This window comes from Aphelocoma coerulescens, chromosome 4 (genome assembly GCF_041296385.1).
Source record: "Aphelocoma coerulescens isolate FSJ_1873_10779 chromosome 4, UR_Acoe_1.0, whole genome shotgun sequence".
NCBI lineage: Eukaryota > Metazoa > Chordata > Aves > Passeriformes > Corvidae > Aphelocoma > Aphelocoma coerulescens.
This window is the reverse complement of record NC_091017.1, coordinates 29434055-29495002: the sequence shown is the minus strand read 5'-3', so window position 1 is coordinate 29495002 and position 60948 is coordinate 29434055. Positions and strand designations below refer to the sequence as shown.

Genomic DNA, 60948 nt, shown 5'->3' with positions numbered 1-60948 from the left:
AGATTTCTCTAATTACTATTAGGCATTCTGTTGAACATTACCGGAACATTCCTTTGTGGGAATTAACTTGTAAGTGAATACACATTTAACCATGGATTTCAAAGGCCATATACAGACATAACCTTTATAAAGATTTAGAAATGTCAAACAAGCTGGAGTCTCACCTGTCATGACCAAATGAAACACAATGTAACACATGAGTTCATGCTGCCACAAACCAGGTCAGCCTGTCCCTTGGACACTTACCAGATTGATCTGTTTGCTCCCTGTCTACTGGGCCTGGTATGCGTTAAGCTTCTGGAGTCTGAAAAGAGTCCAGGTCCTTCATTTGTGTTTGTATTGTGAGGTACAAACTTTAGTGCTCCCCTCTGAAACTGAACATACAGTTCAACAATCTGACTCCCATGCCTGTTGTTGGCTCTCCAGGCTTCTTTTTTTTTTTTTTTTTTTGTGTGTGTGTGTTGTTCTTGTTGTTGTTTAAGCACACTTTCAAGAAGAAAATGACATTTGGGGCTGTTTCAGTTCTTTGGGCCTACATAGATGTGAAGGCAAAGACTTAGTGAGCCACAAAAGAACTAAAATATGAACTCTACTTACAAGGTAGGAGATTTATTTGTTAAAAACCAGTATCTAAATACAATGCACTTTTTAATTTCAAGTCATTAGAAGTCTATCTGTTCAATGTGACAGGACTCCTTCCTGCAATTCCTCTCCTGCTTTGGGTGAAAATGCCCTTGTAGGTTAGTTCTTATTATTCTTTAAGTTCTCAGCCCCTCTTCCATAAGACTTCTTTATCTTAGTCATCACCTTATGCAACAAGGTAATTTGTATCTTAAATACCACATCCTTTTCTTCTGCTGCAGACCAGAAAGGGTGCCTTATAAAACAAGTATCTCCTTGTATAAAAGACAAGTAAAAATGTTACAATCTTAGGCCAACTTCCCTTGGAATTCTGCTTCAAAATGCAGTTATAAAAATGATATATGGGCTTGCAATCAATGTTTTAAGTTTGAGATAACACAGTTCATAATCTGATTAATCCTTGTAACAGATCCATGAGTACAAATGTGTTCCACACAGACACAGTATATTCATAACAATTTTTAACAGTCATCCAACTTATCTGATTGGATTCTATATTAAACGGACCATTTGATATTGGGAGGAAGCTTGATATGACTAGAACTGTTTAAGGCAGAAAGATATTACAAGAAAGAAAGATTCATGATAAGGACACATGATTACAGTACTCATGAAGTAATGATTCATTTTTGCTGAGACATTTTACAGACTGAAATTTCAGTAAAACTTTCCTGCCAGGTATATATATCTTCTCTCCTAATTTTTTGCCTCCTTTTCTCTATTCTTCACATGATAATGAAAGGACCTCTTTTTATTCTTTTCCTGCCTCAGTATATCCTGTTCTGAATGCCTCCAAGGCATCATTCTTGGTAATATATTTTTTCAGGATTTCTTCCCTCAATTCAAAATTTAAGCTTTTCTGAACAGACAGGTACTAGCCTGGAACCATTAGCTGCTGTTGATGAATTAGATGTTAGATTCTGGATGCAATCCCATCTGGTCTACTCATTGAAGAGTTTGTCCAAGATACCGCAGTCTTTTTCAGACAGTACAATAATCCCAGATCTTTTTCCATGAGTGTCCCTTGGCATCTCATTTAGCTCTACAGTTAGGAAATACTAGTGACTCAGAACATTACTCCACTGATTTTTTCAAGTTGAAAAGGTTTGAAAGGTCTCCGTTGACCTTTATAAAACTATTTCTCCAATTTTTTCACATTGTCTATAGTCACAAGAGAGAATTTTTAAGGAGTCAGAGAGGAGTCGAGGTGACCACACAAATGGGTCTAACCAAAACTGTGCCGACAGAAAAGAACAGTTGAACTGTCAGCACTTTTTTGTTGTCTTTCTTCTATTTCAATTTTGCAGGTCAGCATAGCAAAGAGTATTGTTCTTGGACATCAAAAAGAATAAAAGGAAATAAATGATTACTCTAGCATTTAGAGATTGATCCTGTTAGCTACTGGGCTGAAAGCCTCTTAAAAAGGGCTAAAACCTTCAGCTCCTTTTGATTTGATTAAGTGCACTGATCATCTGTTCAGCTTGAGTCAGTGCAAGATCCAAGTACAGGCACTTCACAAGCTGTTCCCTGTGTTGCTCTGACCCCTGCCACAGTAAAGTCAGGCTGAGACGAGCACCTGCCCAAGGCACCAAGGTGAGAAACTGCTCCTTGGGAACCAAGTCAGCTGTTAGTTAACAAACCAGCCAAATAACTGCTGCTGCTGCCACCTTTAACCAGAAGAGGGGACACAGGAAGTGACCAGCTCTAGGGCTGAGATATCACCAAAACAATGTGCAGCAGCTCTGCTCTAAACTGTGGTTGGTTATGTATCCCACTGGGGATTGAAGCAGTTATTCTTGCAAAACATGAATTCCAAGTTCCTTAGAGATGACTCAAGAAAAGTATTTCAGTTGAAGTTGCTTCAGAGTTGCATATCTGACAAATAATTCAGTAATTTTACCTTTTAGGAAAATGTCTGTAGTTTAATTAAATATTTTAGATTAGAGAAGGGTTTTTTCTGCTCTTGAGTTGCTGTATTTAAGCACCTTTTCAACTGAATTAGAAATGTGTTTTGAGTCTCTGGTAACTTTGGCCCTTGGGTGTTCTCCACCAAAATACATTTTATAATTCTGTACTAGTAAATGTCACCATGGTAGAATAACTTTATTTAATGTATATGACATAATGCTATTTTGGGTGTATAAAAATTCTTTGGTTGTAAAGCATTTTCCTCAAGTAGCTACAGTACAAAGAATGAATATTCATATGTTACAGAAGGAGAAATTGAAACACGGAATGACAAGCCGAAAAACATTAATCATGTAGTAATTTTGCAGACCTATGTAAAGCATTCATTTTTCAAGGATGTTTGGCATCTACATGGCTTTAGTAGTTCTGTGTAGTTCTCCAAAACTTATGTCAACAGATACTGAACAACAAACAGTGGAAGTATAATGTATAAATTAATTTTTCCCTCCCAGTACACATTTCATGATCCTAGTCCTGTTTTCTAACAAGCAGACCATTCTTTTCTGGAAACCTTCACTATTTCACATTTTCAGTGGTGATTCTTACAAAGCTACCTTTCAAACTTTAGTGGTTCTGCAGTAACTCACCACCCTATGTTTTAGTATCCACCAGGACAACACTTTTAACTCTTTTATACAGAATGTTTTTCCCATCTTTTCAAGTTGTAGTGGGCAACATTCTACTTAAAAATTATCTTGGAACTTGCTAACTCTATTTAGAAAAAAACCCCAAAACTTTCTGGGTATTTTTTTCAAAACTGCTAAAGCCAACGAAAGCAACCTTTCTGAAAATTTCTTCAGAAGAAATAATTCCTGGGGTAAACATCCATTAGATTCTCAAAATATGCCACGGTTGCATTGGCAATCAGACAGTGAGGCTCCTACAGCTCTTTCTAACAGGTGGGTGTTCATATGACACAGTCCTCTATTTAGCAGTCCAAAGATATTTTCAAGACAAAATAGATATTTTTTGTCCCAAACATGTTATTCTTAGGAGGTGGATTTGCATGTTGAGAGCAATAAATTATTGAAAAGCACTCTAATGGTTCACTTTACATTTGTAACAAATCAAAAGACTGAAGAAGAAATTGTATTACAAATATTTCTGAGAAGGGGCCTTCTTCATTAAAGAAAATTTATTTGAATTCTAATGATAAAAACTATCATTAAGTTAAATGATGTATGAAGTAAGTAGCAAACAAAGTGGTAGAATACTTGTAGCTGGTGAGAAAGCAATTCAATAATAGAATGACATTAGAAATTACTTTGCAAATATTTATGTACAATATATTTACTTAAATTGTAAACCATCTACTCTTGGAAGGAACTTCCTTTTCAACAGTTGTGATTTGGCAAACACAGCAATAGGGACATTATCTCCTGACATTGCTGACAAGTGTGAAAGTCCTCTGTATGTTCTCATTCCTAAGAAAACAAACTGGCAGTTCACATTCGCTTTCATTCTCAGCTTGTATCTTCTAGGATCATAGCTAAAACATTCTGGTCCTCTTTGGCTTTAGGATAAGAGCTGTTGCATGTAACTTCTTCATCTTTAGTCATCTGACAGGACTTTTAACTGCTCATCCTTCTCCCAGCTGTCTTCCCTAAGCATCTTCTGATCTTCCTGCCTAATAACCTTTTTCTGTTCCATTCCTATTTCAGAGCTTTAAACTTCAGGTTTAGCTTATTTACAGAATTTGCCACAAGACTTTTCCCCCCCACCTAATGTCATGTGCAGACATGGAAAAAAAAAGGAAAAAAAAGAAGTGGTTTTCTTCAAATGTTGAACAAAGGCTTTAATAGGAATAGAGAGAAAAGAACACCTTCAAAGTTATACTATCTTTAGTTCTGCTTCACTAGAGGTCCCTCTGTCTAGAGTTTATCAGTTTTACTCCTAATGTTTAAGTAAACAATACACCTGTCCTTACTTGCATCTGCCAAAGACAGGGTGACTATATGCTACATAAATTCATAATAGAGAAAGTCATATGGAAAAAAGACATCTGTCATACAGATAAATATTTTTGAAGTTTTGAACATGGGCATTAGGATTTTTTGAGTGTTAATTACCTAAATACACAGAAAAGCACAAAGCAAAGTATTCAGGTTTCTAGGTGTATGTTTAGTTCCCAATCAAATTCAATAGCACTCGTGAAAATGTCAGCAGTGACATAGGGCTACCCAAAATCCCAGTGTACCTACGGAGCACATGGATAGTCAGTTATCTTCAGAAATGTAGTGCTTAGCTCTCTTGTAAAGTTAACTCTTTATGTCATTAATGACAAAGAATAAAATAAAACAAATACACCCCAAGTAGGAAAATCACCCAACAAAAAGCCTGAATTATTTCTTATTCATTGAATGACCTCTAGTGGTCATTCATCGCAGCTTTTACTGCAATTGAAATGCCACTTGGGAACATGATAGAGGAAATGCGCATTTTTTGCAAAATATAGAGCATGAGAATCAATTTTTCTCAAAATTGTGCACTATGAATCTTTACCTCTGCCAGTTTTAAAATCATATTTTATTTCACTTTATAAAGTGAGCCTTGGGAACTCTGCAGGAGTTTTAAGCCAGAGTTCTGCATTGCCCCTTGCTGTTTTCTCTTTGCTAGCCAGTACCTCCCTCAATCTTTGAAATCTCCCTCAACCTCTCTGAAATTTGTCAGACACACCCTTTTGTTATCCAACACAGCCTTGAGTGTATTCTGTTACCTTGATAACCTCTACTCAGCTTCTCATAACATCATTGTATTACCTGAAAAGGGCCACCAACCATCATCTCTCACTGCTGGCCAAAGGGACCACTTCATTCTGAACACAGATGGCACACGGAGTGAGCGTATCTGTCTAAAGAGCAGACTCAGCAGATGTAATACTTGCAATGTAATTGGGAAGAGAGCTCTAATCCTCAGCATTGTGGGACATGAAAAGAAGTCTGAGTTAAACATTCAGCAATATGTCAGAAAACAAATGGTATTCTCATCACTCAGGGGTTTTATCAGCATTTCTGCTGATGTTTTTGTGGCTTCTTTAAACAGTTGGGCCAGATTGTTCTGCTGGACATGCATATCAGTCCAGATATTAAAGGCTTTTGCTAAATACAGAAAATAGATTCTGAGAAATACCTCCTCTATTCCTATCTTTCTCAGCTATGCGTGTTATACAGGACTTCTTATATTTATTTGTATGTAAATGAGCATATAATATCTGCAACACAAGCTGCATTACAGGTGAAGTATCCCCATGATAATTTTGTTAATCTCAGATAGCTTTTGGTAGTCATCTTTTCTGCTACACAAACCTGGTAACAGAGGCAGAATGGCTCCTCCAACAGGAGGACAGTGAATAACGAACTTATGGTTAAAAGCCTTTAGAGATTGCTTCATATCCCTACTTCCAGTACTGAGAGATACTTGAGAGGAACTTGAACAAAACGTTTAATCTCTTTAAAAGGCATTCTGACATTCTTGCTTACTAGAATAGTGTCAAAAGAAGTATGATTTATGTGAGAAATAAAGTTTGGAAACTATGCTGACAGAACAGTTATGAGCCTTTTCTATGTAGGCACCATAGTGTACATTGAAGATATTTTTTTAATCAAGAAAAAGAAAAAAAAGAGCAAAAATGTGGACAGTCTGTATGACTACCTGAGTTACACTGCTCTGGGTATTTTGCAAGGGAAAAAAAAAGAGAATAGATGCATCTGTACATAAGCATGAAATGTCATCACAATTTGATCAGAATGCTTACCAAACAAGCAATTCCAGTATTAAAGGAATTTCTCCCCTAATATCTCATTCATTTTATTGTAAGTTACATCAGTAGGTGGATTCTACAGAATCCTTCATTAATACTTATTTTCTTCCTAGACATAAGAGGACATGCATCTTAAAGGTAATAGTTATAGCTAAAACATTTCTGGGCTTGTGTATCAGTCGTATACAAGTGGATGGTTAGTCTTTAACCATTAAACCAAAATATTAGAGAATACTTTATCTCTAGTTTGTAGTCAAGTCTAATTCAGACATTCTTTTTATCTTAAAATTGATGTCTAGAAGCTACTCAAAATAATCTTATAGAATCACAGAATCCGTGAGGTTGGAGAAGACCTGTAAGATCATCAAGTCCAACTGTTAACCCAACACTGCCATGCCATATAGCACCACTAAACCAAGTTGCCAAGTACCACATCTCTGTGTTATTTGAACACTTCCAGGGATGGTGATTCCACCACATGTCTGAGCAGCTTGTTACAATGCCTGAGCAGCTTTTTGGTGAAGAATTTTTTCCTAATATCCGGTATTTTTTAACATCCTAAAGCTTGATTTATCTCTGTTGAAACAGCCTGATTTATCTCTGTTGTTTGGTGAAACACTGTAGTAAAAAGTAAATATCAGACATAATAATTTTTTAGTATAATAATTAAATATTTTTTTCTTTGAAATGCTGATTTTTGCACTGAAATTTTCCACATTTCTTTGGAATACAACCTAAGAAGAAATCTTCTTGTCTTGTTCGTAGTATGACCAGGTGCTCAGATTTTACTGGAGATTGAAACTGTATGGTACCATGTGTCTCTCTGCTCAGTAATTTTAAATAATACACATTGGTACTCTTACTGTATGTTTGGGATTGATTGGTATTAGTATAACTGGCGATGCAAAAGCTAATTCAGCAGAAAATTATTTTCTATGTAACTATCCCTATGTAGAATTGAAAGAACTTCCCTGAGTTGGTCTGGTCAGCGTGTCTGTATGTACAATTTGCTCTGGGCTGAGAGTCCTTCTTCAGAGGTATTATGTGGCTGTAGAGTGCTTTGCCTAAAACTTCATCTGTGCTCAAGGACTGTTTTTTTCCCAATCTTCATATCAGAATCTGACACAGTTTCTTAAATTAGTCCCTGTGCTGCCTATGAAGATTCTAGGACTTCCTTTTTAACAAATAACTCCATTTTAATGTAATTTCCCTTTTTGAAGATAAGCCTAAAATTTGTGGGTATTTTGGAGTTGTTGCTCCTGCAAGGCATTAAATCCAAATTTATTATTGTCATTTTAGAGAGTAACTCTTTGACAGCTCCTAGACATAACTGAATAGTCAACAGGGGGAAGCTCTCAATTCACTGTTCCATGGCAGTGTGCTGGTTCTCTTTCCATGCTTGGGAGAGCATTGCATGGGAGATTTTGCCCTGGTTCTGTTTGTCATGATCAGAATACAGCCGGGGCCATCTGTTGAACAGTTACTTGGAGGGCAACATGTGGTATAACTATCAGTCAAGCCTAAATAAATAACTGCAATTTTTGAATTTCTTAGTTATGTTGTATTAATTCCATCAGACCTTCACATTGGCTGAGAGCATTTCTAACTATTTTTCTTGATTTCAGAGACATCATCTACTTCACATAAGGATTTTAAGCTTTTAATCAGAATATCAATACATGCTTTTAAGCCAACACCTTTGTTTCTTTGGGAGGATGTCTTTCTGATATAGCAGGAGTAAACACTGATCCACACCTTTTTATTTCCTGTTTAAACTGTCAGTGAACAAACACGCTCCAGACTTTGAACAGCCTAACGTTTTTACAGTAAATGCAATTCCTGTGATTACAGCACCATTCCCACCTATAACACTTAAGTGCTAAAGTACTTCCTTTCTTGAACTATTATAAATGGACTAATATTTATACAGTAAACGCCACTCCTGTTAGCATGGCATCATCTCCACCTTAAGATTAGCACCCTACTGCTAAAGCAGTTCCGTTCTGGAAATAAGAACCCAAGAACTTCTGGTTCTAGATGCGATGTAAGAGACATTTCCTAGAGCGCAGCACGGGATGAACTTTGTTTGTTGGGGAAATCTGTGTCACAGAATAATGCGACAGCCACTTCGCACCTTCTCCCGGCCCCAGCTTTTCCCGAGGGGGGTAGCAGCCTGTCCTCTGTGCATTAAGTGGAGAAGGTGGGGAGGACCACACTCAAGAGAGAACTTCTCCGCTATGCCGGCCGAGCGGAACGCCGTAGTGCAGAGAGGGTGGGAAGCACACCATCAATGAGGCTGGGAAAGACCTCTGGGGTCATCGAATCCAATCTGTGACCGAACATCACCTTGTCAACCAGACCATGGTACCCAGTGCCACATCCACTGTTTCCTTGAACACCTCCAGGGACGGTGACTCATCCCCTCCCTGGGCAGCCCATTGTAGTATCTCATCACGCTTTCTGTGAAGAAATTCCTCTTCATGTCCAACCTACACCTCCTGTGGTGCAGTTTCAGGCTATTTCCTCTCGTTATCGCTTAGGACTATGTCCTCTTGAATGAAGCGAGCTGCCTTCGTGGGCGCAGGGCCGGGCCGCGGGGGGTGGCAGGGACACGGGCAGGGACACCGGGGCACAGACACCGACAGGCACCGGAGCAGAGGCGGCGGCGGCGGAAGTGGCGGCCGCCGCCCGCCCGCGCACGTCACCGCGCGGCGCAGGCGCGTGGCGGGGATGCCGTGGCTCTGTCTCCCCTCAGCCGCCTCCCTCCTTCTCTCCCTCCCTCCCTCCGTCCGTCCCTCCCTGCGGCTGCCGGGCCGCGGCCCCTCCCTGCACCACCTTTGGCCGAGTCGCGGGAGTGCGCCGACGGTACAGCTCTTCGGCGGCAGCGGCTTCATCCGCACCGAGCATCAGTCGGGAGGGCGCGTCCTCCTTCCCTTCCTCCTCTTCTCGCTGCCCCCGCGGCCATGGAGCTGCCCGAGAGCCAGTGCAAGAAAGTCAAGCTGAGCAACAGGGAGCCGAGCTGGGTGAGCGGGCGGGCTGTGGGCCGGTGGGCAGGTGGGCGTGCGGGGGCAGAGGAGAGGGGAGGCAGAAGCGGCCGAGCGCCGTGGTGATGTGGCAGTGGGCGGCAGCGGGAGCCGGGACGGGGGGCTCCGTGCCCCGCTCCCCGCCCGGGCCGGGAGGGATGTGGGGCGGGGGGCGCGGCGGTGCGAGCCCGGTCGCGGAGCGGCAGCGCCGGGGCCCGAGGGCACTGCGGCCGGGCAGCCCCGCGGGGCGGCTGTGGGGGCGCGGGGCCGCCCGTGGGGAAGGGCAGGAAAACCCTCTGGAGAGGATTCCGTGTCTGGAGGTTTCATCCCTGCCTCTTCCGCCGTGAGCCCTCGGCTTCCAGCGTTTTGGAAGAAGGAAGACTGAAGAATGCGATGTACAATGTGGCCATTCATAAACCTGGGTTGGCCAAAGACTGGGGTTCTTTGTGTTGCGGGTGTTATGTGGAAAACTGTCGAGACAGGGCTTAAAAAAATCTAACCAAAGCCTTCATTCTTGTTCATAAAGATGGGGGAAGATCGGTTTACAGCAGAGACCAAAATGCAGCTATTTAGAAGAGACATTGCAGGCCTTTGAGAACATTTGATACCTCTGATGATGCAAGGCAAGCGAAAAAAAATGAAAGTATGATTTCTTTCAATCAATGCTGAGTTGAAACAGGCAAGACATAAGATCCAGAAAACATTTGATACGAACGTAGCAGTGCATATCAGTCTTTGAAGTCTTGCTGTGAGTGGTGCAGGCCACAGCTCTCCAAATAAAAGCAGCTGTTGCCTGAAAAACAGGGAAGTTCGTGTCGTACTGTTCGGTAGATGTTGTGCCTGTCCAAGCCTCTTCCACTGTGTACAAGCTTAAACTTGTTTATGTAAGAGAGTAATCGGTAGGTTACATTCTTTCAATTTCCACTAGGAAAAAGCGAAATCCGATGTTTAGAAGTTAGTGGAATAGACGATGTCTGTGTGGGGTTAACAAAGTGTATGCAAAAGTTACTCTGTATCATTTCCTTAGTCATCAGCAAAGCCAAGATGGATTTGCCAAACAAGGGAAATTCCTTAACAGACATTAAGTGTTTGCTGAGTTCAGTTGAGGTTTGCAACCCCCTCTATGCTACGTGGCAAGCAGAGGAAGTCTTCTGCTTCTTCCTTTTTCTTCAGAAGACCTCAACTGAATTGCTCTTTGTAAACCAATAAGCTTCACCAGGAACAAAAATGCTACTGATTCACATGCTCCACAGGCAAATGTTCTGGCACTACTGGCTCTGCATCTGTTCAGCTGAGAGCAAAGTCAAAGCAACTTACCCTGATGGAATTGGCAGCCCCTAGGAGAGTAGGCAGAGCCTTGTCTTTCAGAATTTCTCTGTGCTTCCAGTGCTATTCAGAATACACCTCTGTCTGTGAAAATGCCCTTGCCAAGCCCACCTCTGAGCACAGCAAACTCCCCAGTTACAGAGCACAGCATAGCCACAGACACTCCCATTACACTGGCTTGATAGGGAGATGTGTGGAACACTTTCTTTAGAGTGGCTTGGATTCCTAACACGACTGAGCTGTTGCATCAGTTTGCAGGTGGCTCCGAATTATACCTTGCTCCAGTTCTTGTTTCTGAGAGCATATTCAGTGGAGTAAATTCTGACTTCATTTTTATCCATCCCCTCTGATGCCAGCCAGTGAGTCCCCTCCAGCCCTGGTCAATAAGCTGTCTCTGCCTTTGGTCATGCTGGTACTGCAGCAGGTGGCAGGCAAAGACACACTCCTTAATATCTTTACCACTGAATTGCTTGTATCCACAGTACTATAGAAGATTCTGGGTGATTTCTGCTGCTGTGATCTTTCAAACTGTCCTAGCTTTAGAACACCTGGCAAAGGGGAGCTAGTCTGTGTCAGTGGCAGGAGAGAATGGATTTGGCAGGTCGGGTGGTGCTTTGTGCAGAGGTGTTTAAGTGCCTTATTGTATTGGTATCACCATGACAAACTGCCTTCTAGTGGGCAATAAAATTGTAAGGATCCAAGTAAGAATTCTTCTTGTAGGTGGGAGAAAATGCAATGCTGTAGGTTATGGCAGAATATGGATTGGGGAATTGTTAAGTTTTTAAAAGATTAAAAGATATTATTGCTCAGATATAATTTCTGGGTTTGCCCTTCTTTCCCAAGCACAGTTGTCCAAATCAAAGCACAGATTTTCAAACCAGAATTTGAGAAAGTAGCTAATGGAAGATATTCCTGACAGATCTTTTGGTCCTGAAACCTCATATAAATATGTGGGTATAGCCTCTGTGGTAGCTGAATTTTTGTGTTGAAACCATGTTTGTTTTCCTTGCTTGTGTTTGTATGTAGTCAAAAAAATGGGCACTGTTCTCCATGCGCTTGAGTTACTGTTTGGTTATTGAGCAGAACACTTTGCAGGGAAAAAAAGAAAACTATTCATTTGGTTATCAGTGCTGAATAATAAATGTCATAAAAATATGTTGTTATCAGGATATCCCTGGTTTATAAGAGTCGCATGGTGAGCAAGTTAACAAATGACCTAAAGATCGATCGTCTCTTATGACTGGGAAATGAGAAAGGCATTGAAAGTAAGACTGCACTTCAGAGGGGGAGCTGCATGTGTTGCTTTTGCTAGCTTATGGGAGTTCTTAGCTTGGGGAACCAACACTGTCATCTTAGAGCAGAAGGATATGGAATTAGTTGCAATTTCTTTGGTATATATGGTTTGTATGGAAACCATGTCTGCTGTTTTCTGATACTTCCAGTTTCAAGCTATCCCGAGTTGGTGCTGCAGCTTGGGGAGTCTCTGCTTGCCATGGAAAGATTTACTTCCTTCCCCAGAGGTGTCACTTTGTGAGAACTTAAAATTTGATATTGATTGTAGAAGTACAATATTTCATTGTTACTTGAAAGTAATGAAGAATAAATTCAGCTTATGCCACTGTATATGCCATCTGTCTGTTAACCATAGAACAATTAAGCAATAGTCTCTTCTTTTGGCTGTCTTTTGGTATTGGCATTGCAACTTGGGTTTGCTTTCCGTGATCTGGATGCCTGTCTGTGTTCCTGCATCAAAGGTGTTTGGCACTGATAGTCTGATTTGACTTTGGCAATAAAAAAATTTAGGGGTAACTGGGCAAAACATCAAGAAAGATTAAAAAAAAAAAAAAAAGGGTCATCTCAGGAAGTCTGTGTGTAGAGAAGTTGACAGAGTTAGTATTTCCTTTTGACCCATATCATCTTTCTTTCTTTTGTTGCTGTGGTCCTAGATGTCTGTAGTCATTCATTTCCTTGGTTAACTACCTGCAAAGCTAAAATTTACCTTCATGCCAGAAAAAGTGAACAGCAGAGTTACCCTTCCTTCTTTATCATTGCAGCTCTCAAGTGCACATCTATGAAAGGATTTCTTTAATACCACTTTTTTTTACTTCAATACAAAGATGTTTGTCTGTTAGAGCAATTTTGATTTCATGAGAGAAACAAACCAGCATAGTGGGGGAGGAGAAAGGAAGGATATGTCAGCATTCTCAGCTGATATTACTGCTATAATGAAGCACAGTGGACTGAAGCACTATTTCTGTTTAATGTGGTGAAGTAGGAGAGAAAATATTAAGATGCAGTGTTTGTCTACTTAATGCAGAAGCAGTGTGTTGCAGGGTGGAAGACATATTATTGTGGGGATGTCAGAGTGGAAATATGCAATGGTTGTAGAAAAAGCAGATAAACCTTGGTGTTTAATGCCTTCTTTTTCATTAGCCCCTCTACAAAAATGTAACATGTCCTTTCAGCAGGGACTACTATAGTGAATGTAATTAGGCTTAGAATTTTAAAATAGCTTTTTCAAAGAATACTTGCTCATCAGATTGAGTTTTTCTATAGCATGTTTTCTTATGTCTCATTTCTTTTAGCACTGTTAATATAGATCTCCAAGGTGAGAGATGCTTTGATATAGTGTAAAAGGAAATGACTGTTCTTTATGTCTGGTATCATTTTGGGTGGCCATTTAATTTCATCTGTTGATAGTCATCAAATTTTATGTACAAGAATTTGAAGACTGGCTAAATAATTTAAGAGCACAAACAATATGTGCCAGTGAGTATTTTTTTGTGCCACATCAATAGATGGAGTAGGGTGTATGTCAGGGACAGTAGTTAAAAGCCTGGGTTGTTGAAGATCCAGTGTTCAGCTTGTTCTGCTTTTTATGCTCGGTGGTGTGGGCAAATCATATGGAAGCAAATTATTTAATAGGAAAAGAGACATAATTAGGGAACTACTTTTTTTTTTTTTTTTTTTTTTTTTTTTTTTTACAGCAGCAGGGAATGCCTTGCTAAATTATTAACTTTTTAGAGCACCTCTATAAAAGGAGGTTTTCTATCGGAAGATAAGGGGGATTTGGCCAGGATTAGTAGTGAGCAGTCTTGTTTGTATGCCTGCACAGATACAGAAAGTGGGGCAGCTGGTAACCAGCAGGCATGTTTTGAGAGCATGCAGACTCTTTGAGCACTTCAACCTTTAGTCTTAGATGCCTCCTTCTGAAGTGCAGGTGGATTATTGTCCCTCTGCTCAGCTCGCTGGCTGCTCCACTGCACTTGTGTGCCTTGTCCTCTAGCAGTCAATTGGTCTTCTCCTTGCTGTGATTCCTCATCTCTGCTAAGTAGATATTCATACTTTTTTTTCATAAAAGTTGTGTCTTTTTCATCATTTTAAGAATCCCTCTGGCCTGCTTCCTCAGGGTTTGATGTGTTCTGTAAACCTAGTGTAATAGCCTGAGTAGTTTCATTGCTGCTTTCCTAGTTCTGGAAAAGAGAGAAAACTGATGTAACTTATGGAATATGGACTGGAAGAGGTTTCCTTGGATGAGACATTTGACCTCCAATGTACGAGTCTGATAATAGACTTGTTGCCAGGCATCAAAAGCAAAGCATGTGTGGGTTTATGTCTTAATGTAAGAGAGCTTACTGAGACAGTGGCATGGGATTTGTGCTTTGAGACGGCTGTTTATCCAGTGCCTGGCACAATACAGTACAACTGGAATTAATGGGAGAGAATGTAGCTATTACTGTATTAGTTTGAATGGCTGTGTACATTCATTATGCACTATATATCTTTTAATTGAAGCACTTCAATTATTTTTGTTGGTTTTAACTTCACAATTTGTGCATTTGCTCACTGAGATCTCCAATTTTATGTAGTGCATAATTGTTCCTGCTATAAAAAGAAAGACTGACTTTTGGACTTCTGGTTTTAGTCAGCTGTATTGCAATGACTTTGTGCCCAAAACAGCTTTGGTTTAGGAGATAAATTATTTGAAGATAACATGATCAGCTAGGATAATTTCATTTTGTATGGTTATAACCTGTTTGCAGGTGGTGGTTTCTTCTGGGTTGGTATTCAGTGTTTGTCTAATTTTAGTTGCTGAACTATCACCACCGAATTACAGAGATGTTGTATTTAAAACCTGAACATAGATTCTTACCTTGAGTTTCTGTTTGTATTAACTATGAGCCTAGTCATGTATAGAAGTGGGGACATACAATCACACAAATTCATTATTTCCAATTAAGTTTTAGATAAACCTTTGAATAGAAGAATGATGTAGCAGCAGTCCTTGAATCCACAAGTAGATACCATATTTTTGTTAATTCTACTTTGTGATGTCTCTGTGAAACTCTGAACAGCTCTCTACTAGTACTCCATAGAGGAATATAATCCCTACTTTCTTTTATATTAAATATACTGCATGTTTTCTTTTTCAACTGGCACCGATACAATGATGAAAGAGGAGATAGTGTAAGATATTTGCAAGCGAGGGAAGCCAAAGCAGCATTACAGATGCCACTAATCCCTCTCATCCCTCACCCCCCAGCCCCCTGCTCTTTTTTTTGAAGTCTTCTCTTTTGTTTGATTGCTCATCCGTGGTCTGGCAATCCAAGGTCTTGATCTTTTACAAACAAAATTAATACAGCCAGATACCGTTAAAGTCTAAGATCAGCCAAGGCTGATCTTCCTGTGGGCTCTCTGACTTTAGATTGTGAAATGTGTTTGACAGCAGTGTCATTTTACTGGAGATATTTGTAGAGCAGGTTATGATGATGAATAGTTTTAAGAAACTCTCTAACCAGCTTTGTTTAAATTAAAATTATAGGAAAAATATCCCATATTTTAAAATAAATTCTTAAAAAGTTCCTTGAAATAGTACTTCCTTTAAACATTTAGACTCTATGATAACTGTGTCTTGTCTGGAGACAGATGATGCCATACATAAAGGCACTTGTTTAACTGAAAATTGGGAGAGATGTGTGTAGTTTGCAATGAAAAGGCCTCTTAGGAGTTAAAAATGAGCCAAAGAGCCAGTGCCACCAAATTTGTCAGGCATGATTTGCCCTTAGTGAAGCCAGGTTGGCTGTCACAAATCACTTCCTTATTTTCTGTGTGTCTTTCCTTAGTTTCCAGGAACTTCTGCTCCATGATCTTGGTGGGCAGAGAAGTGAGACTGGTGGGTTTGTAGTTGCCCAGGTCTTCCTTATTTTGCTTTTTAAAAATGGGCTTATATTCCTCTTTTTCCAACATCACCTGACTTCTGTGACTTCTCAAATGGATCGTGGCTTAGCCACATCCTCTGCCAGTTCACTAAGGAGCTACGGAGGCATCTCATCCAGTCCCATGGACCTGTGCACTTTCAGGCTCCTTAGATGGCCTTGAACCTGGTCTTCTCCTACTGTGGGCAGTGGTTCTTCATTCTCCCAGTCCCTGAATTTGCCTTTCACGATTTGGGTGGTGTGACTGGAGCACTTGTCAGTGAAGATTGAGGCAAGAAAAATCATTGACTGTTTCAGCCTTCCCCATGTCTCTGGTAACCACGTGTCCCTTTTCCTTCAGAGAGGGCCCACCTTTTTCCTAGTCTTCCACCCTCTGTAGGATTCCTTTTTGTGTTTGTGTTCAGGAGTTTCTTGTTCATCTATGCAGGTTTCCTGGCTTTTTGCCTGACTTCCTCTTTGTTGGGATGCATTACTCTTGAGCTTCGAGGAGATGATCCTTGAATATCAACCCATTTTCTTGGGTTTCCATTCAGGGCTTTATCCCATGGTACTCTACTAAGCAGATCCCCAAAATTACTTGAATAGAAGTCAAGGTCTAGCAGTTCATCTGTCTGTTTTATAGTTGATTTTTCTTAAACAAGTTTTATTTGAAAGTAGTAGTTGATTAACCTGTCAGTCCCAAGCTTGAAGTAGCACAAGGGATGTGGTTGGTTATGGGTGACTGTTCTAATTTCCTGTGTCTCCTTTGGTCCATGCTGGAGCTGATGGAATGGGTATTGGTTTTACTTCCATTTTTCTGTCTCCAAGTCTTTCTTTGTGCCTGTGAATGAGCTTGTTTGCTTTGCCAACTCACGGTGTATCAATCAAAGACTTAATCAATGACTTCTTTTACAGGGAATGCAAAGGGCAACTAATGTTACCTACCAAGCTCATCATGTCAGCAGGAATAAGAGAGGCCAAGTGGTAGGAACAAGAAGTGGTTTTCGTGGATGCACCGTCTGGTTAACGGGTACGGCCATGGATTTCTGAGGATCCTTTTGTTTTAGTTACTCTTTTGAAAAGCTACTTAGCTGTAGCTCTTTTTTGCATGCAAAGTTGAATGTTTATGAAATCTAAGACCTTGATGCAATTTTATTGCTATTTTTAGGTAGACTAGCAGGAAATTGCTTTGGGATAAATAGTAACTTAAAAATGTATTTTGTTCAGTGCTCTGGGAGGGTTGTTTTTTGGTACTGTCTGCTACTTCTGGTTGAGTTTTGGAATGTATGGGGCTTTTTGTTTTTCTTGCGTGTGTTGCCTTTTTTTTCTTTCTCTTTGTTTTAACCAATTCTGTCTCTTTGTACCGTCCATTTTATCTATTTTGAAATGAAATGCAACTTTTTTTAAGAGTCTGTACGTGTGGATCTTTTCTGTAAAAGCCTCTTCTCTTTGGATTGTTCTTGTCTCCTTGGTTTGAAATAAAATTTCAACATAAACCTGTGCCATTGGACAGCAATTGTGTATTTAGGCAATGCATACTGGGAGTTATTTTTGAAATCAGCTCTGTGGGGGTTTTTTGTAAATAGAGGTGATAAATACATTCTGGAAGATATTTTTTGTTTTGTAACAGTGAGGGAATTTTTTTGTTTTGTCTTTCAAAGTTTTTGGAAGCTTTAAAATATTTCCCATAAAGTTTTTTTTTTTTAGTTAAAACTGGTAATAAAAAAATATAGCAAAATATGTCATTTAATTGGTTGTAAATCATTTAGAACAGTGCTGCATTGCAACATAAAAAATCTTCACAAAGTATTAGAGAAACTTACTACATTCAGTACAACTGGTTTCCACTAGTGTTACTAAACGTGTGTGAAATGTAAAGCAGTCGTTGATAACAAACTGCTGAGAGCCATTCCAAAGAGATTTGATACAGTGGCTTGCTGTCATGTATTTCTTTGGGAAAAGAATGGAGTCCTTTCTCTCCCTGTTTCCATCACATAGCTCCAGCCTCTCTGTCAATGCTTGAATGATCTGCCTTTCTGTTTCTTCTTTCTGTGGGCTGCCTTTCTGTTTCTTCTGGTAATTCATTAATCTAATTATGAAAAAGGTCATGATAAAAATGTTTTCTCAATTATCTATATGGCAACATTTCCCAGTCAATGTTCTTTTTAAACAAATGTAATCTTAATGCCCAATTTCCTTTTTTTATCAGGAAGAAGGGTGGTGGTAAAATATCAAGAATGTGTGTGGGAAGCTAGGTTATTGAATATGTTTGAGCAGTAATGTGAAAGGGTGAAAAGGACTGTAGGCATTGAAGTAAGCAATAGTAACCATTCTAGAGCTGTGCAAATGTGAGTTTCAAAATTCTGATAGGTGTTAGAATAAAATCTGAAATATTGGTATACTCCAAGATTCTCTCACTTTGTCAGCACTCACGGAGTGGGAGTGTATGGAAAGGTCTTCCAGGGATCACTTTTCATTTTTCAAGGTAACCTTTATTTGAGAGCTCTGTTTTAATGAATGCCCGGTCAGAGGGTCCTAGTAAAGAAAACTGAGGAATGTAACAAAATTATGGAAAAACATTGCTTTCATGTGTAAAATAATATGCAATCTTTAGAGTGTAAGTTATATTAAAGACTTGTCAGCTCCAAGACTGTTTTTAAATTCGTTAATGTATAACCTTAACTTCTGCAATTCATTGCATGTTGGAGACCAAATGATGTGTGAAAAGCTAGAGTGTTTGAGCAAATAGCAAGCTAGATGTGGGGACAGAAAAAGCAAGTCAAAGGCTGCATCAGTGAGAAGCAAATGATGAGGTTGCTGAAATCTTATTTTGGACTGTTGTGCCTATTTTCTATGATGGGGGTGTACTTAATTGCTGCCAAAAGAACACTGTTCTGTTTCCTGCCTTGTGTTCCTTCTCTTGCCTTGCACATGCTGTACTGCTTGCCCAACTCAACACTGAGCTGATTCAACTTGGGAAATCATCACTGAACTTAGCACAGCCTCCCCACACACACACACAAAAGGGAGAAAAAGGGAAAATACCCCATGGGTGTGTGGGGGGGTGAGATTAGCAAACTGAGTTGCCTAATGGGCACCAGAGGAAGCAATGCAATGACTCCTTTTCTTTAAGTTACCCTGAACATCTTAAGCTGTCAAGGTTTCCTTTGCACTTTGTGTTTTCTTAGGAATGGTTGCTATCCTTTGCGATAGATGTCTTGGAAGTAACACCAAGCTGCTTTGTGTGATTTTTTTGTTTTTCTCCATTCTTTGAGAGTTAAAATAAATCTTAATCACACTAATAAAAACATTTTTTTTCACCCAGTTGTGCTACTGTATTTAGACTACCGTTACCCCTTTTTTTTTTTTTTCCTCACTCAAAGGGTAAATGTCATCTTATGAAGATCTGAGTTTGTGCTCCACTTACAAATTGACCTCTTGGTATAAGCAGAAGCATGTGCTCCAGATAAATTGAAATCTAGTCTGGAAAAATTATTTAAATAAATTTCCAAATTAAAGTGAACAGTGGACTTTTTAGGGCCAGCAAAGGTTTGTTGCCAAGGATTCTAAATTAGAACAGAGTTTGATAGTACAATTGCCTTTTCTTGTTGCTATCACATGCTGATTAGTGGAGCATCACTGCTGTGTGTGAGTCTTGAGTGAGTCAGTGGTGTCTAATTCAGTGCTGTCATTCTGCAAGGAGTAAGAGCAGAGTGTGATTTTGGCCTGATTCCATTTCTTTTGTTGACTGAAATTCACTTCAATGTGACATCTTCCTCTTCTCATATAAATGTAACATCATAAATGTGTTTGGTTTCTGAATTAAGTTTGCTCAGGTAGTAATAATTGCCAATAGCACTAGGGAAAGTGGACCATCTCTATAAGCAGCAGCAGCAGCAGAGCTCAAGGTCAAACTCTTACCTGCTTCAAATTGCACAATTAACTTTGTGCCTTTCTCTCTATACCTATTGTCTGTGTACAAGCCACTTGGCTTATATTCCAAGTAAGCTTATCTAAAAGGCATTTCTGCTGATGCCTGTTGCTTTGGAGTTTTCATAATATGCATGTACTACAATTTGACTTAACCTGTTTCTATGCTGATAGCATATTATTACTGAATATTTTAGGTCTATCTGGTGCTGGGAAGACTACAGTGAGCATGGCACTGGAGGAGTATTTAGTATGCCATGGTATTCCATGCTACACATTGGATGGTGACAATATTCGCCAAGGCCTTAATAAGAATCTGGGTTTCACACCAGAAGATAGAGAAGAAAATGTTCGGCGTATTGCTGAAGTTGCTAAATTGTTTGCAGATGCTGGTTTGGTGTGCATTACTAGTTTCATCTCTCCTTATGCTCAGGTAAGTGTGAAAAACCTCTGGATGAAATGTAGGGAAAATGCAAAATACAAAATGTCACTGAGAATTCTAGTTACAGAAATCGCTTTCTGAACTTAGCCAGAATCAAATACTTACTTGCTTTTTTTGGTGAGGTTTGTGCTTTATGGAGGTGATTACTCAAAACAGAAATGCCAATCTTGAATATAAAATGTTTACGTTAGTTCTATAACTGGAACTATCCTTCAGTCCATTAGACAGAATTATTACTCTAATATTACAAACAAGCTCAAATGATGTTCCAAGAAAGACTCTTAAAATTACAATATCTTGTTTGATCCATGTAGATTCCATTACTTTATAAATATGAAGACTAGGTGTACACTGAACCTGAAGACTCAGTTAAATTAGTTTTAAAAGCAATTTTTCCTTTAGTGAATGAACTGTGAGAGCTTTATTTTTACCAGGTGGCTTAAGGGAAAAGTGTTTTAATTGCCTGTAGGTTCTTTTTACTTTATTTCATGTTGTGTATGCAACATGATATTATATAATACTGAAAATTAATTAATTTTCACATTTTAAAAAAAAAAGTGAAATCCACTTTCACATTGTTTTGTGAAGACTGTTTTCATCCATGCATGAGAACCTGGAGGGGAGAGATGAAAAGGTTGTGTGAACACCCAAGTCTCTTGAAGAATGACCCAGGAACTTTAAGCTTAGGTGTTTCATGACATGAGAATGTGTTGTTTCTTTGGTACAAACTTTGGTACAAACTTTGGTACAAACAGTTCTTCTGATAATAATTTGGGGAACTCAAATCCTACAGTAAAACAGAAGTCTCTAGATATGAGGAAAATAACTAATAAACAGTATTTGGTAAGAGAAGATTTTAGTGGATTTTGGAAGGCTTTTTTTTTTCTCTGAATGAAAGCCACCAATATTGTTCCAGTGCTTGGCAAGCCATAAAAATAATACAATAAAAATAAAATAATACAAATAGTACAATATTTTGACTACACAAGTCTTGTCAGTTTAAGGAATGTAGGGAAAACTGGTGCTTGGGAGAGAAGGGTGCTTGTATCAGGAGCAGCAGGTAACACCTCCTCCTGGCTGAACTCAGCTAGGCAGATGTAATTCCTCAGACATATATGTATAGGTAGAGAAAATCCTGCATTCTATTGGCTGGGTTTGGTTCTGTTTTTTTCTAATATATCAAGTTTATTGTAAAATATCTCACATCATCCTGTCAGCTTTTACCATGTGATGTACTGTAGCCAAAGTGATATAGCTTGCAGGGCATCTGTTAATCAAATCACATTTCTTTTTTCAAACTCTGAGAGCTTGCTTACATTGTGCTGTCAGCTTCTTTAAAATGAACTTCAAAGGCAAAACCCAGTAACAATATGTGGGGGCAACCTTTTAGGATTTTTCTTCTGTTTTCTTTCAGGATCGTAATAATGCCAGACGAATTCATGAAGGGGCAAGTTTGCCTTTTTTTGAAGTATTTGTGGATGCTCCATTGCATGTCTGTGAGCAGAGGGATGTTAAAGGACTCTATAAGAAAGCCAGGGCTGGAGAAATTAAAGGTGAACCTAGGTGTAATCACATCTTTCTGCATAAGTGAAACATTGTTGTAATCTGACTCCATGTAAGTGGATGTGCTCAAGTCTGAGTGTACCACCCTTAAAAAGAGCATGGATTCAGGACAGGACTGAGAAGAAAATTGAAATTTACTTCTAACTCATGGAACTGACTAGTTAAATGTGTAGGACCATAAAAGGGTAAAAGTGGCTAACCTCACACAGGAAAAACCTTGAGCACATTAAAGGTTGCAATAGAAACCACGTAATGATGGAGGATTAGTCTGACTCCTTTGTGTGTCCATTGACTAGTTAAAAAAGAGCCTGATTCTTTCTAAAGTCTTTGAAGAACTGCATTGGTTGCTAGTTTCTTCCAAAAAGTTGCTAGTTCCTTCCAAAAAGTAAAGTAAGGCCACTGTCTACCTGTAAAGACCATTAAAAACACTTCCAAAAATACTAACTTTTACTTTTAAATCAGTGTTCTATTCTAGTGCCCATGAACATTATTTCCTGTTCTCACCCTCAGGTCAAGATTTAAGTATAAACTGCAATAAAAAAACCTCAGCTTTGCAATCATACATTGCAAGTATTGTTTCAAGTGCTGTTTTGCTCTGTGTTACATTGTAGTTTGCAGAGGCTGATGATAGCTAGCTCTGTATTTAGTAGCAAAGTAGTTTTTAAAGTAATCACTTTTGGGGGTGGAGTTTGCAGATGCTGTATGAATTCACTGTTAACCACAAGTGATATAAAATTGAAGAAATCTAAGACATTCCATTTGAGTGATATTTGACTATCACTCATACTATTTGCTTGATACTTCTAGTACTACAGAATATTTCGTGTAACACCAGGAATAAATAAAGCTGAACTAAGATTTGTTCAAAATCAAAGCAAGATGGCTTGAGCTGACATGATACAAAGATACAGTTCTGTACAGAATGCTTATTTGTGCCATAGAATATCCCTAGTATTTTTTAATTTTACAAGCCCCATAATGGAATTGTGTTCCTGTAGAAGTGGTAGAGAAGTAAACAGTGCCTGAGTAAGGTACAAGTTGGTGTAGCAGTGGCTGTATCTCATGACCTATCTGATATATGAAGGATGAAAATTAAATGACCTTGCCAGTTCATGAGGCACGTCAGCAACTGTTATCATCTTTTTCTCTGGCAATGGTAATGGGACACTTTCTTCGCCTGCTGTTCCCACTCCTCTGGTAATCAGATCCTTCTAAAGTATACAGGTTTTGGAAAAGATACCAGCCTTCTTTATCACATGGGGTACTGCAGTAATTGATTTTTTTCTTAGTTGAGGAACTAAACTACTAATTTGGAGGGTATTTAAATCTGAACTGAAAAACTGGAGTTCTGCTGTTTGCATTTGCACTTGTGGGGGATGCAGCTGCTCAGTTGTTGAAGCCCAGCTGGTATTCCTGATGGAGATCTGACCTGTAGTGCTTATACTCTTTTCCTTTGGGCTTGATTTTTCCTCCTTGTTTATGCATGAGTGGTTAGAATCTCCATGATTTCAAAGCAGATTGCAAGCTAAGTAGGCCAGAACAAGTGTCGCCGGTGGCTTGTACAGTCTGTGACAGCTATTATAACTATAATAAACACACTCATCGATCTTACATTAGCAGCTACCTTGAGTATATTAGCTAAACTAATGTACTAGGTGTTGAAATGCCTTACTTCAGAGTACTGCTAGGTGGTATTAGTGTAAATGTCCATATATACTGGATGTTCATAATATTTTTTCATCTTTTATTTTTTTTTAAAGAGCAGCAATCAGCTGATAATGAAGGACAGTGGATGGATGACTAACTCTGGGTTGACATGCACAGTTCTTCTGCCGGTGCTCTTTTCTTTATTCACAGTAAAAATCAAATAGCTTCACCAAGAAAAAAAGTGCTATGTATGTACTGCAGAATGCTGAAGTTTGATGCAGTCAGATAGTATGATTAGCAAAGTGTCTGATAAAGAGAAAACCTGCTGACTTCCCTAAGAAATCCTGTATTAAGGAAGCTAAAGCTCCATGTTCTTGCTTGTTGTGTTGGTTTATATATAGAAAACTGTCTGTGAATGGCGTTAAAATGGAGTCATCTTTTGGAAGAAGTCACCTAATATTTTTGTCTTATGTTCTGTAGGTTTTACTGGGATTGACTCTGAGTATGAAAAACCAGAAGCCCCAGAGCTTGTGCTGAAAACAGATTCCTGTGATGTGAATGATTGTATACAACAAGTTGTGGAACTTCTTCAAGAGAGGGTGAGCAGAAATGGAGACATATCTTAGAAACTTTTTTTTTAAGTATTTGTACCTGCAATATGAATGTAAGTACTGGGAAAAACAAAGACAGTTTGAGAGTTAAAGGCTTATGCATCTTTCAGTTCAAACTTTTAAACTTGTCCTATTGCGTGTTTCCTTTTTAAACCTGAACATTGCACAACATTGATCTCCAAGTGAAATAAGATTTGGAAAAGTGGAAAATTAATTTTTATCAATAACAGGAAGGAAGAGAAACCTGTCTCAGTTTTTACAGAACCAACAGTGAATGCTGACTTAAAAATGCTAGCAACCAATTTTAAGAGTCTGAGTTTATGTTGTCTCTGTAGTGTACAAGTGAATATACACTGCAGATGTGAAGAGACAGGTGTGCACTTACACATTATTTGATCTCACTTAAATAGAGGCTGTTATGCTTGTGTCTGCTTTCCCTTGTTTCCACTGTTTTTCTTGCACTAGTAAAAGTGGTCCTGCAATTGTGTAATGAGCAGCTCAGGAAGCTGATCTTCTTGGCATGGCTGAGTTGAGTTTATGGTTCATAGCTTCTGAAAAGGTAGGTCTGTTTCCTTGTTCATGCCTGCAATTTACACCATTCCTTTTGAAGTCTCCGGGCCTTCTCCTTTTGCCTGATAAGTGGATTCAGCTAATTATCCAACCTAAAAAAACCCACCCCCAACAAACCCCACACAGAAAACAAAACAAATAGACAAAAAAACCCCCAAACCCAACACTAAAAGTGAAGGCAGCCAAGAGATGACTTTATCCTCTTGAAACCATACCCCTAGAATTTGCTAATCTTCATGTAGAAGAAATGTGTCTCCTTATATTATCTGTAGTCAGTGGGTAGTGGATGACATTCCAGACAACTATTTATTTTAATTGAGATACTCTTGCAGACAATTACTCACGCTTTTTTATGTGAGTTGGATGCTCTGGAAATTTAGGGTATAGGCAGTAGTTTGAGTAAAGCTCCACCAAGTGTTGAAGTTGATACAAGCAAAAGACCTCATCATGTAGCCAGCATGGAGTTAGTTTTAACCCTCTGTGTAAGTACAGCTCTGGAGAGATTTAGTCTCTTGTATTGAAATTTTCAAGAAAACTGCTCATGGATGACTGGTTGCTCAGAGTTGCTCAGGAGATAAGACAGGGCAGAAAACCATTGGAGAGTTCTAGATTTTTGCCCAAATTCCCATCTGAATATTTTTTTTTAAGTAAAAAGGAGATCTGTGTAGGAGTCCTACCTGTGAGAGGTGGCAGTTCCTGACTGTGAGGGCCCTGTGCCTCCTGCTCAGAACAATTCATTGTGTTTCACAGTTGTGGAAACCAGTGTCACATGTGCCAAGGTAGTGATCCCTGAAGTCTTGCATTGGTATACAGGGCTGACTGCTGGCACCTAGCCCAGTCAGCTTTGTTTAAGGCACATTTAGCAGTTTTTTCCTTTTCTTTGAAGATAACAGTATTGTGAATAGCAAAATATCTTAGTGGTTGCTTAGCTCAATAAGAGACAATGAAATCAAGGCAAGGCTAAATAGGCACGTCTTGGTTTTAGACCATATTAATGCAGTGCTCTCTTGAGAATATAATTTCTGTAGATTTCCTGTAATTTGAACAAAAAAACTTAAAAGAAGGATGAAAAAGGACTTTTTATAAGGGCATTTAGGGATAGGACAAGATTTTAAACTGACAGAAGGTAGTTTAGATTAGATGTTAGGAAGAAATTCCTTACTGTGAGCCTGGTGAGACACTGGAACAAGTTGCCCAGAGAAGCTGTGGATGCCCCATCCCTGGAGGTCTTGAAGGCCAAGTTGGATGGGGCTTTGAGCAACCTGGACTAGTGGAAGGTGTCCCTGCTCATGGCAGGGGGGTTGGAACTAGAGGATCCTTAAGGCCCCTGCCAACCCCAACCATTCTGTGCTTCTATGCTTTCTATGAAATAAATTTTTCAGCATTGTAAAAACATTTGTCAGCATTATGAAAACATGTGCCTGTGCTGCAGATAAGACTGCCTGCAGGCTCTACTGTAAATAACAAGAGCACAGCCAGGAGCTTGGGAAAAGCAGTTTTGCGATTTTATGTGGCACTTGTGAGACCTTGTCTGGATACCTTGTGCAGGTTTGTGCCCTTCTCCCTCACCCAGAAGAAAACAGACATCGGTGTGCTTCTGTGAGTTGTGCAGAAGGTCACACCGAGATGGTCGGAGGCTGGAGGACGTCACTGCACAAGGAGAGGCTGAGGGGAAGTGGATTTGTTCAGCCTGGAGAAGAGAAGGCTGAAGGAGTTCTTGTTGCTCTTTTTATCATCCAAATGAGAGGGTACAGGGAGGACTGATGAAGACTTTTCTTAGAGATGCACAAGGGTAGGACAAGGGGCAGTAGACATGAGGTGAAATATGGGAGATTAAAATTAGACATAGGGGAAAAAAACCTTTCACTGTAAAGATGGTCAATTATTAGAACAAGTTGCTATGAGTGTTTGTGGATGCTCTGTTCTTAGAGATTTTAAATGCTTGATTGGCCAAGATCCTGAGCAGCCTGCTGTAGTGGGACCAGTTTTGTGCTGGAGGCTGGACTGGATGATCTCCAGAGGTAACCAGCATCAGCAAAGAACCTACCACCCCAGTGTGAGGAGGCACATTTCCATAAAGCATCTAGTTTATTTATTTATTATTTTGCCATTTTTTATATGAATGCATTGAGAAATAATAAATATTGAGGAATATTCTGTAACTTGTCCCTTGGTAGAATTAAGCTTTCAGTAAAATTGATGCCTTAGAATGGTCACTAGATGGCTTGCTAGCCTAGCATTTTCCCAATTCCTAAAATTCATGCAGTTTAAAGATGCATGGATTCCTCTTGTTTCAGGTTTTATTGTTTGGTTGTTGTTTTTTTTTTTTTTTTTAAAATCTAAGCTATTTTAAGTACCACTTTCATGTGTGCAAGGGAGTCTAGGTTTACTAATCCTACAAGTTCTCTAAATGTCAGACTCAGTTGCTAGAACTGTCTTCAAGCTGTTTACATTTGTATAATGAAGTAGGTTGTTGACAGAAAGTGCATTGTGAAACCTTTGTTTTGACTATTAGTGGGATACTGAAACCAGGATAATGCTTGAAGAGATCTTTTTAATAGGCACGTGTATTTTAAGCTGGCGATGGTTTGTAAAATTAGGCCGTCCTAGCCTGGTAATGAGCTAGGGTCCAGAGGGAAATCTGTGAAGCAGCATAATGTGCACTCCATCATTATAGTGTTCCTTACAGGAGGCAATGCCTTCATTTGGTTCTGGGCTTGTTGCTGTGGCAGGAGTCTTCTGCAGCTCCCCTGGGCTGTAATGCTGTTGCTCAGGCAGAGAAAACAAAAGGAAGATTTTGCCTAACTTACGATGTAATAAAATCTGCTTCCAAAATGATGTCTGATACGTAATGGACCAAACTTTTCCTTATAAAACACCATTTCTAAGTGCTAGTTTGATTTGTCTTCTTTTGATGTGTCTTTGAGGATATGAATTATGCAGCAGCCAGTGAGACTCATGACGTCTTGTTACTCCCATAGTCATTTTATCTCTCACTTGCCAGCTTCCTACTGCCTTTGTTTTACTTTCCATGGAGGTAGTGCCTAAGGTCTGATAAATGCATTAAAATTCCTGAGCTACCTTTGCAGTTTCTATAAGCATACCTATTTACTCTGGCCTGCATACGCTGGAAAAGTAAAGATAATTTATTCATTGTTGTTTTGGGTCTGTATACACTCTGCTCTAAGGGTGAGCCTTTTTTCTCAAAAATTAAAGCATTACTTTACAAAGGTTTCTCAAACACTGAAAAATGTGTTTTGAAAAGAACAGTCAGCATGTTTTCACTGTTTTTTTGCTGCTGAACTTCACTGGAACATTTGACTGGGTTTTGATATATTACATCATCCTTTGCTGGAGGAGACTCTTTACGGTTTTGTGATGACCTTCTCTTTCTTTTAATTATGTTTTTATCTTTGGGTTAATGTCTTCTAACAAGTTTAAGGTCTTGAGTCTTGAGCAGTGTGGAGTGAGAATATCTTGTTTAATACACATGAGGAAAACTGAATTTTTTTCCAAATAAAAAATTGATATGTTGCTTATAGAGCTAGATTTCAGTTCGTTGAATATATGTGCACAGATGACATCACATTTAAATATTTTAAGAGTTAGTATATAGATGAAAATACAGTGGTATGTCATTAGCTGTAGGAAATACATTTAATTTGTACTTCTGTATTACTTTTCAGTAGAGAAGGAGCTTTATTTTACTTTCATGTTACCATTTCTAATGTATCTTCTATAGTGAATGACTTAAATTCATAAATGCTCAGTCTCTAAATCTTTTTTTTACTTCTTCAGCATGTGTAAAAGCACTGAGTCTTCCTTTCTACTGTAGATAATGTGGGCATTAATAAGTCATAAAAACTTCACTCAATTCAATGGTTAAATATTTACTAGGTAAATGTTATATGGGTTACTTACGGTTTAGAAAAAATCTCTTGTCAGTGTTTCACTTTAGCTAATCTGCTGGCTTGAGTAACTGGCAATATATCATAATCTTGGAACAGTGCTGGCTTCTAAATGGGTAAAAATTGCATAATGAATAGACTCTTGCTACTGTGTAGTGCAACATTAGAATTCTACTTCTTGATGTGTGTTCAGTGCCCAAGAGGCACTCTGAGCAATCATTAAGTTCTGTTTATTCCTTTCATGCAGGACATTGTACCAGTGGATGCGTCTTACGAGGTGAAAGAGCTTTATGTGCCAGAAAACAAGCTACAGTTGGCCAAAACTGATGCTGAGTCTCTGTTAACCTTGGAAATAAATAAGGTATTGTGTGTTCAGGTGTCTCTGCTGCAGTTGAAAGATGGTCTGATCTGTTGTTTAGTGTAAGTAGATGTAGCTGAAATACCTGTACCGGTTACAGAATACAGCTTGATACACTTTTTCCATCTTTCCTTGAGAGAAAGCACAGCACCTGTGTTTTCTTTGTCTACTTACCAGAGATAATTGAATCTTCATAATTTCATGAACAATGTCTGGTATAGTGTTACTTAGTTTATCCCTAGCCTAGAGATAAAATTATTAATTTTCTCCCATGCTTCCCCCACATCCACAGAGTAAACCATGCCTAAAATGTCTTGTATGAGAAATTGCTTTCAGAGAGATTGCTAACTTTTTTTTAGTTTACTTGCAGAAACCATTTTATTTTGACTTGTAATTGCCTAGAAATATGGGGAAAATCAGTTACTGCTTCTTGTTTCTTCCTGTTGGTAGTCTTCAGCTGAACATCAATAACTTTTAATATATGTACCAAACTCAAACAGTTGCAACAGATGATCAGATCTACTTGATTGCTTTTTTTTTTTTTTTCTGATTAGAACATACTCATGCTACTTTTCTAGTTTCCAGCAGAGAGACTGTGGAAAAGCATGGATCAACTTGATCAACCATTTTCTTATTTTGGTTCAATGCATTATTTTTCAACTGAGATCAGTTAGATGAAGCTGCTTCTGGCTATGTTTCTGTTCTACCTCATTCATTTTTCTGAAGAACTAAACCTATACACAGATACAATGCATGAGTTTTTTCACTGGCTTTTTGACAGTATTACTAGAACTTTAAGCTAAGCATTTGATCTAGGAGCTGACTAAGTTCAGAGTTCAACATCTGTAGTGAGTAGACTTTGAAGGATTGGGGTGGCATCCTAAGCACTGAACTAAATAGTTTTAAAAGTGGCCTGGTCTTCTACTAGTAATGAATATTAATACTTCCTTTCACCACATATTACTAATTCCTTTTCACATATGTCTGTGTAAAACTATTCATTGCTTTGTTGAGGAATAAACACTTAAGGTCACCTTTATTAAACTTTGATAGTGTCCCATTCTAAATTGCTCCCTATCTAGAAAACCAGATCATTTCTGCCTCCACCACCAACCAGTGGCTTGTTAAATATCAAACAAGTATATCATGTAAGCTTGGGAAGAAATTGTGTTTTGTACTTGCCTCAGTATAAATTATACAGTGTAATAAAGTTAGTCATGCCCTTTGCAAAAGAGACTTGCACAAGCAAAGGCTGTCCTTGTCAAAAACTTGACCAAGTCTTAGTAACACACATGCAGAAGTAGTAGAGACCACACACTAAGTTGTAGTGTGACTGAGTGCTAAGGAAGGAAATCCTGTGTAAACTGATATCTCATGCTAAAGTAAGTACTAGTCCAGAGAGAATTTAACTTCTGGATTGTCTCACTAGTTTATGAAAAAAATTTATTTCTCATTTGCTTAAAGACTAGACCTCTTAATATTTACACACATAATTCTGATATTTTTTGTGGTAATTGTATGTGTTGTTATTATTTTTTCTTTTTTTTTTCTTTTTAACATCTTTGTTATCTTCTTTTGTTGAATAAAGGCAAGTGGGATTCTCTAATTTTGTTAAGATGAACTTTATGAAGATTCACAAATAAAGTTTGTTGTTGTGTGTTTCTTGGTTTGGATTTTTTTAACACATGGAAATTTGATCCAGTATAAGGACTGGAAAATAGCCAAAAATATGAACAAGTTGTTCTCTTTTCCTTACTTGTAGAAACTTTTAAATTATTTGTGATTAAAAACTGTAGTACTGAGAAATCTTCCATCTGCATTGTCCTGCATTTTAGAATTAAATCATGATCTTTTATGATTAATACCTGATGCCAGTAATTAAGCAGCAACTTTTATCTGCTCTATTTCTTCATTTCTTTACAAGGTGGATATGCAGTGGGTACAAGTGCTAGCAGAAGGTTGGGCAACACCCCTGAATGGCTTTATGAGAGAGAGAGAATACCTCCAGTGCCTTCACTTTGACTGTCTGCTTGATGGTAGGGTAAAACACACCATTTGTAAAACCAACCAAACTAATCCTACTTCTAAAATCCTACTGATGCTTTGCTTTTTACTGGTGGTGTAGTAACACATTATCAGGCTTGTGCACAGCTTGAGGTCTGTGAAAAGAGAATAGAATTTTATAACAATCAGTTTTAAACTTGATGGTTTTATTCTTTTTGTACCTACCATCATATTAGAATTTGAATATTTTGTCTTTTTGCCTTTACAAATTCTTTTTTTTTCCAAATACCTTAATTTTTGAAAGGCGTTTAATTCTAAAATGCACACTTCTAATTTATTTTGAAGAAATTGATCTTAGAATTTGGAATTGCAATTTAATTTCTGTTTATCTCTGTGTACCAAAAGATTTGTTCTGTATTAGTAATGAAGGAAAGGACAACAAATTGACTTGAGTACTGGAGCTGTTGCCAAGTGTGAAATCAGAATATGAGTATGTGGCTTGAGTATGGACAACTGTCACATGTAATTGAATTATTACGACTTAATAATTATCCTGTGATGATGAATGAATGGATTTTATTTTGCATTACCAGTTGGCTAAGAACTTAGTTAAGGTAGTGAATAAGTCATAACATCCTCAGATTTTGGAATTTGATTGCAATCCTCTGTCATTTTCCATTTATTTGTATTTGAAGGCTCTGTTTTACTCCAGCCTTTTTGCTATCTTCATGCTTCCTTTTGCATTACTCTTGTCTTGCTAGAGACCAAATAGCAGAACAAAAAAAAAGTCACTTGTCTTTCAATTCTATGATACAGACATCTGTTGTCCTTCTTATATTTCTTAATTCCCTTTTCTCGAAGTCTCACAGGTGCCATCCTAGACAGCAAAACGCCATCCTGCTATTTTGGAGTATCTAAAGTTTGCAGTCTAATTTTGGACTGCTAGTTTTGTTTTCATTTCATTTGCCTTCTGTACATCCAGCCAGGTGAAAAGTCTTCTGCAGATGACATGCAATGTATTCAGCTGCTAAAATAGCTTGTAGGTCCTAGTTCTGTCCTGTAATTTTCAGTAAATCAGGATTTTTATAAGGCATTTAAGACCTTGTATAGGCGAGTGTTTCAGATATAACAGTATAACAATTTTTTAAACTCCTTCTGCAGTTGTTTTGAGCATCTCATCTATGCTACAAAAACTATGAGTAATGAAAAATAACTTACTGATGGAAACAATTTTCAATCCTAAGCTTGAATAAAATAGTCATGTTCGTCTAGATTTCCTGTTACTGATTTCCTTTTTTTAGATAACTACTACAACACTTATATGTGAAAATCTTTTCAGAAAAATATGATTGCCTTTAAGCTGCTTTGCTACGTGCAGCAATGGCAACCGTTAAGTCAAAACAACATCCTGAAGTTTCCTCCTTGCTTGTTATGTTAGTTCTGGGTCTTAGACCAGCAGTCATTTTGCAGGGCTTTGATTCTGAAGAGAGGGAAATGGTTTATTACCTGCAATACATCTCATCCTTTGGGCTTTAAATGTAGTGCTCATACTGGCTGACTTCTAGGCTATGGAGATCAGTGCAGATGTGTTAATATTATCTGCCTTTAAAGATTAAGTTGTCTGAAAAAGTCACATCCTGACACTGTGCTCATCTGTGATTTAACAGAATTGCTTCACTACCTTACCTCAGTTTCTTACTTGTACAGTGGCTGAAGAGAAATGTAAAAGATATTATATATTTATTGCTGGTCATGGACAAAATTTTAATAAACAACAGGTTTGAGATCTCTTCCTAGTTTGAAATATTTATTTACTTGTTTGCAAAGGAAAAGGTTTGTTTTAAATTATCAATTTTGGGTGTCAAACCACTCTCTGTGACTGCTGCCAAACTCAATTTTATGACCTAGTTGCTTTGAAAATAACTGTGGGCATCAAGACTGAAATTAGGAGGAGATGCACAGCATGCATTTTATGCATTTTGCATTATGAAAGAAGGGGGACCTGTTTTTCTCTTAAACTTTTCATCCAGCTTTATAACTTTTAATTTCCTAAGAAATTTAATTTCCTAACAAAAAATGTATTGCTTAAATAATAGCAAAATTAGCCTTATTTTAGAGTCTTGGCAAATGCCAAAGCCTTCATTAACTTTAAAAGATCCATGACTTTTCTCCTGGAGGCCACCCAAAAGTTTTGCACTCAAGCATATGCTTGTTAGAACCTAAGCCTTTGTAGAAGACTTAGAATGTTTACTCCACTGAGTTTCTCAAATCTCACTGTTGTAGTAAAGAAAAACAGGACTTTCCAGCACCTGGCAGTGAAGTAGGTGCTTAGAAATGAGGACCACACATAACCTTAAAATTCAGCTACATTGGCTTCGTTTTAGAAGTAAAGTAGCTGGTGAACTTTCAGCTGAACAAATGGTGCAGAATGTTTGCCTGACTCAGCAGTTTTTTCTGAAAGGTGAATGCTTGAATCTGAATACAGTTTTAAGTAAACAACAAAAGTCACCTTTTGAAATAGTTGAATTGTGTATGTTAACCACTTGGGTACATTTGCCTGCTCCTATTGCATTGATTTTTTTCTTCGGGGCCATAAGTATGTCTGCTGAGAATATAATTTCCTTTTTACTAATTATCCACTCCAGTAGCAATCTTATCTGATATTTTAGATGATCTATTTTAAAATGTTATTTGTGTATTTCTACTTTCTGTATAGATTCTTGAAAAAGGTATTAATTTGAGATTCCCAAAAAGTAGTGTCCTGACAGTTTAAATATTTGTGTGCAGCTCTAAGTACTTGCTATTTTCAGTCCTGCGTTCACTCTTTCTCAAACCTCAGTTTTTGCTCAATTTTATAGTACACGCTTATGGAAGCGTGAGTTCATTCTAAGAATTGTTTAATCCCTGTTAAAATAAGTGTTTCAACTACCTGTCATGTAATACACTTACAGCCTTAAAAGTAACCTCTTAATTAGGTAGACTTTCATAAGAACATTGATGACTGTTACTAGGATAAAGGGCTTTTTTTTCCCTCTGCAGGGGGAGTTATTAATCTGTCAGTGCCTATAGTGCTAACAGCCACTCAAGAAGACAAAGAAAGGCTCGATGGGTGTACAGCAATTGCGCTGGTGTATGAGGGTTGCCGCGTTGCCATTCTCCGTAATCCTGAGTTCTACGAGCACAGGAAAGAGGAGCGCTGTGCTAGGCAGTGGGGAACAACATGCAAGGAGCATCCCTATATCAAGGTGTGTGTTTAAAAGTTGAAAATCTAGTCCTGTTTGCTGTACTGTTGTAGAGTTGCAAATTACGTGAAGCTCGTGTCTGTGACTGATGTAGTTTGACAAAAAAACTACTTTGAAAATTAATTGAAATATCTGAGCAGAAAGAAAAGTAATTTTTTCTATGCATCTGTTGAATAGTCTGTACTTAGTGTGAAAATCTAATGTCAATATGTACACATGAAATGAATTTAGAATGTACTGTGGTATCTGTGCTACAGAAGAGGGAGCTTTGCCCTCCAGTGTGCCTAGGAAACATATCCGTCTGTGTCACCAGATGGATCATCAAAGCTCCTTAATCAGTGGATATATGCTTTGTGAAGGATAGAAAACTTATTTTCTGCCTGCATGTGGAGCATGTGAGACCTGCCTGCTTTAGATGTTTTTGAAACAGGCCATATTCCTGGAGAGTTCATCATTTAACCCTCTGGGGAGTAATTTCCCACCCATTGTGTTCATTAAGTTTTATTATCTTGGCCTTATGTATATGTCATACTGAAATGTTCTAATTGTAACATACTCATCACGATGCTGTGGTGGCTTATGCAAGCTGATGTGAATGTTGCATCTTAGCTCTGCAGAGCCAAAATATATTTATTTCCCCATTTGTCTTTGAGGTATTTTTTGTTTAAAGGTATGACTTAAAATTAGATGAAGAGAAATCAAAAAAACCTCAAATTATGAGCTTGCTCTTGAAAAGAGAAAGCCTCTGAAATGTTGAAAAAGTATCTGTATGACTTACAGAAGATTTTCAAAGCCCTTGATGTGGTCTATGATGTTGAACATAAGATTACTCCTTTTTTGAAAACTTAGCACAGATTTAATAAATGCTAAGAAAATCTCATGCAGACAAAATTTGAATGACTTGTTACATAGAAGATGAGGAGCTGTGTTCTTACACCTTAGGATGAGGAACTGTGTTCTTGTGCCTGTACTGGGGTGTATAGTGGTAACGTGACACTGCGTGAATTTGGTGGCCCTTCTTTATTAATCAGAAATATTTGGGTACCTGAGAGATTCTGTCGAGCAGAGTTTTCTCATCTTCATATCATTATCACACCTTCCCTGCACCTTGGTAAGATGTCAAAGTATGGCATTTTCTTTGGGAAGGGAATAGTTACTGTGGTGTCATTTAATTCTAGCAGGTCAAAGGAAAAATAAACTGAAAAATTCACACTTAATTTTCACATCTTGGCTTTTGGGTTTAGTATGTAGTATCTTCTGTTATATCAAGATTTATTGTCATTTATAAATTACATAAGGCTTAAAAAATTATCAGAAATGTGTATGAAACTTGAAAGCTTTTTGTGATTCCATCTTCAAAAGAAAATGCATTCTTAGAAATTAAAAATTTCCAAGTAATGTCTATGGCCATTTGTAGAGTATGTTAAGCAGCTTGCCATAATTATTTTTTGATAAAGGGTGAGGTGATATTTAAAGATATAAAAAGAAGTGTAGTGTATCCGAGATCTGTTACTTGGGTTAACTGCTACCATGAGACAAATCCAAAAGCTATTCTACTTCAAAGATTCTGATTTTATTATTAAAGTGGGTGAGTAGTCAATTGGAATTGTTTTGTTTGTTACTTTATTGCTGATGAGAATCTTGTAAATTGCAGAGTGATACTGCAACAGCATTTGCTTTGACCAATAACTAGAAAGTGCAACTTCATTTTATTGATATATTGTAATTAAATTTAAAAATATATACTAATAAAAATATATATGGTAAATAACTAATAAATTGGAATAGACAAGGCTTTCTAGACACTATCTTTGTTTGTCATGCAGTGGTGATTAAGAATATTGGCTATTTGCATTTCTATATATTATCTCAATTTTGAAAGAAAGGCATATGCCCACTGAAGATTTGGGCATCTCTCCTACATCATGGTATAACATGTCTGGACTATGTTCCAGTGAATTTTTTTCATTTTTTTAACACTGATGCTTGACTTACAACTGTCATAATTAACTTGAAACACAGTCCTTGGTAAAGATGTGTCCCCATTGCAATGATCTACATACTCAGGAGAAGCTGATATATAATCCTGACAAGGACTTTCCTTTCCTTTCTTAGATGGTTATGGAGCAAGGGAACTGGCTTGTAGGGGGAGATCTACAGGTCCTTGATCGTATTTATTGGAATGATGGACTTGATCAATACCGTCTCACTCCAGCTGAACTAAGGCAGAAATTCAAGGAAATGAATGCCGGTGAGTAAATTTTCTTGCTTTCTATCTTCCTGCAGAGGCTTATCCAAATGTCTGCTGCCACCACTGAGGCTGGCATTGTTTCAAGGATGAAGATTTTGAATGCTCTGGTAGGTGGCATTCTTTGCTTTTAATAGCAATAATTTTTATAATCTCAGGCATTGCACTGCCTAAATACGTAATCGAAACTGGTAATGCCTGAGGTTCTGAACTTTCTTTCCAAGCTCTGTAGACATGTCAGTAATGCCAGAAAAGATAATGTGCAGTAAAATGTGATTTAAATATCACATTGGGCTAAAACTACAGAAGTATGGTTGAATGTTGAGCTTTCATGCTCTGCTATTTTTTAGTCTGTTCCATGCTGCTTCTGGGGAACAAGACTTATGAAAGTAGTGCAAGTGGACTGGTGCCAAGTTTCTTTTCTGCACAAGAAATAAACCAGTTTTTTTTTTCACAAAAGTAGTTGTGTTAGGCAGATAAGTAAGAGGCTGAGGAATGTCATACAGCAGAGAACAAACATGCTGCTTTCACTGTGGCAGTGACTGGCAGGCAGCTGCACTTGTAAATGTGAGGAGAGAGATTAACATCAAGAACGCAAGCCACAATTGGTCCTCAGCTTCTGTCTTTGTTCTGTGTGGTCACTATGTCCAGGATCTGTAGGTCTGGGATATCAGTCTTGTGGCTAACCCCTACACAAACACATATTTGAGATCTGAAAAAAACCTATTCTCTAGTTTTCATTGGTTCTACATTGGAAAACCTCTCAGTTACAGTGATTTTGCCATCTTGCAGGGTACTTAAGTTCATCTGAATTTGCAGAAGAGAGAAATCCTGGTTGTGTCAGTAATACTCTGGAATAGCAGTTAACCTTGCTTTGTTCTTACCGCACTTAAAATCTACTAAACTAAGGTGAAGGAAACTTAGTAAGGAACATTAAATCCCCTTTTATTAGTTTTGTTCCAAACAGGTCCATTTTTTCTCTTGATGATAAATTGAGCCTTTAAGATAGGTAGCATAGTTTGATCTCCTCTTAGAATATAATATACTTACGCAAGTGAAAAATCCAAATAGAAGATTATAGGTCTTGGAGAAAACAAAGTAATTCTCCAGAAAATTCAGAAGTTAAGGAAGCTGACTGTTTTTTTTTTTTTTTAGTATGGTTGTTTTTTATTAGTTTTGCTAAGTACAGTGATTTTTATTAGTTTGTTAAGTACAGTGATTTTGTAATAATTATTAATAATTTAATGACCTTTGACCACTGCTATTATACTTGTTTAATATAGTTCAGAAGAAAGCATGTACTGAAGGTTTTTCTGTGGTTGTACAACTCCTGATAAAATAACTTGCTCTCCTTACATCTTTTGTCTTGTTTTGTTCTCCACAGATGCGGTCTTCGCATTCCAGTTACGCAACCCGGTGCACAATGGGCACGCTCTTTTAATGCAGGATACTCACAAGCAACTTCTGGAACGTGGCTACCGGCGCCCAGTTTTACTCTTGCACCCCCTTGGGGGCTGGACAAAGGAGGATGATGTTCCTCTTATGTGGCGCATGAAGCAGCACGCTGCAGTACTGGAGGAGGGAATCCTGAATCCAGAAACAACAGTGGTAGCTATATTCCCTTCCCCCATGATGTACGCAGGACCAACTGAGGTAAGTACATCAAGAGTTTAAAGTGAAACAAAACCCTTTGGATAGTGCACTAAAGTATTTTGTGCTATGTCTGATGTTTTAATGATGTTTTTATGTTGTGTTGTTTTAATGGAGAGAGAGGAGACTGATTTCCCTTGGAAAGGGATTATCAAGTCTCTGTCACCAACCAAAACATTCTCTTATGAAGAAACTTCTATATTGGAGGATTTTTCTGGAAAAGGTGGGAGAAAATATTGGGTTTATAGGTTCCTTTCTTTACAGTTAAAAGGATATGATAGTAAATTAATCCTCCCTCCTTTTTTTATGGTCTTTTTCAGAAGGAATTATAAGATCTGTTAACATACCGAATGATTGTCCTGAATGTTAAAATACTTAAGTTTTATGACTCCTAAGCAAAAAAGTTTGTGTGTTGGAGGGCTGTACACATATTAAGAAAAAACCAGTCTGTTTATTTTTTGGCAAACTTAATTCAGAGAGAATTGTTTCAAGGCTTTTGTATGAAATAATTCTTTGGCAACACTTTGTTTAGGAGCCAGGTCTTGGGGTGGAGTCCCTAGAGGTTTGTGGAAAACAGCAGAAAGAATAAATGTTCTCATTTGAGGGCAATTCCTCTAGGGAATATTGATTCTCCATCTCATTCCTTTTTTTTTTTTTTTTTCTCCTTTTTTTTCCCATCCTTGCTCCCCTCCACCTTGAATCACAGGAAGTTCAAGTTCTGACCAGGCTCTGAGGTTCACTCTGGGGTAGATTTTTTCATAGACAGGAGATCTTGCTAGTGAAGTTAAATTAGGCAGATGCCACTTATCTTCTGCTGGCCAGTTGACTGGTCAAATGGAGCTTGCATTGCTTTTCAGACCAGAGAAAAAACTGCAGTCCAGATCTAGTTGAGGCATGAGAGTGAGTTTATGTGGGGAATCTTCTGCTCTTCCTCACAGGCCTTTTGTGAGAATTTACAGACCTCTTCTACCTCATTCTTGTATGCGTGAGGAGGAACAAAATCCACAATCCTTATTCTGAACAGGATAAAATTTTTCTCCTTGCCTATATGGCATTTCTAGTAACCCCAGAGTACAGCCTGACAGTAATGTTTGTTCAAGTAATAAAAGACATTCTTTCTTTAATAATTTTCCATAGGTTATTTTGAAAGTCATTGGTATTAGATCTGTTTTTATAGCACCAGTGCTTTACAGAAGAACAAGCAGCTGGTAATATGGTTATCTACAAGGTGGATGTGTCCTTCCAGTCTGTAAAAATCTTAATGGACAAGTTTCATAAATATCAATTTAGCATTTTTTGTATTTTTAGCATTCTTCATAAGTGCCTTGGAAGAAAAGAAACAGTTCTGTATGGCAAAGGTGTATCAAAATGTGGTGAATTCACTTGCTTAAGAAAGTAAATCTTTTACAAGCATTTGGATGCAGTGTGTACCTAGTCACTGGGTCCTTTGGGTCTTAATGTTCATGCAGACTAAGTGTTAATTGTGCCTTGAACAACATCCTTGCCACGTGTACAAGTTGAAAATGCTGAACATGGGTGATTTTTCTTTCTGAATGTATAGATAGTGCTGAAGCAACTTTCTGAGCACCTACTGTGCAAATAAAATGGGGATAGTATGTTTTAGCTGTAAGTTTGATGGTGATCAACATAATTGGTTCTTTATTATGTTGTGGCTCCATAGTAAAAATCACATCTGATTAAAGAAAACATGGTAGTTACAGAGTGCATGCCCATTTTGAGGGCTGCATTTTTGGAACATTTTCTTCTGTTAATTGTTTTTCCTGTCTCTGTTGTAGGTTCAGTGGCACTGCAGATCACGGATGGTTGCAGGAGCTAACTTCTACATTGTAGGGCGAGATCCAGCAGGGATGCCACACCCTGACACTGGGAAAGATCTATATGAACCAACCCATGGTGCCAAAGTGCTGACAATGGCTCCAGGCCTCCGAGCACTGGAAATTGTACCCTTCAGGGTGGCAGCTTATAATAAAAAAAAGAAGTGCATGGATTATTATGACTCTGATCAGTAAGTTGTATTTTCATTTTAAGAAAATTTTGAGCAATAACTGCCTCTTACCCCTGCCCACATTAAAAAAAAATGTTCATAATTAAATTCATATTGCTCAAATATGGCAGTGTTTAGATGTGGGTTTAGATCAGTGTAGCTTTTAGTCAAGCTTGATTTCAGCATGGTTTGGTTCACAGTGCAACTACCTGATCTAACTGTAGCTGCCACATGAAGGCTTGCCAGGTACTGAGGTTTCTCTCATTCTGGAATGTGGCACAGATTGGTAAATCCAGAGAAAAATATTACTATTTATTAGAATGGTGAGATTAGCTTTCTGCTGCTTTGTCTTTCTAAATAAGCTTCTCAGGTATCAGGTGTGCATCAGATAGGAGGGAAGAGAAACAGTGAGAGTGTACACCATGGAGAAGAAAGTGGACAAGATGGAGTGACAAATAGCTATTTTCTTTGTTACTAATAATGCAAAATTATGCCCTAAGAATATTCTGTGTCCCAGGGTTTTCAGCTTTTTTGAGTTTTTAAAAATCCATTTACAGTTCAATTCACTTTCTGTGTACATGTTCCAATGTTATTTTTCCCTTGTGTGACATAGCAGGATCCAAAACTTAGTGTATGTGTTGCTCTGGTGAGAATGAATGATACTGGGAAGATGACTTGTCATTTTAATTTAATCCTCTTTATTCAGATTATTGAAATGTACTTTGGTTTTCCATGAAACTGCAGTTGAAGTTGGTACTGACATGCAAACTTCTCTGGGCAACCTATTCCAGTGCCTCACCATCTTCACAGGAATGGATTTCTTCCTAATATCTAATCTAAACCTACATTCTTTCAGTTTAAAGTCATTCCTCCTTCTCCTATCGCTACTTGCAAAAAGTCCCTCTGCAGCTCTCTTGTAGCTTTCTTTAGGAACAGGAAGGTGCTATAAGGTCTCCCTGGAGCCTTCTCTTCTACACACTAAACAACTCCAACTCTCTTAGGCTGTCTGCAGAGGAGAGGTGCTCCAGTGCTCTGGTCAAATTTTTGGCCCTCCTCTGGACTCACTCCATCAGATCCATGGACTGTCTATGTTCTGGATGCAGTACTCCAGGTGGGCTGTCACAAGAGTGGAGTAGAGGGGGAGAATCACCTTCCTGGACCTGCTGGTCACGTTTCAATACAGAAAGGTCAAAGTGTTTTATTGGTGTGTCAGTTCTTCATAAATTGGAATAGTAAGGGAGTAGCAGTGTGACAGGCCAGAATTCAGAATATTGATTCTCTGATTATCGATACTGTACTCTTAGCAGGATAGATGTGATTTGGATCAAAGGGAGTAAAATTTCACCTCTGTCATTAGCCAGAGCAAATGATTAAAAAAACCCCAAGCAACTCCTTGAGATTTTTTATGAAAAACTGTGGGAACAGATTTTGCCTTTTGCCGCAGACTGCATCCTGTGCATCCTTTTATCCTTTCACTGTGTCTATGAGGCCTTGGTTTGGGGCACTTTTTCTCCTGTTTCTATAACTGTCGTGGCATAAAGGCCATGCTGCTTCCAATGTGCAGTTCTGCCCTGCTGCTGTCAGGATGTAAGCCCGTTTGTCCTGTCCTTCCCTGGCTATTGTTTGTAGATGGACTGGAGTGTGGCAGCAATCCTCTAGATGGCAATGCGGACACGCGCAGGCTCCCATTACTGCTCCTGCTTGCGAGAGATGGAACACTGTGGTAGGCTCCAGACAGAGTTAGAGCTTGGGTGGGTGCAGCTGGCTGCCTTTCAAGATAGTCTGTGTAATGCTGAAAATGTGGCAGACTCCTGGACCATGTGGTATTTGACTCTGAAAGGAGGATGGCAGGGAAGAGAGGATTGCCTGGAAACACAAGAGGATCAGTACTGGTGGAAGACCCTTGGATGCAGTGTTTGTGGAAATATTTCCTGAGCTCACTGGGTGAAAAACACCACATGAAAATGTGGGGAAGAGGTTTGTATGTGTAGAAGCATTGCTGGGACTTGTTTTAGAAAAGGGTGATTTGGTATCTCTTGCACGTTTCTTAGTTCTTGGAGACTTGACAGCCAACGAGGCAATTCCAGAATTTACATCACTAATGAATGCATGGAAGCTTATGGCAAGGGGGTTTCCCTTGGACTGAGCCGTGTGTCTTAGCTGCTGGGTGTAGTTATCCTTGCCCCATGTGATCATCTATTCTTGCAGGCCTCCTGGACTCCTGTGTTTGGGAAGGTGCTTGTGAGAAGCTGTAATAGACACCATCTGCTACCTCGGGTGTCTCTGTAATTTGGTAGAGTTGCACCCACAGCTGTCTTGGCAGCAAAGACATGCAGATGTTATTGCAGTTGGGCTCCTTGCTGCTATTAGTGAAATACCTTTTGGCTTCTGAGGGAAATCCCAACATGGGGATGGTGGTGGATGAATCTTTGGCTTGTGGTGAGAGGTTACCAAAAGCTTAATCCAGCTGCCAGAAGGATGTCTGAACAGTTGTGGCTGCAGAATTAGCAGTGGCAGAGAGTTGCTTTGCTCAGCTTTTATGAGAAAGGTGTTACACTTGCTGAAAGCATTCCTTGTATGCCTCTGGGGGTGGGTGTTCAGAGCATGGGTCAGCACTGGTCAGCTGCCCACGGTAAGGTGCTGGGCAACTGTGTGAGACCTGGCTGTGGCCAAGCTGCTTATGACCTTGCTGGCAAGCCTGGGAAGCATCAAAAGGCTACACCAGCCCTGCCTCCAAATCAGTACCAAAGGCCCTCACTTCTCTGGTGTGCTGCCTGTGATTCCAAGAGGTTATTGTGCTTAAGGTGGTCTGCTCCCAAAGGTGTTCACACAAGCACAGTTTTGTGGAGTTCATATACAAGTTCAGTTTGTTTCTCACTTCCATTAGTATCCTCCAGAACATGTGCTGCCCTTGGAGTTTCAGTTGAGCCAGTATGTGCTTGGGAACAGTCTGGAGACTGTTGACTTTGTATGTCAGGACCTCATGCTGCGGCTTAACAACGTTGAGCTGCTGTGGTGCTGGGTTAGAACTGAAGTCACTCGGCTCCTGTTAGTAAGGAAAGGCAGAAATATCCTGGTTGCATTCAGGATAACAGAGCATTGTCTGTGAGGAAAGGGGGCAAGGACAGCGTGATGGGAAAGCCTTTCTAACAGCTGCACAGCAACTGTAGTTGCAGGGTGGTGCACAACGCTTAACTTGTATACATTGTTTAAATAAAGTTGCCCTTTAGAATACTAAGATATAGAAACAACCAATGACTTGGAATTATATTTGTATTTTGCCTCATGAAGCCAGCATATTTTTTAATTTGTTTCTTGGACATCTTAGAACTAGGTTTAGCACCTCATGAAACTGAACTCTTGAAACATACTTTTGAAAAAAATGTGTCTAAAACTAAGATCTAGGAAAGGGATTTGAGGAATGCATTTGAAGTGATGTATAGCAGCACAGGTAGAACTAATTTAATTTTATATTCCCTTTGGTCTAAATGAGGATAATAAAAATAAAATTGACATTTTTGCTGTTACTCAAGTCAGGTAGAAAGCCTAATCTAAGTTTCTGTGGGAAGCTTGAGCACTTCCACTTGCATAGAATTCTGAAGTAATGCATATAAAAACTAGTGTGAATATTGTTACAGTCCTTATCAAAGTTTTTACACTGATTTCATAGAATTTTTGATCTATAATTGACTATGTCCAAATGTGTTTTGGAAAAGTTTATAGGAAGAATTCTAGTTATAATGGAGTAATTCAGAATGAATGTCTGACCTGTAAACCATTGGTAGAATGAAGTGTAAAGAAAACAACCAAATAATCAAGAAGCCAACGAATAACACTACTACCGCCCTCCCCAGCCCCTCAAAAAAAAGCTTACCCAGTGCTGAAATCCCTTCAGAAAATCAGTTAGTGTGTTTCTTCAGCCAAAAAGGCCTCAGAAACAGTTACCACAGACAAGTGTAATCTGGGATTGGTGGTTTAATAATAGAAGCTGGTTTTGTGAGCAGAGATTCCCAATTCTTTATGGAAGCTCAGTCCTATAAAATGCAGCCACAGACTACTGCTGAGAAAAAACTCAATTAAGAAAGGAAATTAGTCTAGCAATTAAAAAAGCCACAGCAGTGTCTGGAAATAAATTACTATTTTTTTTTCCTGAAAGAAAACCAAAGAGAACATTTTGGCTAAAGGAAACCCATAAGTAAGGTGACTGGAGCAGATGGTTCATGCTATCTATGAAATGTGAATGAAGCATGGGTATCTGTGAAGAAGAGAGATTTTAACTTAACAGATTTTTTTCCCAGGACCTGTAAAATGGTTGCCATTACTGCTCTAATACTATCAAATACTGCAGGACACCTACTCCAGCTAAGTACATACTGTTCTCAAATTTGTTTGTTTTTTAAAGTGATAGTAAGAGGCTGAGATAAGCACACTTGACTGTTCTCCTTACTTTAGTTATGTGAAATACGGTTTCTCAATTACCATTAGTAGATAATTTAGGATACACTGAAGCACTACATCAGGCCAGGAGACTTAAACCCTCCTGCCAGTTAGAAAGGAATTAGTAAAGGATTTGCTTTGCATGTGTTGATATTAATCACATTATTGTGTTCTAATTTCACAAACCGTTTATTCGTGGCTGGTTGGGATTTGAACCTAGCTGGCACTTGCTGGTTCATTCAGCATCATGGGACATTCATTCCCAAGGCATAATGTAGACTTCCTGTAGGAGTTACGGTGTAAGTCATGACTTGATGCTGCAAAGGCAAGTTTAAATTCAGAGAAAATCCTTCTTAAAAGGGTTCAAGGTTAGAATTGGACCCCAGATAAGGCGGCTGTGAATTGTCCCAGAAATTAGTCTGAAGTTTACCAGCTGAGTAGAACATCACAGTTGTTTTGAAGCCAGACCAGAGTGAATAAGTCATATTTCTGTTTTATTTTGCTCTTGTTCTATTTGTCTAAAAAAAGGGCAAAACTGTGAATTAATGGTCATTACTTTTATCATGAGTCTTGTATTTAAGACCTTGAGAGCACCAGACATTGCCCTCCACAGAGAATGGGAATTCCTAGAAGGTCATTTGCACAGTGCTAAATACCGAAGAGGAGGTCAGGGTTCCCAAGATTATGACTGACTTTCAATGCTCCCAGATGAAAAATCGACTATGTACTGTGGTCTGTATTTAGATTAAATTTGTTGGGAATAATGCTGAAGCAGAAAAACTGTTCTCTTCAGTTACTGTATTAATGTACTGTACTGACACCTCAGAGATGCAGCACAGGAGGGTTCCTGTAGGCCACTGTCAATTACTTCCTACTTGCAAACTAATGAAATCCTTGTTTTGTCACTGGAACTGTAAGGTCTCTGAAATCCCTGTCCTCCATAAGTAAGGAAATTTCACAACGTGTAGTTACGGTTTTTTCAGTACTGTGAGTGTAGTAGAGTTCTAGGATGCTATGCCACAGAGCAAATACCACTCCTCAATGTGAAATGTTTCAAGACTGTTTTTCTGTTGACAAATATTTGTTGTGGTTTTATTTCTCCCTTCTTTTCCTCTTTCTTTTGGAGAGTGCTTTTAATTGCAGTGGTACAAAGTATTGTGTCAGTACCAGTCAAACTCAATTGGCAGTAAAAGGTCAAGTTAATGTTACAAGTATTCAGTAGCATCCAGTGTGGCTGAAAGAAAGCTGATTACTGCAGCTACTGAGTAAAATTTTCAAAGGCATTTAAATCCCATACTCAGAAAAGGCTTGCATTAAGTTTCATTGAGGGTCGTTTCAAATCTGACAAGAATGGAATTTGAATGGCTTTGGCATTTAAATCTTACAGCATCTTTCATGGTCAAATGTTTCCCCGTCTCATGTTCCACTCAAATCCACCTTATATAGAGTAACTCTTAATATCCTCAAAATTCACTCTGAAAAAATTACTTGATGACTCCTTTTACTATCTCCTTCTACTAAAGCAAATTCCTCATACTGATACATTTTATTTCAAAATGCTTGTGGGTCACATCATGCCACAGTGGTGAAAGTACTGATAAGGTTTTTCTCCTTAGCAGGAATCTCAGTTTCTGAAATTTTATTGAAAATTATAAATGCAGTAATTTTTTTAAAGGCAAAAAATACTGTGTTGTTGTGTATATATTGCCAGGGCTCCATTTGAGTCACTTCAGTGAATACTAATTAAAGTTGGGTTGGTTTTTTTTTTATAAAGAAAAGCCCTTTCAAAACAGACATTCAGGATAATGTGAGGACATCATTAGTACTTTTATAACTTTTAATGCTATTTTGGAAACGTTTCTAGAAATGTTATGAGTTGCTGAATGTCCTATATTTCTGAAATGATCCTCACTTACTTGTTTTCTTTCATTTTTTTATCATTTCTGTAGATCTCCTTAGCTTCTTTTCGTGTTTCTCTCTTTCTTGGTATCTCTGATTCTTAGCTGCTTTTTGTGCAGCTAGGGATAAGAAGCAGCTAAAGGAGTTGTATGTCTTATTGAAGCAAACTTCTATGACATATCTAAATGTAGTGGTTTAGTAGCATTACTTCACTTGTAGGGCATGGCAGGAAGTTGACTGTTTTTCTGAAAACGTAAGAAAAAAGGAGGGTAAAGCACCTTTTTTTGTAAAGTGCTCTAACTTTGGCATTGTTACCACAGTGAGGAGAAAACACACATGGAGAAACTTTATAGCACTTGCTTTACTCTTCTCTTTCTGATCATCTGAAGACTTGGTATTTTTTTGACAGAATTAACCAGGCTTGTCACTTCCCCACCTATATTTTATATAAATAGTTCTCTGCAAAGAACTGAAGGTATCTTCAGGCAGTGTTAGTGAACAGCAGACATCTCTCTGCTGAGGAATAAAATTTTCAGATGTTATAAATAGCAGTGCAAATTTTTTCTCCCATGGAACTAGATCAACTTCAAGTTTTCATTTTTATGTAATTTCTATTTTGCAGGACTAAAGCACAGTAGGGGTTTTTTTGCCTTGTGAGTCTTCAGGAACCCACAGTCCCAAATTTAGAGCAACAAGAAAAGAGCATGTATGACAGTGCTGGTGTGTAAATGTATACAGTCCAAATCAAAAAGTTATGGGGCAAGTGTTGTTGTGGAAGGGAACTGTGGAATGCTTTCTGCATCTTGCTGACTTCCATACCCTACTGAGCGTAGACCAACACTTAGAGCCAAGTTCTGCCCTCTGATGTGCACACTTGGCTCTTGTTTCTGGCTAAGGCATGTGCATCTGAGATCAATACTTGGTTTTTATTTCAAACAGACAAGTAAAGAATGAGTAATGCATACATGTTGCAAATTGAGCAAATGGCATAAGTAAAATTGCGTATTTAATTTAGAAATACATAATTTTTTTCCTTTAGAGCATTTGATAGAACTCTGGCATTCTTGTCTAGCTTTTACTGTTTCAGTCCTGTGAGGGGTAATTTAATTTGTGGAGCTTTTGCTGCTTGTGACCATATATCTGAGAAGTTAATAATAATTTAGATTCTTATGTTAACAATGGTAAACAATTGTTCTGTGTTCAATTTTGGGTTTGTCCAATTGAATTTGGTTTTTTAGGGAAAAACATCTTTAGGGGAAGGTAATTTTATTATTCCCTTGATTTTCTCTTTATTTTGAACTGTATATGCCATGTTATTAATATGCATGTGTACTCAGTGTCTTGCAATGGCACAGCTGTGAAGCTTGCCTCTAGATTCTGAGGCTTTTATTTTCTCTCTTCCCCAAACAGTCCCTCACTAAGATTTTGTACAATGTCTTTTTACACATTCTCTAGTGGCACTGAAAGGACCTTTTTGAACCAGCACAGGAACATTCAACCAGCTCATTGGGCTGGTCTCCTGGCCTGGCAAGGCAAGGTGTAAATCAGGATGGCTGCTGTTGCCTTGGCAGAGGGTTCAGACAGTAGGTAGAGTAGATGGTTCTCCTTCAACAGGAGTTCATTTCCTCACAGAGAACAAGCCAGGCTCAATGGAAGCACAGACTGAATTGAGTCCCCAGGGGTTCAGTTGCACCATGCTGCTAAAACCTCAGGAGTTACCAGAGCTGAGTATTAAAGAGGATGTATATTCTTGAGACTTACTGGCGTTGCTGGCCTGGAAATGACAGTTGCTATACAGCATTATACTCCCAAGAAGAAATGTATAAAGTAAGTAGAAGGAATATGAGCAACTTTGCCTGCTTTTAAAGTGTGTTCTTTTTTCCCCCCCTTTGCCTCCACCCCTACTCTCTCAGCCACGGAGACTTTGATTTTATATCGGGGACCCGCATGCGCAAGCTGGCTCGAGAAGGACAAAACCCACCAGAAGGCTTCATGGCTCCGAAGGCTTGGACTGTGCTGACAGAATACTACAAATCCTTGGAGAAGGCTTAGGCCTCTTATTAACTGCAGATCAACCTTTGACGCCTGATTTATTTACGAGAAGGGGACCACACAGTCACCGTTCATGTTGCTTTGTTGTGGTGTCTGTCAGGAAGTTCTCTGAAAACAGACTCTTTCTTCCTAACTTAGCATCATTCTTTGCCTGCCCTTATGGGTTCTATTATGTCCTGGCACCTAACTAGCTGCTGGTTTTAATGTCTTCTCTTTTATTACAGTTAATATTCTTGCAGTAGGATTTTTAACTCTTGTATTTTTTTTATATTTTACTGCCTCTGTCCTGAGTTCTGCAGCTGTTAAATAGATGCAGCTTTTTCATATGTTATTTAAGCTGCTGGGTAGTGTCTGGTTTTAGTAGTTTGTAGGACAAAATGTAACGGTTAGTCTCTCAACTATGGATAGATTATCTAGAAATCAAAAACGTAAAGAATGTTTCAAACCATCTGTAAAAGTGTCCTCATCTTTATCTCATCATTATCATCTCCAGAAGCACTTAAAATTTATTTCTGACTATATGTAATCAAAAAGCAGGAAGTATTTTATGTAGCATAATTAAAATTTTGCTTTCTTTGTTTAATTTTGGAGTTTATTGAGTTGTATGGTGATTCTCTTCTGCTGTGGACCTGTAAAGATGGCCAAGTAATGAATAAAAGAAAATATCTAGTTTTCACTTTGAGTTGTTAACAAATTCACATATTGTTTTTTGTATATGCTTGCTGCCATAGCTTTCAAAAGGGTATGTTTTGTTTCATTTGATGTAACTTGCTGGGTTTTGATTCCAGATATACTTAATCAGCCTACTACAACTTTTTTAAAAGCATGACAGACCAAACGTAAATTCATGTTTAATTATTGCAAGAAAAATAAAGAAAATCCTTAGATTTTGGCATTCCCTGTGGTAAAAATGCTTAGTTCAGTTACTAATTTTCTGTCTATTTTTCAAGGTATCCAAAGAGTAATCTTCTCGTGAGTCAGGTTTGCTTGCTTTGAAGACAAAACACATGTTCCTTTAGGATTCTCCAAAAATCCTGAAGAAACATAAAAAAGGGAAAGTAAAACACTTCTTCAAGTGTAAAGTAACATTGACCTATTGGTATTTTTTTAAACATTTGCAGGTAATCAGTGGAACAGTCACAACCTCTCTTAGCTAGAAACTACCTCATATCCTTGTCACAGGAACTTACTTTTTTTCTTGTTAAACAGTGTCTATAGGAAGAACCGGCTCAAAATTGTTTTTTGAATGTTGATATTGAATGAAGCTTGTGTTCATCTAGATTTTTTGGATGCCAAGAAGGTTGTGATGAGGGGACCTGTGTAATGAATGGCATGAATGCTGCTTGCAGTCTTTGTTTACTTATTCACAGTAGCATTTAAGACAAATTCTTTGAGACTGACCTCCTCTTTTCTTCCTCTGTCTCTGAAGAGATGTAAAATGTATCTTTTAGTGGAATTCTTTCCTCTGATAGACAGTAAGGTGGAATTTGGAAAAAACAAGAGGCTTGTTTATTAGCAAACCACAACACTTACTTGAGACTGTGTTTTAGTAGTGTGAAGTTTATTTCTTCAGAATCACTGAACAGATTTTCTTAAGACTTTGCTTTCTTTTTAGGCTGTATCAATATATAGGGTGTACAAAATCCAGAAGTAAGAGTCCATTCATCTATGTGCCACTGTTTGTGCAAAACTTCAAGTTTAACCATGAAGGTGAACTAGAGTTGTCAGCTGCTAAAATAGGATTTGCTGTTGGAAGTTGCAGTTTGGACTCTGCTGTCAGGTTTAATTCTTTTGCTAGCTGTGATGGAAGATAATAACAATATTTTGACAGGCTAGCGAACACAGGTGAATATCTACAGAAGTTAATGTTTTTAAAATCCTATATGAAGCCTGGAAAACAAATGGGAGTGATGACGTGAATGTGAATCATCCTGTGAAGTTAATTTAGAAGCAGGGATGCCTTCAAGCAAATTAATACAGTGATAACAAGCAGATCTAGTTTTCTAGATGAAACCCATTTTGTTGTTATAGTGCTTCTGCAAAGCGTTTCTTGGAGGGCTCTGTATTCAAGAAGCTGCAGGCTTTTGTGAACTTAAAGCCACAGCATTCCCAGCATAATATTAATTGGGAGCAGGAGCATCTGATCAATTTGTGGGCAGAACTTGCTCTGTACAACAATATTTTCCTGTATCACATGAGTTTTCACTGTAGAGTTCAAATTTTTCCTCCTGTCTGCAGCTGCCATATTTAAGGAAGCCATACTTACAAGAAAGGGCCACCCTACCAAAAATTACTCTTTTTGCCAGTGTCTGTCTTTTCCCTGGCTTCCCTCAGTGGATAGCATTATCAGTTGACAAGCCCTAACATTCTGTTTTTAACAGTAGGTTCAACTTCATTAAGGGTGCTATGGCAGTTGAAGTGCTTCTGAGACAACAGTTGAGTGTCTTCCAGAAGGCAGCAACAGGACTAATGAGGTGAGGGTTGTTGCACCAAACACATGCCTTCCCACACCTGCTCTGGCCCCGAAGAGCAGTGACCTCAGGAACATGTCATGCAACAGAAATAATGTGATCTGTGGATCGCTATGTGATCTCATATGAGGATAGGACCTATCCTCAGGATTACATTTGATAGGATTACATTTGATCAATGTAAGCAGGACCTAACTTTGCAGCTGGAAAAATAAAAAGCTACATTGTCTCAGTTCTTCATTTCGTAAAACAATTTTTTTTTTGTTTTTAACTGGAAAAATACTGGTATGTACATAAATCATGAATCTAAGCTCTTGTATAGATGTGATGTTACAAACAGCAACAAAACCAAACTTCCAGTTGTCTTTCTAAAGGTTGTTTAATGGACAAGAGGAGTTTTACTCTTCATTAAGATGAGAAATGTCAAAAAGCATTCTCCTGCCTCCTATATTCCTCTTCTACGTTGATCTACCTTATAAATAGTAGATCTTACATATAAAGAACCTTATAATGGTTCTTTACATTATAAATGGTTCTTTACCTCCTACTGTTGTACAGGATATTTTATGGCTATTATCCTGTACTTTTTGTACAGTCTCAAGATGATTATTCTCTTCCAGAGGATCATTCTGATGTATTTGGCATGTGATGTATGGAAGTAATAACACTCTTGATCCGTACGGCTGATACAAACACAGTCAGCTTTTCAAATTACAAGATGAATGAGATAGGTGGAGATTACCAAACCCTAATCCTTGGGGTTAAATAGTTGGTACAAATTTACTGCATTTCCTAGGTGAAGTCATTCCTGCAGTACCCTTGAGCAACGTAAGAAAATGGAAGTGTTTTCTAGAAGACCTCATGGCTGAGAATTCATTTTTTTCCTTTGTGAGTTCCTTTATGCCTTTTTTTGACTAATGTGAATATTCAGGGTAACTTTTCAAGTAAGGATCTACATATTGTGATGTAAAAACAGTAGATAAATGCTGAGGATGCTGACTTCTGTCTGATTTTTTTCTTTCCGTTGGGAATCTGAGCATTAGCAACTCAGTAATGCATCAGAGATGCAAAATGGAGAATGCAGAGTAGGTCCCGGGTTGTTTTATAAATGCAGTTTGGAGCTAATCAAGCTTCTACATCTGGAATAAAGCAGTAGAAATCAGGAGGAGGAGGAAATGAGAGGCTGTCCTGGTATAGTGGTTGTGGAAATGGAACAAGGCTACCATGACCTGTGTAGCCAATACTGTAATTTGCCTGAATCTGAGCCCCTCTTGCATTTCATATTTCCTTACTTTTAAAAAGTTTCGTAAGTGGGTCATTCAGAGCATTAAACTTACTGTCTTTTCATGCTAGAAAAAGAATAAAAATTACTTTGAGCATCCTAAATAAATATTAACAGTGTAATCTGGATTCTTCTCCCTTCCTAACACTTTAAAGGTGCTAACCAGTGTATTATGCCCTTTCCCTGTAAATGTTGACAGTTTCAACAAGTGTGTGACTTTCAGCATTCCTTTTGTCTCTAGTTGTGAACCTTTAAGTTTTTGTGCTAGGCATTGTAGGAACACAGAAAAAACCTCTCATCTCTGTTTCCCAGTGAGTCAGAAGATCTGTTACAGCATCTATGGCACCATCTCCAAAAGGGAAAGGAAAGAGAAAGGAAAAACTAATCCTTCACTTCATATGGGAGAATAGATAAGGAAAAAAGAAAATGGAAACTAGATCTTCATTTAACTTTGCATGGATGTCTGTTTATCCTTTGAATGTATGTCTATAGGAGTCAGATTTACTGTGGTGGTAGAACATTTGTAAGAAATGTGTAGAGATGGTATTCTACTCAAACCTGACACAGAATCCCTTCACCATCACCCGTAAAAAGCCGGGGACTTCAGCCTGGAGTGAGTTGGCCAAATTAAACGCTGCAATGAAAGCAACTGATAGCTCAGAATAAGTATTTTGTTTGTGTTTTTGAATTGGTCTTTGAAATTTGCTTACAAAAATTCTTGATTTAAATGCTATTAAAGAGAAAAGTGACTCTGGTTCCACTTTTTTTTCATGCTTAGTTTTTTACAGATGGAGCAGAGGAGCTAGATTGCTAAGGGGAAATTTAAACCCTTCAATGGCCAATTTGATGGATATGAGAGTTCCTTGCCAGCAGCCAAATAAGTGCCAGGTAAACATGTGATTTAAAGGAAGACTGTGCAGAGGTTTCTGCTCATTTGTGTTGTTTTTACCTTGAAGAAAGCCTGAGGGCTGGAATACCAGTGCCTCTTTTAAATTAGCTTTTTCATTCACAAAAAACTTTTTGATTATGAATATAGCTGGATTTTTACTAGGCTTTTGAAGTGTCCATTGAAGGGTTTTTTTGTTTCTCCTGCAAGCTGTGTCTGTTCTTGTGGAATTAATTTTTTTTTTACCTGTATCCCTTTTCATTATTTAGTCTTTATTAAAATCACTTTTTTATTCGCTATAGAGGTTATATATGCTCATGAGCCAGAATCATGCGTTCAGTATTTCCAGAGCTCTTTGCCCTAGAAAGCTCATCTTGATATAATTTTGAAGTTGAGGGGGAAAGGCAACTACATTGAAAGCTAGAAAACACAGCTTTAAAGCCACATCTGGAATTCTTAGAGTGTTAGTGGCTCCAACTTTAAACAGAGAATACAGAGATTTTATATGCCATAAAACTCAAGTAGCCTTGGATTCAGTATAAGAGTAGTCACCCGACCGTCATGTTGAAGTCCATCTACACAATGCTTTGAAGTATGATTGTAGTCAGAGTGATACCTGTCTATGTATAAAAAGAGGACAAAAATCTGTTTCAGTACAAACTTTAGTGGGCTGGAAAAAGTGCCCAAATCTTGCTTTTATCCTCTGTAAGCAAAGCTGTCTTGTCTGTGGAGTCCTACGTTCATCACTCTAAATTTCATCATATGAGAATAATACAAACATTTTGGCCATATCCATTTATTTTCATCTCATAAGAGAAATTATTTAGGCTTTTGTTTTATTAATTTGTTTTCATCAACAGCTTTCTCAAAGACTTAAGTGGAAGCAGAAGAAACTCCTTTACCCTTAAACATTGGGTTCAAATGGGCTGCCTGCTGTAGAATGGAAAACTGCAGTTGATTAGTCAATGGAAGGTTATTTGCAGGATTGTTCATGGGTCATTGAGTTCTGCCTTGTTTATTCATCTATGACCTGTGAAAAACAATATTTTAATGATTTGATTCAATTGTTTCCAGACAATGAAGACAATTATGGGACAAGTTCATGTTTAACTTTCCACTAGGAAAAAGTTTAGTGTTATTACTGCATCCTAGTTTAAATATAAACTGTCTGAAAGATAGTGTTGTAGTTATATGAGCAAAAATTTCCTATCATACTATGTGACAGCAGAGCAATAAACATAGCATCAGAGCCATGATCATAAGTACAGTTCAAAATGCTAAGTATTATTGACACTTCTTCATTAGAGATAGTTATTTATAACTCCTTTGTTCCTAATTTCTTCAAGGAAAAATACTGCTTCTTTCTGAAAATGGAAAATGTGTATTCCTTACTTGGTAGTTAGAGACACTCAGAATAGCAGGGATTCTTCGTCGTTTGTCTGATTTGCTGTGAGTATTTTTAAATACATGGACATTTCTGAGCTCTACCACAAAATGGATTTGTGAAGAACATTTAAGTTTCAAAGTTTTTCTTTGTACATATTCTTGGCTATTTTGCTTATTGTAGTTTGATCATTTTCCCTTCTGTACAAAGAAGTTGTCTTGTAAACATCAATCTCATGTAGAGATTGGTGAATTTTCATCAACTATTAAAACAACTCTAGCTCTTCTCTTTTTCATATTAGCCTTTGGTTCAGGGATTTATTCGTGTTGTGAGGATTTCTTGTCAAATACTTTATGGACTGGAGAAAAGCGTATTTAAAGACAGTGATTTGGTGGTGGAGAATTCCAGGATAACCTTATTCAAGCACTGACAATAAAAACCCACATCTTGTAATATGTGGTTTGCCAGCTGGCAACCCCACACAGCTGCTCACTCACTCCCACCACGTCTGGATGCAGGAGAGAATCAGAAGGGTAAAAGTGAGAAAATTCATGTGTTGAGATAGAGACAGTTTAATAGCTAAGGCAAAAGCCACACACAAGCAAAGCAAACAAGGAATTCATTCACCACTTCTTATGGGCAGGCAGGTGTTCAGCCATCCCCAGGAAAGCAGGACTTCAGCCTGTGTAATGGGTTCTTGGGAAGAAAAATGCCATCACTGCTAAACCTCCTTCCTTTTTCTTCCCCCAGCTTTTTATGCTAAGCATGCTGCCATATGGTATGGGATATTCGTTGGATCAGTTGGAGTCAGCTGTCCTAGCTGTGTCTGCTCACAGATTTTTGTGCACCCCCAACCTCCCTGCTGGTGGGGTGATGTGAGAGGCAGAAAAGACTTTAACATTGTATGCACTGCTCAGCAAAATAAGTAACAGATCTCTCTTATCAGAACTGTTTCAGCACAAATCCAAACATGGCCTCATACTAGCCACAGTGAAGAAAATTACCTCTGCGCCAGCCAAAACCAGCACAACTTCAAAAGAATATTGTGCCCTTTCCCTAATCACAATTACAGTTCAAATGCAAATTTAAAGCAGCATGTTCTGCCTAAAAGATGTGCAGAACCAAATAGGAACCTAGATTGGTTTTGGTTGAAACCCCCTGCCATGAGCAGGAACACCACCCATGACATCAGGTTGCTCAAAGTCCCATCCAACCTGACCTTGAGCACTTGCAGGGATGGGGCATCCACAGCTTCTCTGGGCAATCTGTGCCAAATTCTTCCCCACCCTCACAGTGAAGAACTTCTTCCTGACATCTAATCTATATATTTTCTTTTTTGGTTTTAAACCATGGTCATGTAAAAAATCACTTTCCCTATTTGAAGTCCCTTTCAAATGCTGAGAGGCCACAAAAAGGTCTCCTTGTTCTCCAGACTCAACAACCCCAATTCTTTCAGCCTGTCTGCAGAGGAGATGTGCTCCAGTCCTCTGATCATTTTGGTGGCCCTCCTCTGGACTTGTTCCAAGGGGTCCACATCTTTCTTGTGCTGGGTCCCTCAGACCTAGATGCAGTACTCCAGGGCAGAGTACAGGGGGAGGATCACCTCACTCGACAAGCTGGCTTCACTTCTTGTATTGCAGCCCAGGACACAGTTGGCTTTGGCTTTCTGGGCTGTGAGCACACTGTTAGTTCATGTCCAGCTTGTCATCCACCAGAATCCCCAAGTCCTTCTCCACAGGACTGCTCTCGATGAGTTCTTCTCCCCGTCTTGACTCATGTCTGGGATTGCCCCAACCCAGGTACAGCATTTTGCACTTGGACTTGTTGAACCTCATGTGTTTGTCGTGGGCCCACTTCTACAGCTTGTCCATGTGCCCCTGGACAGCATCCTGTCCTTCTGTTGTGTTAGCTGCACTGCTCAGTTCCTGTCATCTACAAACTTGCTGAGGGTACCCTCGATCTCCCTGTGTCATTGATAAAGATATTACATAGCACCAAACGCAAGACCGCTGAGGGACACCACTCATTACCGGCCTCCATGTGGATATAGAGCCATTGAGCACCACATGAATGAATGTTCTTCAGTCAGTAGTTTTCTGGGGGAAAAAAACAGCTCCCTTTTCACATTTTTAATGTGCTTGAAAAATTAAACATAAATGTCCTGATTTATGCAAGTGTCCCCCCTTGACAGGGGACCAATGTATTTTCTCTCTCTTATACAGCAATTTGCATTGTCTTCAGTTTGAGAATTTGCTGAACGAGAGTTGTCAAGGAACTGAAAATCCTGGTCTATCTAGACCAATCCTACACTGGACAGTTTCAAACAAGCAAGCTCATGTTTTCATTTAGATGTAAATAATTGACTTTTTTCACCTGTATGCAAGAATTCCTCATTTGAGATTTTCCTATGTAACCATGTAAATAATGAAAGAAAATTCATCTCTCTATGCACTCTTGGTTTGATTCTTATCCTACATGTCTGTGGACCTTGAAGCTAGTGCTAGGGAAGCAGGTTCTTTTCCATGTTGACTTTAACCATGGAAGACATCTTCGATGTTCATCAGTGTGAACTTGAAGTAAGATCTCTCTGCCTGTGGAGAAATGAATTTGACTGTATTGAGAGCCTCCTGAGCTTCTCTCTTTCAGTCTGTGACAGAATGTTGGACTACATAGAACTTTTATTTTGACAGAAAAGGAGTAAGCCACTATTTTAAAAAAATGTGACACAGTTGGGTTTTCCAAAGAAACAGACTTATCTTAACAAGCCAAATAAAGACAAAAATGCGGCTTACAAAATGATCAGTACAAATTAAAGAAGGTCTGCCCACTAAAACCCAGAGTTTTGTGACTGTGTATACTCCCCAGGGAGACTACTACTAATGTCAAGAATTCCAGCGTTGAAGAGGATTTTTTTGCAGTATGAATTTATTATGATTTCATGATTCCTGTGGAATTTTCAATGTCTGCTCTGTCTCCGCGTGCAGTTTTAATAAAACATCGTACATTCACAGGATATTGTAACAGCGTACATTCTCTTGAATATTTTTCTTCCTTTTCTCATAAGATACTATCATTGTTTCAGGCTGAAAATTCTCTCGGCTTGGATGTTCCGAGGGAAACATCGCAGTTTAAAAGGGAACTCGTGCAGTTTACGGTTTCTTTAGTCAGCTGTGCAAACTGAGAGAAGGGACTGGAGAGTGTTCTGTGACAGTGGAGTTTCTGATGTTGGTCAGGGTCAATATAAAAGCAGCATACAGTCTTTTTTTGTTTGTTTTGTTTGCAGACTATTACAGATGTGTAGGGGTTTTTTTTGTTTGGTTGGGGGTTTTTGTTTGTTTTAGTAAACATTAGTCAGCCTGTCATCTTTTAATGGTAGTCTGTGAGCCTTTCTTGGGAAGCACAGCTCACAAGTTTAAACCCATTGCCATAGAAGAACAATTAACAAGTTTTCATTAATTTTGTCTGTATAAAATTGCAAAGTACAGATGCATTCAAATAAACAAGAATAAATAAAAGAAAAAAATTAAGTAGGCACTATTTTAGGGGTTAGCATGTTCCTCTTTAGGCCAAACTCCATTTTACATCTGCCACATACAAGAAAGTTGCTGGTATATATTGGCTTTTTGGGTTTGCACAAATGCAGCTAAGGACCCAGTGGAAGCTAAGACAGCAGCTCTGAACCCACCAAGCCTTAGCAAACATCTGAAGGAAAGATAACTCTTGCTCTTCAGTTAAAGAAGTGGAGTAAAGTGGAACTTAGACCCTGAGCTCTGGGGTTGGATCTCTTGTACACTATATACCAAGTTGAAGCCAGGGCAAATACCACTATTTCTCATAGGATGTTCATCTAGAATACTCTTGTCTACACAATAAGTTGAGCTTTGTCTGAGTAAAAAGAAATCATAAAGAGTATTAGTGTTCTTCTGTTTGCTTTTACTTTGGAAAAGCAAGCATTGTCTGCCATGTGGTTGTACCTTAACCTTGGCTACTTTGAGATTATTGGTCTTGGACCTGATGGCCTTGACCTTTCATACTCTGGGTTTACCTGGACTGTAGCTATCACCGTGGGGCTCCAGGAGCTGGTTGTCTTTGGGCTCAACTGCTTCCTAACTGTGGCAGATGCTGAATCTCTCACAGCCAGAATTTGTGGGTTTTCTGAGCATGCTTTTCAGTGAGCTTTGCTATTTTTATTATTTCTGGAGCATGTTTTTGTGGTCTGTGGTTTTGAGCATGTGGTTTCCCCCTCTCCCTTGTCATATATGTGGAGCTGAAAACAAGTTACTGTTGTATAAACCAAAGTGTCCTAGTTCACCATCTCTCTTCTGCTGCTGCTTTTTATGTCACAGTTTCCAGTCAACAACCAACTTGCTGAGAAACAGCAAATGCATACAGTATCCAACAACAGCTCAAATACCGGTGTGTCACCAATGCTGTTAAAGTTACAAATACAAAATACAGTGTCATAGGAGCTACTGTAAAGAAAGATATTTCCCTCCCAAACAAACCCAGTAAACCTTTGTTTCTTCACAAGAGCTGTGAAGGTTGAAACAGCTTCAGCTCCAGGTATCCTGGGATATTTCCATACTTGGCAGAAACTGCTCTTCACATGTAGCTACGTAGTAAATGCAGTGCTTGTGACTGCTCTAATTCCATTGCTTCTAACTCTAGTTATAAAAGCTTCTATCTGTGGAACACCAAGTGGCAATACACAGGTGAAGCCTGCTGAAGGAACTTGTGCTGGATCTGGAAGCAGAACACCGCATTTATTTGTAGGTTTTTTATTCTTGCCATGTTAGGTTCATTTTGTTGGTACAAAAATCAGAATGGTTTCTCCTCAAAAATGAGGAAACACAGTACAAGCTCAAGCGACCAGAAGCAGCTGAATTGAAGAAAGTGAGGAGCTCTGGATTACCTTTTTCTTTTAATGTCTCTAAATAATACAAACTTCATCTTTTGACCTCATCTCTACATTGTTCTGTATTTTGTTCTCTCTAATACTTCCCTGATGAGCAACATAGATCAAAGAGATTAAAACTTGTTTGCTACTAATCTGACATAAAGGCCACAATTCCTCAGTATTTCAAGGTAAAATGATAAATAATCATGGTAATGAGGAAAGTCTTTTTGTTTGCAATATGACATAATTAAGCTGCATCTGGTAGCACTTCATTTGCAGAGTGTTCACAGAATTGTTTAAGCATCATCTGTGGTACTGATGCACAACGTTGGAAGTAGTCAAAAATACTTTATTTTTTACAGGCTTCATTGGAAACAAAGCACAAAAGAAAAGCCCACTCTTTTCCAAGCAGAAACATGCCAATCCTGCAGTGAGTGCAAGGGATGGGAGAACATAAAAATTTCAAATCAACACAGACAAAATACTAAAGGAATTTAGTGTTTTCATTTATATTGGTGTTAATCAGATTTCTTTATTAAAGAGCTGATTGCATAAAAGCTGAAAGATTGTGTGTTCAAAGAACTGCACCATTTTTGTTTTTAAACTGATTTTCAGTTATCCAAGAGCTGCTAAATTTGTTTTAATTAATAACACTTTTAAAATGTAGGAGGACAGAAAAGTGCACTTGTAAAGTGATAAGTTTCTTAATGTTTCAGATTTTTCCTTTGTCTCTGGTACCATGACTGTTTTCAACCCAGGCTGAATATATAACACTTAATCTGCACATTCATGGTTATTACACATGAGCATATCTCTGGGCTCTGTCAGAGCCTCTCTGTGGGCCTGTTGACCTTGCATTGATTAGAAGATGTCACTCCCAATGGGCTAACAGCAGATCTGCCCTTAGCACTCATGCTCTGGGATTAATTTAATGGGTGAAGTGCAAAATGCTACGTAGATTTCTGTGAAAACAGGCTACTATGGGAACAGCTGTTTAAGCATGTTCTTGCCTTGGTAGACTTTCAAGCCATTTGGACTTTCTTTCTGTGGCAGTCAGTGCTGGCAGATGCCCTCTTATGTTCCGAAGTGAATCTTGTCCCTGGAAAAGTAATTTTGTAAGTGCAAAGAAAGGGCATTGTGGTTTCACTGCAGGAGTCAGTACCTGATCTTTTCCTGACCCTGCTGAACAGGCCTTGTCATCTTGTATATTAGACTGACTTAATTGGAAGATTTAAATATTGTTGAAAACTTAGTGGTTGCTGAGGGATTTCTTTTTCCCTTTCTGTCTTAGTTTGTAAAATTGAACATTCTCTGTAAATACATGTAGAAGAATAAAAACCTTCCCTTTGCAGAGTTCTGCTGAATAAGCAGGACTGTATCAGTCTTCTTCAAAATTAAATACCAGTCAGACCTGCTGTTCATATGTGACATGCTTATTTGCATTTGCTCTGATCTTTTGCCCAAATAAAAAAGCAGGAACTGAGTAGGATTTAATTATGGGCTTATTTAAACTTTGTTTTATGGAGACAGTCATGGAGTGTCATATGT

At 38.5% G+C, this 60948-nt stretch overlaps 1 protein-coding gene across 2 annotated transcripts; it reads left to right on the top strand.

The window, feature by feature from the left end:
• The first annotated feature begins 503 nt into the window (after positions 1-503).
• Positions 504-49391, top strand: PAPSS1 (3'-phosphoadenosine 5'-phosphosulfate synthase 1). Of its 2 annotated transcripts, none has more exons than XM_069013307.1 (12): positions 504-600; positions 16830-16944; positions 20042-20277; positions 21701-21839; positions 23977-24095; positions 28833-28946; positions 30868-30979; positions 33987-34192; positions 36305-36440; positions 37822-38090; positions 39884-40113; positions 48342-49391. In XM_069013307.1, exons 1-12 carry the CDS (start codon positions 583-585, stop codon positions 48478-48480), a joined length of 1833 nt encoding a protein of 610 aa, XP_068869408.1. In that variant the 5' UTR covers positions 504-582; the 3' UTR covers positions 48481-49391. The 2 variants fall into 2 exon arrangements, with proteins under 2 accessions (XP_068869408.1, XP_068869407.1); XM_069013306.1 differs by lacking the exon at positions 504-600 and adding an exon at positions 9096-9393.
• Positions 49392-60948: the final 11557 nt, after the last annotated feature.

Coding starts and splice junctions, on each gene's coding strand:
- PAPSS1 (XM_069013306.1), top strand. CDS start 9,334: ATGGAGCTGCCCGAGAGCCAGTGCAAGAAAGTCAAGCTGAGCAACAGG. Junction 9,394..16,829: donor GCAACAGGGAGCCGAGCTGG/GTGAGCGGGCGG, acceptor CTTCTTTTACAG/GGAATGCAAAGGGCAACTAA. Junction 21,840..23,976: donor CAGGGCTGGAGAAATTAAAG/GTGAACCTAGGT, acceptor TATGTTCTGTAG/GTTTTACTGGGATTGACTCT.